General features: G+C 39.0%; 4 protein-coding genes and 1 pseudogene across 4 annotated transcripts; 3 read left to right on the forward strand and 2 right to left on the reverse strand.

The window, feature by feature from the left end:
* Positions 1-11,419: 11,419 nt before the first annotated feature.
* LOC113750344 lies at positions 11,420-13,284 on the reverse strand. Its single transcript, XM_027294335.1, has 3 exons — positions 13,209-13,284; positions 12,118-12,347; positions 11,420-11,656 (listed from the first exon to the last, which is right to left on the reverse strand). Exons 1-3 carry the CDS (start codon positions 13,282-13,284, stop codon positions 11,420-11,422), a joined length of 543 nt encoding a protein of 180 aa, XP_027150136.1.
* Positions 13,285-14,582: 1,298 nt separating this feature from the next.
* LOC113750346 lies at positions 14,583-20,038 on the forward strand. The gene is made up of 7 exons (XM_027294336.1): positions 14,583-14,604; positions 14,929-15,061; positions 15,143-15,611; positions 15,771-16,152; positions 16,305-16,407; positions 17,338-18,904; positions 19,409-20,038. Exons 1-7 carry the CDS (start codon positions 14,583-14,585, stop codon positions 20,036-20,038), a joined length of 3,306 nt encoding a protein of 1,101 aa, XP_027150137.1.
* Positions 20,039-24,240: 4,202 nt separating this feature from the next.
* LOC113748636 lies at positions 24,241-25,065 on the forward strand (annotated as a pseudogene).
* Positions 25,066-27,671: 2,606 nt separating this feature from the next.
* On the reverse strand, positions 27,672-30,244 carry LOC113750347. Its single transcript, XM_027294337.1, has 5 exons — positions 29,911-30,244; positions 29,370-29,563; positions 29,230-29,263; positions 28,065-28,684; positions 27,672-27,944 (listed from the first exon to the last, which is right to left on the reverse strand). Exons 1-5 carry the CDS (start codon positions 30,242-30,244, stop codon positions 27,672-27,674), a joined length of 1,455 nt encoding a protein of 484 aa, XP_027150138.1.
* A 20,999-nt stretch (positions 30,245-51,243) lies between these two features.
* LOC113750348 lies at positions 51,244-56,696 on the forward strand. The gene is made up of 4 exons (XM_027294338.1): positions 51,244-52,329; positions 52,480-52,848; positions 53,413-55,107; positions 56,151-56,696. The coding sequence occupies exons 1-4, from the start codon at positions 51,244-51,246 to the stop codon at positions 56,694-56,696; spliced, it is 3,696 nt and encodes a 1,231-aa protein (XP_027150139.1).
* The last annotated feature ends 15,393 nt before the right edge of the window (positions 56,697-72,089 follow it).

Raw genomic sequence — 72,089 nt, forward strand, 5'->3', positions numbered from 1 at the left:
CCCAGAAATGAAATGTAAAGCAGCCCGGAGATAGCCAATCAATTACCCAAAAGAAGACACGGGACCACAGGTAACCAATAATATTCAACAATCAACAGTCCAATAGCAAAGAGGGAACACAATGTCCCCACCAAACAGCAACCGGTCAACAAACACCAACCAATGCCCCACTGCTGTTAAATAGCCGACAACAATAAAGAAGACCACTCCAACTCCCCTTAAAACAAGATATCAGTCAATAACAGGCAACTATCAACGAGCAACTGACCACTTGTTCCAAATAATAAATTCACTAGAGCCCACAGATTTCCCAAAATAGATAATGAATGCAAGGCAGATATGAGGATTCTCCCAGCCAGACAACAACCAAATGTTCCCCCGACAATACCAACAATTATAGCGACCCAAAAAGGGGCAAACATTCAGCAATTAAAATTCCCACTCGAAGTCACCAGTTTAACAAGAAAGGCAAATAGGGGTACCACTTTTTTTCTTTGTCTACGCTGAAGAAGAAATTGGCGGAGAAGGAGAGCTGAGGCTGGGCGCGCGCAGAGGACTGGTCGAAAGAGTAGGTCGCGGGCGCTGGTGTGCGACTGGCGAGGTTGCGGGCTGAGGCGGCGCGCGGCAGGAGAAAACGCAAGGGGGCTGGCGCGCTGGAGAGTGCTCGCGCGGCTGCTGTCTGCGCGCGCGGCTGCTGGGCTGCGCAAGGGGACTGGCGCGCGCTGGAGGGACCTGGGCGCTGATGCTGCTGCGCTGCGCGACTGGGAGAGGCGCAGGGGGGTCTGGCGCGCGCGGGAGAGGCGCGCCCTGCAGCCTCTCGCTGCTGCTGCCTGCGCGCGTGGGAGAGGCGCGCGGCAGCGGATCTGGGACGCACGGTGCTGAAGGGAAAAGGGGCGCGCGAGGATGACGGCTGGCGTCGGGCGGCGGTGGCTGCAGCACTCCGAGGAGGCGGCGGACGGCGGCGGGCAACAAGGAAAAAGGAGGAAGAAAAGTGCAATCAGGACAAAACAAAGAAATTGGAAGAGTTGTTGTTCAATTCCTTGGACGGTGACCAGACTAGAGAGAACAAAGACAAGAAAAGAATGGGAAAGTAAGGTCTCGGTCAAAGTTGTTTTTTTTTTTTTACTCTTTGGCTATCGGAGGGGTTGGAAGGTGTGGGCACGCCTTGGAGGGCATTCGCTTCTGCCCACCACATGCAAATAACGTCCAAACGAATTTTTTTTTTCTTCCTTTTCTCCCTTGCAAGGCGTGGGCATACCTTGGAACCCCTACTCTTCTGTCCAACACCACAAAAAACATCAAAACATTAAAATAACACTGAAAAATCATAAAGTAAGGAAAAATGATCACAACTAATATTGTACTTCTTGGGTTGCCTCCCAAGCAGCGCCTTTCTTTAACGTCTTTGGCTAGACATAGTTTTCAACGGTCTAGACTTCACCACTTGGATCATCAAGGAATAGAACCTCCACGTGCTCGCTATTAAACCCTTCATAATAAGGCTTTAAACTATGACCGTTGACTACGAACTTTTTCTCCGTCTTGAGACTTTGGATTTCCACTGCGCCATAATGAGAAATATTAGTAACAACAAATGGACCAATCCAACGGGAACGCAACTTACCAGGAAAAAGCTTAAGCCTCGAGTGATAAAGTAGGACTTTTTGCCCAACGACAAACGACTTCCTCGAGACTTGTTGGTCATGAAAGACTTTGTTTTTCTCCTTATAAATTGCTGCATTCTCATAGGCTTCATTCATTAGCTCCTCCAACTCTTGTAATTGGAGCTTTCTATTTCCTCCGGCCTCCATAAGGTCCATATTACACCGCTTGAGCGCCCAAAACGCCTTATGTTCAAATTCTACCGGTAAGTGGCACGGCTTCCCAAAAACTAACCTGTAAGGGGACATTCCAATTGGCGTTTTATACGCAGTGCGGTAAGCCCAGAGAGCATCCTCCAGTTTCACACTCCAATCCTTTCTATCAGGTCTCACCATCTTTTCCAGAATCGACTTAACCTCTCTATTCGATACTTCGGCCTGACCATTCGTTTGGGGATGGTAGGGAGTGGACACTTTGTGGAGCACACCATACTTACGAAACAAAGCAGTGATCGTCTTATTACAGAAATGGGTGCCCCTGTCACTCACTATGGCTCTCGGCATTCCAAAACGGACGAAGATGTTAGATCTTATAAAATCTGCAACCACTCGAGAATCATTAGTCCGGGTGGCTTTTGCCTCCACCCACTTGGAAACATAGTCAACAGCAAATAAAATGTACAGGAAACCAAAAGATGAGGGGAAGGGACCCATGAAATCTATACCCCAGACATCAAAAATCTCAACAAATAATATGGGGGTTTGACTCATTTGGTCTCTACGAGAGATATTCCCCACCCTTTGACACTTATCACAAGATTTGCAGAACAAGTATGCATCCTTGAAGAGAGTAGGCCAATAAAAACCACTTTCCAACACCTTACGAGTTGTCCGCTTAGGACCAAAATGCCCTCCACATGCAAACGAATGACAAAAAGTCAAAATAGAGTGAAACTCACCTGCACTTACACACCTTCTTATTACTTGGTCTGAGCATTGCCTCCACAGGTAGGGGTCATCCCAAAGGTAATGTTTGACATCACTCTTTAGCTTATCTCTTTTAGCTTTTGACCACCCTGCAGGTAATTGATTCGTTACCAAAAAATTTACAATGTCAGCATACCAAGGTATTGACGACTCAATGGCTAATAATTGTTCCTCAGGAAATGATTCTCTTAACGGTAGATCCTCTTGATTTGTGAGCAACCGGCTCAAATGATCAGCCACCAGATTCTCAGCTCCGCTCTTATCCCTGATTTCTAGGTCGAACTCCTGCAGGAGCAAAATCCACCTGATCAACCTTGGTTTAGCATCCTTCTTCGCCAGCAAGTACCTCAAAGCTGCATGATCAGAGAAAACTATTACTTTTGCACCCAATAAATATGACCTAAATTTTTCTAGTGCAAAAATAACAGCTAATAATTCTTTCTCCGTCGTGGAGTAATTAAGTTGGGCTCCACTTAAGGCTCTCGACGCGTAATAGATCGCGTGTGGTGCTCTTCCAATTCTTTGTCCCAACACGGCCCCCACGGCATAGTCACTCGCGTCGCACATGATTTCAAACGGAAGGTTCCAATCTGGGGGTTGAATGACAGGCGGCGATGTCAATGATTCCTTCAGTTTATCAAAAGCCACCTCACATTCATTTGTGAAATCAAATAGCACGTCCTTCTGCAGTAACTTGAACAGGGGTGCTCCTATCTTTGAAAAGTCTTTGATAAACCTCCTGTAAAAACCTGCATGGCCCAAAAACGAACGCACTTCCCGTACACATACGGGGTAAGGTAGAGCAGAAATAAGGTCTATTTTAGCTTTATCTACCTCAATTCCCTTAGCTGACACGACGTGCCCTAAGACAATGCCATGATCTACCATAAAGTGACATTTTTTCCAATTAAGTACCAAATTCGTCTCTATACATCTTTTCAGAATTAATGCCAAATTCTCAAGGCACTCATCAAAACTGTCCCCGTATACACTAAAATCATCCATGAACACCTCGATTATTTTTTCCACATACTCAGAGAAAATACTCACCATACACCGTTGAAAGGTCGCTGGAGCATTGCAGAGGCCGAAAGGCATCCGGCGGTAGGCAAACGTGCCAAATGGGCATGTGAAGGTGGTCTTTTCCTGGTCTTCTGGTGCGATCGCGATCTGAAAGTAACCTGAAAAGCCGTCCAAGAAACAATAGTAAACACGACCTGCCAATCGTTCTACCATTTGATCAATAAAAGGGAGGGGGAAGTGGTCCTTTTTAGTCACGGAATTCAGCCTCCGGTAGTCAATGCACTGACGCCAGCCAGTAGCTTTTCTGACCGGGACCATATCACCCTCCTGGTTCTCCTCCACGGTCACCCCCGCCTTCTTCGGGACCACTTGGACAGGACTCACCCACGGACTATCCGAAATAGCGAAAATGATCCCTACCTCCAGAAGCTTGAGATCTCCTTTTTCACAACTTCCATCATCAGAGGGTTCAATCTTCGCTGTGCTTGCCTCACTGGCTTTGCATCACCCTCGAGTCTTATCCGGTGCATGCACAAGGACGGGCTGATCCCTTTTATATCGGCTATACTCCATCCAATTGCTTCCTTATGCTCCCTAAGGATTCGCACTAGTTTGTCCTCTTGACTTGGAGATAGGTGTGCAGAGATGATCACCGGGAGTGTATCCCGATCTCCTAGGAATGCGTACTTTAGATGCTTCGGGAGAGGCTTTAATTCCAACTCCGGTGCCTGCACAACTGAAGAGAGTAGCTTTGTCTGAGCCTCTGGCACAAAAAGAGAGGCAAGTTCATACCTTGGGGATACGGGTGGAAGTGAGTGTAAGGCTTCAACAGCATGGAGCAAATCTCCCCTTAGGTCCACATCAGGAGTTACACCCAACTCCAGATGCTTGATTAGAGCCACTTCCAATGCGTCTTTGCCATCTAATTCAAAAGTTTCCTGCACAAAAGGCTCAATAGCGCTCACAGCAAAAACCGAGTTAGATTCCTCTGGATACTTCATCGCATCAAAAATATTAAAATTCACAGTTTCACCATCAAATTCCATTGACAAAGTACCCTCATTCACATCTATCTTAGTTCTAGCAGTGCTAAGAAATGGTCTACCTAACAAGATAGGTGAAGGATTCAGTGATTTTTCATCTCCCATGTCCAAGATATAAAAATCTGCAGGAAAGACCAATTCATTTACCTGAACCAAGACATCCTCAACTAGCCCCTCTGGATATGCATTTGTGCGATCAGCTAGTTGGATTATGATGGCTGTTTCTTTAAGTGACCCAAGATTTAGAGAAGCAAAAATGGTCTTTGGCATCACATTGATTGACGCCCCTAAATCTAACATTGCTTTCCTGATCGGTGTATTCCCTATCTTACAGGGGATCGTGAACATACCTGGATCTCCACACTTTGGTGGAAGCTTTCTTTGGAGCATTGCTGACACATTCTCTCCCACCGCTATTCTTTCGTCCCCTCTCAGTTTCCTCTTATGGGTGCACAGATCCTTGAGAAATTTAGCATATTTCGGTATCTGCTTGATTGCATCCAGTAAAGGGATGTTAATCTCCAATTTTCGGAACACATCTAAAAGCTCTTTTTCCTTCTCTACCTTTTTTGTCTTCTCCAGCCTGCAAGGAAAAGGAGGTAAGTTAGATTTAATAGTGGGCGGAGACGTGAAGGTTACCTTAGAATCCTTGCGAATACGCCCTTCCTCTTCAATTTCCTTCTCTATCTCCTCTTCACTTTTGCTTTTTGAACTTTCCACTTTAGGCCCTTCCAATTCCTTGCCACTCCTCAGCGTCATGGCACTTACATTCCTGGGATTTACCTCGGGTTGCGATGGCAACTTTCCATAAGAGTGGGACTCCAAGCGATTGATGGCAGTTGCCATTTGGCTTATTCGAGCCTGTATCCTTCATGCCTGCTTTTGTGTCCTGCTGGAGCTGGGCGGTTGTCGTAGCCAGGTTGGTAGTAGTCGTGGCCAGGTTTTTGACTAGGTCCTCCAGAGAACTTCCTGAGTTGGAGGACGAGGGTTGCGATTTTGGTTGCCATGGCTGGTGGAATCCTGGTGGACGATTTGGAAATGCATTTTGTTGCCTGTTCCCATAACTGAGATTGGGATGGTCCCTCCAGCCCGGATTGTACGTATTGGAGTATGGGTCGTACTGCCTGCGGGGCGCGGGCACGCCTCCGGCCATGTTTACCTGTTCCGCCCCGTCCTCTTGCAAAATGGGGCACGAGTCTGTGCAATGGTCCATGCTAGTGCATATTCCACACACCTTCGCTCGCGGCGCGTCTCTCATGGCTAATTGCCTAACAACTGACGTCAGTTCTGACATTTGCTGCTGTAAGGATGAAATCTCTACCTCGTTGACTCTACGGGGAGGGTTGCTCTCACGGGAGCCAAATTGCTGGGAGTTCTCTGCCATGGCTTCGATGAGCTCCCACGCTTCCCTTGGTGTCTTGTTTGCCAGTGCTCCCCCACTTGCAGCGTCGATGATACTCCTATCGGTTGATTGGAGCCCTTCGTAGAAGTATTGGATTAACAGTTGCTCACTAATTTGATGCTGCGGGCATCTAGTGCACAACTTGTTAAACCTTTCCCAGTATTCGTACAAGGACTCACCGGGGTATTGTTTTATGCCGCAGATCTCCTTCCTCAAACTCGCAGCCCGGGATGCAGGGAAGAATTTTTCCAAGAATTTCTTTTTCAGCTGCGCCCATGTGGTAATACTACCTGCTGGTAGGTAGTACAGCCAATCTTTAGCTGCATCTTTGAGAGAGAACGGGAAGGCTCTCAGTCTAATTTGCTCTTCAGTGACCCCAGGAGGTTTCATACTAGAGCAGACCACCTCGAACTCCTTTACGTGCTTGTGGGGTTCTTCGCCAGAGAGACCATGGAAAGAGGGTAAGAGTTGAATCAACCCCGACTTCAATTCGAAAGCGGTATTCTCAGCCAAAGCGGGGAATGTGATGCATAAGGGCTGGTGAGTCAGCTCCGGGGCAGCCAGCTCCCTCAATGTTTGGTTGTTGGCCATGCTTATTTCGTCTTCCGCTGACTCGTTTGCAGCAAATAAGTGCCCTTCTTTTTGCCTCTTGGTCTCTTGCCTCCGCCTACGCGCTGCCTTCTCAACCTCAGGATCGTATACTAATTCACCTGTGCGAGAAGAACGGGGCATAAACCAGCAAAAGTACCAAGAAGAATAGAATAAAATAAAAATAAAACAAAAACTGAATTTGAAAAGAAATAAATAATCCAAACACCAGTTCCCCGGCAACGGCGCCAAAAATTGACAGGTGCCGAACCTGTGCAATAATAAATTCCTACTCAAGAAAATTACAAATTTTGTATATAGCGGTGAGTAGGGTCGAATCCACAGGGAGCAGGTAGGAAATTATTTCTTTCCAAATCAGTAGAACAGAATTGGGGGATTTTCAATGGGAGGCACACAAATAAAATAAAATAAAACAAACAAAATTCAAAACTAACTCACAAAGCACAATTCACTGAAAATAGCAATTAACAAAAGTTCTACCCAAAGGATCAACTGCTCAGGCACGGTCCAATTAAATGCTCATCGATGCAAAGATATTTCACCCATTTATCACTAGGTTGGTTATAGCCATCAATAAGCTCTGACAACCAGCTCTTCCTTACTTTTTCGACAGTCAAGGTACGACCATTGACTGCTTCTCTAACCAGATAACAACCCTAGGTACGACCGTAGAAATTTAATTACCCAATTGCATTAAAGCTAGAAGAACCCAACCCTAACCAATAAACACGCTAAGAGGGTTTATTTAAATTAGATCTTGCGTTTCCCCATCATAAAGCCAATTATGGTGGTTACCACGGGGCGCTAACTAAATGAACAATTACGGATTCTATTTAATTAACGTGGCAGTAGGCTATTAAATTAAACCAAATACCCGGCCGTTGATATTCAATTAATAAAATACCCATAAACAATTAATTCAGGAAACGCACGAATAGCAATTAATTGGAGGAAATAATGAAGATTCGGTTAGATCTCACAGATATTATGGACCGCGCCTTCGCGTCAACCTTTGGGTAGAGGAGGAAATTAGCCGCTCCTCATCGTGTCAATCCCGCGTGATTTAGTTGAGTACATTCAATTGATTTCCGAAGAATTGGAAAAACACAAGAGGAATCTCACGGAATTTAGAAGAGTCAAAAGCAAACAGTGAAAAAGGGTTTCCGTTGTACAGAGCCCAGATGCAATCCGCAGAAATATTCAATGTCTGGCCGCTAGCCGCTAGCCGCAGGCGAAACGAAAGTAAAAGAAGGAAAACAGGAAAAAGCGTCCGACAAAAAAGTAGAAAAAAGAGAATTAAAAGCTCCGGTCTTGATTCTTTCTGAATCCTGCTTTATAGCCGCCGCCCACAAATAAGAGTCAAAGCAGGAAACGTCTGGTGCAAAGCCTAGTGTTGTCTCCAGAGTTCTGATCCCACGTTCCGGGTTCACGTGGACCACGGTCCGTCTTTCGGTTTCGTCCGCCTTCCAAGGCGTGGAGTCTTCTGGAAATTCATCCCGCAAGATCATTTTTCATGCCTACCACCTACAATTCACACAAATATCGAATATGAGTGAAATTTCAATTCTTAGTACCGTGAATAGCCAAAATTAGGACAAGATAGTAGTGCAAAATACGCCAAATAACCGTTCTATCAGAAGCGAGCGAACCATTGTCACTAGGTCCGCCGACGAGGTCAGTGCCTCGATACTCAAATCCTTGAATATCTCTACAGATTTTGGAGCTTCTCTGGTTCGAGACACTGGAGAAGCTTCGACTTCTGCTCAGCCCCCACCTCACACTCAGTAGGAACCAGAAGCTCAAGAGACAGGGGCACAACAAACTCTTTCTCCACCCGTTTCACGCCCACCACCTCCGCTGCGATCCAAGTGGCAAGAGCTCCTCAATGCCATCTGCTGTATGGAGACACGAGTCGTCGAGCGCATTGACCAGACCGAGAGGATGATGACAGAGCGACTCGACAGACATGATCGCCGTTTTCGTGCGATCGAGGATCATTTCCATATCCGCCGGTCACCTACTCCGACGCCTCAGCAGGAGGAGGGGCATATTGGTACATCACATGGAAATGAGGAGGCAGTAGACTCCCGTTCTGATGGAAATAAGGAGGCAGTAGACCCTCGTTCTGAGCAGTCATGAAGATCTTTAGCTCATTACATCTTTTGTTGCTATATTTTTCGTGTATTGTGTTCGGTTTAAACTTTGTAGTTTTCATATTGGATTCACTTGTGCTACTCAAGGTTTTTTGTACTCTTTTGTTTCATTACCAACAGAATTTGGATGATCGTGAGGATTAATGGCTTCAAATTGAATCACCACTTATTTTGAGGGAAGTTTCAGTTTCTATTACCTTCTTCACAATGAGGACATTGTTAAATTTAAGTGTAGGGGAGGGATTACTTTATCTTATGGGGATTGTGTCTTGAAATGCATGATTTGAGTTGTCTATGGCTTAAAAATGTTGGAATTTTATTTGGAAATGTTGTATTGTGGTTAATTTTCTTGAAATTGAGGTTGTTGACAGGGAGTTTTGTCCATTTTAATGGGGAAACTCTGTAAAAAAATTTTAAAATATTTTCCAATATTTCAAGTTAATGGCCAAAATGTTCAATTCTGTGAAATTGTGAGTGGATTAATGATTGGATTAAATGAGTGAATTAATGCATTAATTTTGTGAAATTGTGAAGGATATCGATATATGAAATTCATGCACGAGCTGAAAGAAGTGTAAGGATTGTCCAGAGGATAAAGTACACAAGAAATTAGGAGCAAAAATGAAGGAAAAAGGAAAGAAGCGAAAAAACTGAAAATTTAATGGCACGGATCCGAGCTCGGATCCGTGAGAGCAAAGAGAGATCCGATCCCTCGTCTGTACTTCTGGAGGAGTGTATCCGAGGTCAGAAGATCCGACCCCGGATCCATCATGGGAAGTTCTCGGATCCTAAAGATCCGAGCTCGGATCTATATTCAATCCTCGGATCCGAGACTCGGATCTGTCTCTCTCTTCGGCAAGTGACACAGCCGTTTTCCTTTACCTTTCTCACAACTTTTCCAGCTATTTTGAGGAACAGAAATCGGTGGCACATGCTTCTGCAACAAAAGAGAAGACTAAATGAGTTGTAGACAAAAGAAAACATCATATCTTTGGTTCAGCTACTGACTACATTAGAGATAGCACTCAGGGTTTGAGGCTTTTAGGATTCAGGGTTTTAGGGTTTTAGAGATCAAGATTTAGTGTTTTAGGAGAATAGCACTTTCGGGTTTAGGGTTGTAGGATTTTAGTTTGACAATAGTGTGCCTTGATTAGGACTTTAGATTTTTAATTAAAATAGTAATCCTATCGTGCCGCAAAAATATTTTTTAATGGATTTTAATAAACCCAACAACCTTGATTTAATGTTTTAGGGTTTACAAGGATTTGGTTTCTAAGATTTACGATTTAGTGTTTTACGGCTTTAACACTTAGGGTTTTAGGATTTTTGCATGACAATAAATTTGCCTTGATTATCGCTTTATTTTTTAATCAAAATAGTAATCCTACCAATAATTGTAAAAGGTAAAACACGCAAGATTTAATCGCTAGATATTTGATTTAATTTTTTTTCTTTTCCTTTTCAACTACCAAACAAATAACATGCACTTCATAAAAATAACTTATATAATTTTTTTAAATAACATCGCGTTATGAAATTTCTAAAATTACAGTTGAAATTGTAACAGATATTATTGACTATTAACTATTAGATTCTTATAACTAATATTCATCGGTGTCAACAAATAAATACGATTCATTAATAACAAAGGAAAATTAGAATTTGATAGAAAAAATTTATTTGATAAAAAAGGAAAAAAAGTTAGTATTTTATTTATAAAATATAGTCAACACCTTACATGTTAACAATTTCATTCTATTTTTATATTGATATATGAAATAGAAAGAACTATGCATGTGTACTTTTTCCACCATTTAAAAATAAAATAACGTATTTCCAACCGTACAATTACTAATTTTGTTTAATATAAAAGAAATATGATTTTTTTTGAGCACATATTTGATGACTTTAGGCATGTGCAAGTTTTAAAATAAAAAAAATTTATTCCTCTGGTAATTACAGATTTTTAAATAACATTTCTCTAACATTTCTCCGAAATATAAAATTTTAGTAGAGCTTTTAAAATAAGATTTTACTACCGACAGCATTTTAGTAAAGGCAAATTCTACAAAACAAACAACATTTACAGTTAATTTTACATTTTGGTGGGAGCTCGTAAATTTCATTTTAAATTTTTTTTCTAGCAAGTTTGAATTTAATTTTCTGAAAGTCATACTTATAAATGCGAAATCTAACAAAAAAATTAAATACAATTTTTGGAGGTCCAATTTATCAAATGCAAGCTATTTGAAAAATTTTATTTAGGAGCTCGCATTTAGCTCTTACTATTTTCTGGAAAACATTCTCTAGCTCCCAAAAAAAAGCAAAAAAATTTAAATTATACTTAGTGTGGAGCTCTATTGAGCTCGCATTCCGCGAATGCGAGTTCTATTGCCCCCTGAAAAAAAAAATTTTAAGGAATGCGAACGCCAATGCGAGATCTTTAAACATTTTGTTTTAATACAAAAAGATCTCTGCCTCCGAAAAAAAAAGCACAAAAATTTTACTGGCCTCTGCTGAGTTCGCATTCCCCGAATGCGAAGACCCCCTACGGAATATCTCACCAAAATCACCCCTTTTGTAGAATTTTTTTAAAATTCATCACAAATTTGGAAATTTCTCCTCACTATCATTGCCACCGGGTGCGGTGATCATAGCAGCAAATGCAACTGTTGCGACCAGAGTAGCTACCACCATGCACGAGTTTGATAAATCCTTCGTCAATCCCTTTGCATTCTTTAGCAACTTTTCATGGGTATCAGAGAATAATTCTCGAGGAGTTTTTCCTTTGTCATTCTTTTTTATCCTTAACTCGTAATAGACTATTGCTTCCACGGCCTGCATGCAGTTAATTAGAGGATTAGCCTAGGTTTCTATATGCACTCTAATTGCTAATACTAGGTTTCTATGTGCACTGGGCAAATAATTTATAGCGAAATAACCATCATAACACAAAATGAGAAAACCAAGGACGCTACGTAACAGAAGGCTTTAGTTTTGGGTACACTATTACACTTTCTGGCATTTGTTTTTGTTACACCATATATTTTAAGGCGACACTTGCCTTTTTAGTTTATATCCAGTAGCCATTAGGGTCATGCAGGCAACTATCATACTAAAATATGGTGTAATGTAGATGTGATATGAAAAAGTACGATTAAAAGATCCAAAACGTACTATTTAGAAGTATGATATATGCCACGGCTTGGTTAAGCAAGAAACTTGCATGCAAAGGAGACTAATCCAAGGTTTTGTAAAGACGGTTTAAAATAGAATTACTACAACAAGGCATTACGTACCTTGAACCATTGGAATTCTAGCTGCATCTGAAATGCAGGACCTGGCACAGAAGCGACTTGAGATGTAGAAGCCAATTTTGCCGCCAAATGAAGGATATTATTTCCCTTATCAGCTTGTAATTCGGCAAAGGCCTTTGTATTATTTCCGATCAACTCTATTATGTGATTAAATATTTTCACTTGGCGATGCTTGACGGCCACGTGCAATAACAACCGTTTGGTGTTTCTTCCTGCATACCAAATTAGATCAGAAAAATGATTTAAACACTTCTACAAGTTCAAAAGCTCCTTGCTCTATGGCTAAGTGCAAGATTGGGGTATGATTATCAGGGATGAAGTATTCCTGAACAGAATTGATATCTTCTTCCTTTTTTAACTGCTCGCAGACAAACTCTACAATCCCAAGTGCTTGCAGGTGCCTTTCCTTTATTTTGGACACCTCCCTTATTTCTGCAACAAATAGAAAGACCAGACATGTAAGCGTCGACAAGACTTACGTTTAAATTGAAATTTAGTATATTTGGAAACCTTATTTAAGAATAACGGTGTCGTATTTTAGTGATGTACTATAGAGAGATAATATGTTGGAAAAGTAAAATTTTGGTTGGACAACAGTGTTTAAGAAATAATATAAAAGTTTTCTAAAAAATGGCCAACCCATTCACATAAATTTGTAGGAGTTTAGCTACAGTAATCTACGTACTAATAACTGAGAAAGAAATGAAAAATCGTGAATATTCCAAAAAAAATCCAGGTTTGAGTAGTCAATACCTGAAGTTGGAAATTGAAAAAAAAAAATGAAGACCATGAGAATTCAAAGAATCCAAGCTTAAGAAATGCCGGAGCATTAACCACTGTACAGGACCAAACATTATTTGCAACCCAAATTAGTGGTAAAAGAACTAATATCATTAACTGATTCACTATATTCCTCAAAAACGAATTTGAGTGATAGGCTAAAATTTATCTATTTATTTTATTATTATTTTCCCCTGTTACCTGACTTGATGTGGATTAATTGCTGGATTCTACTCATTTTCCTTAATTTACATATATTTCAGGGAGTAGAACGAAAATATGATAACAGGTACCAAATTGACAGGAAAAGAATTCAGATGATAAAGCTTGTCCCAGGGGCACTTTTGGAACAGGAGATGTCACGCCCATTTTGGTAATTTTCGCAAAGGAATGACTGACGGAGGGCTTCTCTTCCTGCTGTGAGCTGCCGCAATAAAGGGAAGAAAAGGAGGATCAGATGGGGGCTGGCTTAATTCTTAGCTTTTCGTCTTTAGCTTAGCAAAGAAAATTGTTGACTTTTCCCTTGTACTTTACTTTTTGGCTTAAGACATGTACGAATGTGAGGAGGAAGCTTTTTGTCAGCTTTCTTTGACTTTTCCTTCTTGCACCTTGTGAATGATTTTGCTCTGCGGATGCTAGGAACAAGAAAGGGCTTCAATTCTTACCTGTGCCTTACATTTGCTTTCTAAGTGTTTGACGAATTGCGGCTCTTGAAATGCATACAATGGCCGTGACTTCTGCTGAAATTTCCCGCGGGCTTAGTTCATCCAATATGAGCTAATCCCCTCGTTCTAGTCAAGAAACGACGGATGCTTTGGGTCACCTGAAAACTGTGAGATCGATTTAATTTAATCTTTCCCTTTTATTTATTGGTATTCGTGTATTCTCTGATTAGTATGCTTATGGTTATTTAATTAGTTGATTTTCTTGGATCCAGATAATTAATTGATTTGGTAATCTATTGTCAATTGGGGTATTGAATCCGTAATTGTTTAATTACCTCAAAATAGTGGCAACTGGCACGATTAGATTCGTGTCAGGGGGGATACGCGGGCTAATCTAAAATAACCCTGGTAGTGTGTTGTTTGGTTAGAATAGGGCTCCTCTAATACGTAAGGCAATTGGGGAATTAAATTCTACGGGCGTACCTAGGATTATTTCTCAATTAGAGCAGTGATTAACGGGCGTACCTTGATCACCGGCACAGTAAGGAGGGGTTGACTGCCATCGCTTGTTTGGTAGTTATAACCTATTTATTGGTAAATAATTGGAATTGGCTCTACATCGATGATCAATTAGGTGAACCATTGCTGAAGTTATTTCTTGGCTAGATCCTTAATTATTACTCATTTGATTTTAATATTTTGTTATTTAATTTTTAGTAGTTTCTTAGATTTTATTTGGACTTCTTTGAGTGTCACCTTCTACACAAAAACACCCCCCTTTTTGTCACTGTGAATTTGAAAAGAAACAATTACTCCCAGTCTCTGTGGATTCGACCCTGCTTACCGCTATCTACAGAAATTACTTTTAGTTCGAGCAGGTTTTATTATTGCACAGGCTTCGACAACCTGTCAATTTTTGGCGCCGTTGCCGGGGACTGGCGTTATTATTTGTTTCTTTTTAAATTCATTTTTTGTCCTAATCTTCTGGTTTTCTTCTAGTGTATGCCTCGATCTTCTCGTACAGGTGATTTGATTTTTGACCCTGAGGTAGAGAAGACCGCGCGTAGAACGAGAAAGGAAACCAGACAGCTCAGAGAGGAGCACTCTAGTGCTACATCTCAGAGACCTGAGTCAGGAGTCGAACCAACAGATTCATTTGGTGGCACTTCGAGTGACTTGGAGCAAGAAGAAATTCCCATGGCTAATGCACGAACATTAAGGGAGTTGGCTGCCCCTAATTTAAATCAGCAGCCTTTGTGCATTACTTTCCCGAGTTTGAGTGAAAACACTTCATTTGAGTTAAAATCTGGTCTGATTTCTCTTTTACCCTCTTTTCATGGTTTACCAGGTGAGGAGCCGTATAAGCATTTGCAGGAGTTTGATGTCGTGTGCAACAGTATGAAGCCCCCGGGCATTACAGAAGAGCAGATAAAAATGAGGGCATTTCCCTTTTCCTTGAAGGATTCTGCAAAGGACTGGCTGTACTACCTGTCACCAGGTAGCATCACCACGTGGGACCAATTGAAGAAAAAATTTTTGGATAAATATTTTCCTGCGTCCAGGGCTGCAAGTCTAAGAAAAGAAATTTGTGGGATCAAGCAGCATCCAGGGGAGTCGCTCTATGAGTATTGGGAACGGTTCAACTTCTTGTTGCACAAGTGTCCCCAGCACCAGATAAGTGAGCAGTTGCTCATTCAGTATTTTTATGAGGGGCTCCTGTTCGGGGACAGGAGCATAATTGATGCTGCAAGTGGAGGGGCACTGGTGAACAAAACCCCTCAAGAAGCACGGGAGTTGATAGAGAGGATGGCAGAGAATTCACAACAATTCGGTACGAGAGAGGATTGTCCAATACGCAGGGTGAATGAGGTAGAGACACCCTCCATGCAGCAGCAGCTAACTGAGTTGACTGCGTTTGTTAGGCAACAGGCTGTGAGAAATGCATCACAAGCCAAGGTATGCGGGATTTGCACTGGTATAGGTCACCCTGCAGATATGTGCCCAATGATTCAGGAAGAAACTGCAGAACAGGTGAACATGGCTGACCACGCGCCCGCGCCAAGGAAGCAGTACGACCCTTACTCAAGCACCTACAACCCCGGGTGGAGAGATCATCCCAACCTCAGTTATGGAGGGAATAGGCAACCCAACTTTACACCGAACAGGCAGTCTAACTTTGTGCCAAATAAGCCACCAGGGTACCAGCAGCAATACCAATCCCGACCACCTCCGCCCCCAAGCTCTGGTCCATCTTTGGAGGAGATGATGAAACAAATGATGACAACCATGGCGCAAAATCAACAAATGATGACAACCATGGTGCAAAATCAGCAAAGGACGGACTCCGAAATGCAGGATATAAGGAATCAGATAAGTCAAATGGCCACAACAATCAACCGTTTGGATTCCCAGAACCAAGGTAAATTGCCATCTCAGCCCGAATTAAATCCGAAGAACGTAAGCGCAATGACCCTAAGGAGCGGGAAGGAAATTCAGGGGCCTGAACCTGTGATCCCTAAGGATAAAGATGAGGAAAAGATCGAAAATGAGCTTGAAAGGGAGGACAACAATGGTGCAGATCTAAAGGTACTTCCCGACCCAATAATTACAGCTAAAACTAACCCGCCTCCTTTTCCTAGCAGGTTGGAAAAATCAAAAAAGCAGGATAAGGAAAAGAGATTTTGGAGGTTTTTCGCAAGGTTGAGATAAATATCCCCCTGTTAGACGCGATCAAACAAGTACCAAAATATGCCAAATTCCTAAGGGACTTGTGTGTCAACCGAAGGAGGTTGAGGGGAGATGAACGGGTCATTGTTGGGGAGAATGTGTCAGCAGTCCTGCAGAGAAAGCTTCCACCAAAGTGCGGGGACCCAGGTATGTTTACTATCCCCTGTAGGATAGGGAACACTGTGATTAGAAGGGCCATGTTGGACTTGGGAGCATCAATTAATGTCATGCCTAAATCTATATATGCTTCTCTAAAGCTAGGTCCATTAAAAGAAACTGGAATAATCATTCAATTAGCTGACCGCACTAATGTATATCCTGATGGGTTGGTTGAAGATGTGTTGGTAAAAGTTAATGATTTGGTGTTTCCAGCTGATTTTTATGTACTTGATATGGATGATGACCACTCCCCCGATCCCTCACCGTTGTTGTTAGGTAGACCCTTTATGAGCACAGCACAAACAAAAATTGATGTTAATAAGGGTACCTTATCCATGGAATTTGATGGGGAAATTGTGCACTTTAATATCTTTGATACTATGAAATATTCCTCAAACTCCAACTTTAGCTAGTTTTTTCTGTGAGTGCTATTGACCCTGCGGTGCAGGAAGTATTTGAAAACTGTTGGCAGGGATGAGTTGGAGGTAGCTTTGACCAAGCACCTCGAGTTGGAAACGACTCCTGAGGTGGAGTGGAATGAAGATCTAAAATGCACAATAGGTGCATTACACTCATTGCAGACCACCACGAAAAGGTATGAAGTCTTACCTATTTTTACTCCCGAACCTCGCCAGAGGGTATTGCCATCTGTGGTGCAGGCACCTGTACTGGAGTTGAAACCTCTACCAGAGCACCTGAAATATGCATATCTGGGTGATAATGAGACACTCCCGGTGATTATCTCATCGGCACTGTCAAAAACCCAGGAGGAGAAACTGATCCGGGTCCTTAGAGAGCATAAAGAGGCGATAGGTTGGACAATTGCGGACATTAAGGGGATCAGCCCGGCCATCTGTATGCACCGGATTAGACTAGATGAGGATGCCAAACCTGTACGACAGGCTCAAAGGAGGCTTAACCCCTTCATGATGGAGGTGGTGAAGAAGGAAATTTTGAAATTGTTAGATGTGGGGATTATTTTTGCAATATCAGATAGCCCTTGGGTGAGCCCGGTCCAGGTAGTCCCAAAGAAGGCAGGAGTGACGGTAGAGGCCAACCAAACGGGTGAACTCGTGCCAGTGCGAAAACCCACTGGATGGAGGCAGTGTATTGACTACCGCAGGCTGAACGCCGTCACCAAAAAGGACCATTTCCCTCTTCCTTTCATTGACCAAATGGTTGAACGTTTAGCTTGTAGAGCTTACTATTGCTTTTTGGATGAATTTTCAGGATATTTTCAGATAGCAATTGCACCAGAGGATCAAGAGAAGACAACCTTCACGTGCCCGTTCGGGACCTTTGCCTATAGACGAATGCCATTCGGGTTGTGCAATGCACCTGCAACATTCCAGAGGTGTATGGTAAGTATTTTTTCTGAATATGTGGAGAAAATAATTGAAGTTTTCATGGATGATTTCAGTGTGTATGGTGATAGTTTTGATACATGTTTAGATAACCTGAAATTGATCCTGATAAGGTGTATAGAGACTAATCTTGTGCTTAATTGGGAAAAATGTCATTTTATGGTTGAGCACGGGATAGTCCTGGGTCATATTGTATCGTCTAAGGGCATCGAGGTTGACAGGGCTAAAATAGATATTATATCTGCTTTGCCTTACCCCGCTAGTGTGCGGGAGGTACGCTCTTTTCTTGGACATGCAGGTTTTTACCGGAGGTTCATCAAGGATTTTTCAAAAATTGGAGCCCCGTTGTTCCAACTCCTACAAAAGGAGGTAACCTTCGAATTCGATGCCAAATGTGAGAAAGCCTTCGACAAGTTGAAAGAGTTGTTGACCTCACCCCCAATCATCCAGCCCCCTGACTGGAGTCTACCATTTGAGATCATGTGCGATGCCAGTGATCATGCTGTAGGGGCTGTGTTGGGGCAAAGAATGGGAAAGGCAGCTCACGTTATCTATTATGCATCCCGCGCCCTGAATGGGGCCCAGTTGAATTACTCCACTACTGAGAAGGAGCTACTTGCAGTTATTTTTGCTCTAGAAAAATTCAGGTCATATCTGTTAGGTGCTAAAGTGATTGTATTTTCTGATCATGCAGCATTAAGGTACCTGATGACCAAGAAAGATGCAAAGCCAAGGCTCATCAGGTGGATATTGCTACTACAGGAATTTGACCTGGAAATAAGGGATAAAAGGGGCTCAGAGAATTTAGTAGCTGACCATCTGAGTCGTATACCCGTTGGAGAGGATAAGGAACCATTGAGGGATGCATTCCCTGAAGAGCATTTATTTTCTTTAAATTCTCAATTGCCTTGGTATGCTGATCTGGTCAATTATTTGGTAACTGGTAATTTTCCTGCAGGTTGGCCAAAGTCGAAGAGGGATAAATTGAAGAGCGACGCCAAGTACTTCATCTGGGATGACCCGTACCTATGGAAGAGGTGTGCAGACCAAGTGATGCGGAGATGTGTAAGTGAAATGGAATTTCAATCAATTTTAGCTTTTTGTCATACTTTTGCCTGTGGAGGTCATTTTGGACCCAAGAGAACTGCTCATAAGGTTTTAGAAAGTGGATTTTATTGGCCTTCATTGTTTAAGGATGCCTATGTGTTTTGTAAGTCATGTGATCGCTGTCAAAGGGTAGGTAATATAGCCCGTAGAGATCAAATGCCCCAAGTCCCGTTGATTTTTGTTGAAATTTTTGATGTTTGGGGTATAGATTTCATGGGGCCTTTTCCTACTTCTTTTGGTTTTATATATATTTTGCTGGCAGTTGATTATGTGTCTAAATGGGTGGAGGCTAAGGCCACTCGAACTAATGACTCGAAAGTAGTTGCAGATTTTATCAGGTCTAATATTTTTGTGCGATTTGGAATGCCAAGAGCTATTGTCAGTGATAGGGGAACACACTTCTGCAACAGAACCATAGCTGCGTTGTTTCGCAAGTATGGTGTACTCCACAGGGTCTCAACGTCATACCACCCTCAGACCAATGGTCAAGCAGAGGTGTCGAATCGGGAGATTAAGTCCATTTTAGAGAAAATGGTGCGCCCTGATAGGAAAGACTGGAGCCAAAGGTTGGAGGACGCACTCTGGGCCTATCGGACGGCGTACAAGACTCCTATAGGGATGTCACCGTACAGGTTGGTATTTGGGAAGCCGTGTCACCTTCCAGTAGAGTTTGAGCACAAGGCTTTTTGGGCGATAAAGCAATGCAACATGAATCTAGAGGAGGCCGGTGCCCAACGGAAGTTGGATTTGCAAGAATTGGAGGAGATTCGGAATGAAGCCTACGAAAATGCATTAATTTATAAGGAGAGAAGCCGAACATTTCATGACCAACAAATTTCAAGGAAAACATTTGAAGTTGGTCAGAAGGTCCTCCTATACCAATCAAGGCTCAAGCTATTTCCAGGTAAGCTACGTTCCCGTTGGATTGGACCTTTTATTGTTACTCACGTTTTTCCATATGGTGCAGTTGAGATCCGAAGTGCTAAGACAGACAACAAATTTGTGGTGAATGGACACCGTCTCAAATATTATTACGAAGGATTTTCAGGTAGAGAGGTGGAGACAATGCGGCTAGACGCACCACCGTGTCCTAATCAGTGACACTTTACCATGTCTAGCCAAAGACATTAAAGAAAGGCGCTCCTTGGGAGGCAACCCAATTGTTCCTTTTAATTGTTTGTTCAATTTCGTGTGGTAGTTTAGATGTGTTCTACTTGAATTCGATTGATTTTGGGTTTCAGTTTTCGTTTTTGCTGATTTATAGGTGTCCTTCAGTCATGACGTGCCCGTGTGATGATGTGCAACTATACTCGAATCAAAAGTACATGATAAGTACTTTTGCTGATTTCGTTTTTGTACATGCTCGAATCAAAAGTACTTCAACTCATGTGACATTGTTGGGAATGATCTCTTGAGTGTTGCAGGGTTAAGTTTTGGAATTAGATTTTGCTGATAAAAAGAGTATTCCAAAAACAAAAAGAGCTTTTAATTTTGTCTGGTCACCACATAATCATGGCAGGGGATGTTCTGTTTTTTCCTTCTTTTAGTATTTTGATGTTTATGGATGAAAGGATTAGTCAGCATCTGAGATGATGAATTATTCCAACATGATGAAAGCTTTTCTTATTAGCTTAATTATCTTTTTTAATTATCTTTTGCCTACTCATTGATTTAGTACTAGATAATGAAGTAATTCCATATACACTAGGAACTTAAGAATGGGTAGGATAGATTGATTAAGGTGTAGATCTATAAAGAATTTTATTTGAATATTTTATGCGACATAGAGTTACAAAAAAAAAAAGATAATTTGGGTATACGAAGATTAAGTTATATTGTCTCTAAACAAAATGAGGATAGTCTTCAGTATTAAAGTAATTTACTAAGCGTGGATTGAAATTTAAGAGACACAGGATAGGGCAAAAGCATAGTACTAGCTTTAGGAATTGTCTAGGAATCTGGTACGTTCATTTTTTCCAGTTCTCACCCTTTTCTTCTGAACTGGGGCCTCTGGGCAGGTCGGAAGTTTTGGTGGATTATCAATCAAGACGCCGTGACATGAGCCGCATAATATAAGAAAATTAATCTAATACTGCCAGGGGCCAAAGAGAAGGCTGGTTCACAATCGTAAGAGAAAAATTATTTTGGTTCAGAAGTTTAAATTTTTAGTTAATTTTAAGTGATGATTGTCTCTAATTTACTTAAGGAATGTCTCCTGTATTGGCGTCATTAGATAAGCCTGGAATAAAGTTTAGAAACATAGGACAAAAAAGTACATTAATTTGCTCTTTTCTGGGATTGACTGGTTTCTGCAATGCAACTTTATCACCAGCATACTACACTAGCTTTAAGAGAATCTATTGAGTGATTGCTGCATTCATTTCTCGGTTCTCACCCTTTATCTTTTGTCTGGCCATGCAAAAAACTTGGCAGATTATCAAGCAAGCCACCGGGAGCTGCAGTGATTAGTTTAAGAATACGCTGTAAGGATGAATATTCTTCCCTTGTGAACATATGGATTCCAGGCTAGCCTTGTGATAGAATACAGGCAGATAGAGTAATCAAAAACTCTCTTCAGAAATTGAGCGATGAGAGATGGTCTGCCGTTTTAGACGGGTTTTAGTAAAACCGTTTTGCCATGTTAAGTGCTGTTTTACGCTAGCAGTTAACAGGTCACTTCATGTTCAGAATATGTAACAAGTTCCATCATCAATTTGGTCAGAGTATTTGTGACTTTGGACAGAAGGTAGCTTTGGAATATATTTCCTTTGTGTTCTTGATCCTCATTCCCGGTTTACTTACAAATCGGCATTTCTTGAGGATTCTATTCCAGAATCTATGACCTCTTCCATATCAATTACTATTTTAATTCCAGTTTGTGTAAAGTCATTTTCATCATTATATAATAATTAATTTACAATGTCTTTATGCTTTTTTTTTTCATTTCTTATTTCTCCTTCACATAATTGCCATCTTTGCACGTCTAATCAACACTGCTGCTACTCAATGTCAAACCGTTGCAATTCTCGCTGCATATGAAATGCAAGACCAGGGACAGAATGGAGTCGAGGCATAGAAGCCAATTTTGCTCCCAAATGAAGGCAATTATTTGCCCCTTCAACGTTTAAATGGGCATGGGCCTTTGTGTTTTTTCCGATCAAAGCAACCATGAGATTGAATATCTCCACTCGACGACGATGCTCAATAGCTGCATGCAATAACAACCGTTCGGTATGTTTGTCTGCATACCAAATTAGATCAAGAAAACGATTTAAACACTCTTGTACAAGTTGAAAAACTCCATGCTCTATGGCTAAGTGTAAGATAGGGGTATTGTCATTGGGGAAGAAGTATTCCTGAACAAAATTGATATCTTTCTCTTCTATCTCCTCGCAGACAAAATCTACAAGTCTAAGTTCTTTATTTCCGACAGCTCCCTTATTCGTGCGTCAAGTAGAAAGACAAGACAAGTAAGTATGCAAAAGATTTACGTTTGCATTGAAATGAAGTATAGTTGGAAACCTTACTTACAGAATAATGGTGTAGTATTTTTTTCTTGATGTACTTTAAGTGAGATAACATGTTGGAAAAGTAAAAAGTTGTTTGGAAAACCAACTTAGTGGCAAAAGAACTAATATCATTTACTGTTTCATTATTTTCCCCCAAAACAAATTAAAGTTATAAAAAAAGATAAAGCAGACACAAAACTTTAATACCTTTACTGAACTTGCTCAGAAATACGAAGAATGAAACTGCTGTGCTTTTAGCAACATCTGCAGGTGAATGGAAGTTTTTGTGTTTTGTTTCCTCCGCATCAACTTGCACCACTAAAAGCAATGGAAAATTAGAATAACATCACACAAATTGGGAACTGATAAAATAAATCAAGATCGTACTCCATAGCAGTGGAGTTTAGAACTTGAGGGGAGCTTTCTGTAATTGTCAAAAACCTCAGAGGAGGTATGTTACATTAACCCTAAAGAAAATAAAAGAAAAAGTGGGCATTCCTTTTGTACATGCTCGAGTACTTCAACTCATGTGACATTGTTAGGCGCTCTTGAGTGTTGCAGGGTTAAGTTTTGGAATTAGATTTTGCTTCTTTTTTGCTTCTTCTTATCTCTCTCACAAGAAACACTCTCTCCGCGACAAACTATCCTCTGCAAATTATCTCGAACGCCAAAACACTTGGAGTTTTTTTTTGCCAAATCTCCCTGCAAACAAACTTTCCTTATTTTCCCATTGAAGGTATGTAATTGCATGGTAATTTTTTTTTATTTTGTGAGCAATTAGATAATGCTTTTGCTAAATGTCACCGTAAAGAAGTTTTCCATTCTTCAAGTTGTTCCCTTTTTTTCTTGAGATTTTATTGGACATTATTAGCTATTCTTGAAACTGTGTATTGTATTGTGTTGAATTGTGAGGGTTAAGTTTTAAAGTTTGCCCTAAATTGATTACATTTAGAATTAGTCCCATCTGTTTGAGATTGAAATGGATGTAGTAATAGTTTATGATTTGAGTGCATTTGTTGTTCAGCTTTATTCCTCTCGGTTGTCTACTTGATTCGTGCGACTATTTTGTTACGGATTTGTTGCCCATAACCTGTTCGATAAAATGTCAAGTAGATAACCGAGAAACTGGTGAATCTTAGAAAAGTGATTACAGATAAATCTCATGTCACCAGATACTTCATGTGAAAGAGTCTTACAAGGATACATGTTGATAGGCCAGTGAAAGAGAGAACCTAGTTTATTCAATTTGAATTAATTCACTTGATTTAATAGAAGCATCATTGAGTCTCTTGCATCCGCATGACCCGATTAGAGTTTATGACCAAGCATACACCCTTCCACAGCTAGGTAGAGAGGCAGTCAGGATGGACAAACTAGGTTTTCCTTCTCTTAGACTTATTAAAGGACTGTCTGCGTGACCGGCCTATGCTCAGTTTGTAGGTTTGTGTTACGGGCAATAAAATAAAAGGGGTCTTTACCTCAAAAAAAAAAACTGAAGCATCTTTGCTAACTGCTACTCGAATTGAGCACTGTTGTCTTTACAGATTTCTTCTAATTCCTGCTTAAGAGGAAAAAAAAAGTAACAACCAGTTCTTAATTGTGATATATGGTAGTGTTTGAAAGAAGTGACAGTAATGTCTTGCGGCTTTTGCCCCAAAAAAAAAAAAGATTTGCAGATATTTGATCCCTCATTTGCCGACAGACTCTTATCTTTATTTCAGTTTTATTTCATTATTCGCATGTAGATATCTAGCTGTGTCCCATCTAACTACATGGCACGGCAATTTGACATCAATGAGAGGATGAGGGGGCATTCTTATTGATTGGCTGATAGAGGTAAAGAAATAATTTCACATTACTTTGGCATTCCTACAAATTCTGAACTGTCAGAAGTAAGAAAAAGGTTGCGGCTAACACTGTAGTTCTGAATGTACAGGTGCATTACAAGTTTGAACTGATGGATGAGACCTTGTATTTAACTTTCAATCTAATAGATAGGTTCTTAAAAACAGTCTCTGTGGTACGCAAGAAACTTCAACTTGTTGGAGTGACAGCAATGCTTCTGGCTTGTAAGTATGAAGAAGTTTCTGTTCCTGTCGTTGAAGACCTCATATTGATTTCTGACAGGGCTTACTCCAGAAATGACATGCTTGAGATAGTAGGTTTGTTATGACGTCTATTGTCTATGAGTTGATCTTTGATATATGAAGGTTTCCTCTGTCATATAACTAAAATTGAACTGTGACTTGCTGCAGGAGAGCTTAATGATCAATACCTTGCAGTTTAATCTTTCAGTGCCTACTCCTTATGTCTTCATGAGGCGCTTTCTTAAAGCTGCTCAATCTAATAAAAAGGTATTGTTTCGTATTTAGTGTATGTGAATTTTTTGCACTATCTTGATCTGCCTAATAACTGACAATAATCTTCTGATGACTAGTTGGAGCTTCTGTCCTTCTTTATCGTTAAGCTGTGCCTCTTCGAGTATGAAATGCTTAGGTTCCCCCGTCTCTCTTAGCAGCAGCAGCAATCTTTACTGCACAATGCTCTGTCAATGGGTTCAAGAAGTGGACTAAGATATGCGAGAGACATACAAACTACACTGAAGATTAGCTTTTGTAAGTGGTTCCTTATGCTTTTCACACATTAATGAATTTTTTCATAAAAGGTAATGGTGGCTTTTGTATTATGTATACTTTATAAAAAATTTATTGTGAATTTATGTTAATTTTCTTTTTCCTAATTATGTTTCAGAAAAGGTTTGTTTTGCCTATGGGACTGGAAGCTTGGACCTTAAGATCTATTGGCAAAAAATGGAGAAGTTGGAAGGCAGATTTAAAGGCTACATATTTTGATCCTACTGTGCCAAATGCTGAAGCTCGGTTTCAAAAGGATGTAAGGGTTCAGGAAGAGCAATGGATAAAACTTTGGACTTATTGGAAAAGTGAAGAAGCGAAGGTACAAATCAGCTACAACATTCTTAATAAAATTGTGTTTATTCAATGCTGTAATCTTGGTTATGATTTTGAAATTTAGAAACTAAGTGAGAGGAACAAGAAAGCTAGAGGGGAAAAGAAGATGAACCACACAACCGGAAAAAAGTCATTTGCTCATCTTCGGAACCACATTGGATGAGGTCGGGGGACAAGCTCTTGGACCAAACTAGTATGAAATACAGATACAAGTTGCAATGAGTCCAAGTGACCAATTGATTAGACCGTATGATTTGCAACAAACAATTCAAGATGCACTTGGTGCACCAATTGCTTTGGTAATATATGCACTTACTTACATTGTGGCTTTTATGGAATTTTATTGCTAGCTAGGATGATCTAATGATCCCAACAAACTTTGTGCACAGGTGAACCAGCTGAAGATTGATGGGGTATTCGTGGTTATGACTGAAGGTTCTCATTTCATTGGAAAGTTTGGAAGCTACTGCAAGTTCTTTCTACTTGTTAGGGAAGAGAATCTTTTAGTTTGTGCACAAGAGAATCTTTCAAGTTTGTCCTTGTTAGGGATTTGCTATGTTAGTACTTGTTCCTGACTTTTAGTTCAACAAAGTATATTTGAGCATTGACTTTTGCTTTTAGATTCCTATATGCATGCTGTTCTTTGGGATAATTTTACTAGTCTATTGGGTTTCTGATTGACGGAATGTATGGTAGGGAGCACTACCTGCAGGTTGTTTCTCTATCAAAGAAAAAAAATATTCCTGGCAGTTAAAAGTGTCAGCATAGAATTCGATATCCTAATGTTGTACTATAGCTATCCTGACACTTTCGATTATCAAGAAAAGAAATTTTTGTTGGCAAATGGGATGCTATAACAGCATAGCTTTCCTGACACATTTAGATGTTACGAGCCTATCCCCACATTGGAAGGGACGACACTCGTCCGAGGTGTGAGGAAAGGTAAAGTGTCAGGTTAGATTATTTATACGAACACTTTTAAATGCCGTTAAAGGTTATTTTGTTGTAGTGATGTCACATTAGTAAATTCGTCCTAAAAGTCCCAATCTAAGCCAATACCAGTTTGGACACTCAAATTAACAAAAAAAAAGGCCTTCATTATGATGATGATGCTCAATTGAACATTTCCATTGGATCAAAATCCAATAGTTAAGTTCATCATATCCACGTTTCATAGCCAAGTGTTGCAGTCAAATAATTCAATCTGGATAGTACTCAAACATGTGAAACTCAATTGAACATTTCTAGTAGTGGTCGAGGCATTTGCAGCTTTGTAGCAGTTAAAATTTTCCAGAAGAAGCTAGAGCCACCATCAAAGCTTTCAAACAAAACCTAAAGTCACATGCAACAAATGATATGGTACGTACAAGACTGTCGCAATACCTTAGCAACACTATGGACCAACATAAAAGCAAATTCTCGTGAAAGAATTGACATCAGACATTGTCATTTTGGATCAACTTACAAACCAAAATCTATGGTGAGCAAATAGCATCATCATCATAATGAAGGCTTTTTCTTTTCTTTTTTTTTAAAAAAAAAACATTTGAGCGTCCAAACTGGTATTGGCTTAGACTGGGACTTTGTAAGTAGGTTAAATCATGATAAAGTGGTCTTTGTCAAAACAAGTTTTCTAGAGAAAAGTAGAAATACGAAAACGTATGCTTGATGAGAAGAGCAGCAGCTTGCTTGACTGCCTTAGACGTTGCTCTAAAATAAATGGAAAAAAAAAATCTAATGATCCCCAAAATAACCATTATGACTACATTATTGCAAAGTTAAGGAAGCCAAAAAGGGAATCCTATTTTGATCATTATGGTTTTGTCATAAAAGTAGCAATCTTTGGTTTTGGTGTATGATTCCTCTATATCATTTTGTGTACCTATTGTACGAACCAAAATTTTAGGATTCTAATAAGAATAATCAATGCGTGTAGAGTTATAAAATTGAAGGGATAAAACAATCGCTTGAAATATATGTGAAAAAAAGAAAACAATCAACTTAGAATATTATTGAAATCTCAAACACTTAAAAAAATTACACCACAATAGAAAACTTGACAAACTCTTCCAAAATCTTTCTACAAAGCATCCAAAATAATGTTTTATTTATACTCTACCAAACTTGTTGGAAAAGAAATCACTTACATAAGAAATTAAACACAAATTCCTAAATCACACAACTACTAAAAATCTAACTCCAATAAAACTAATAAATAAATACTTCTATGCTTGGTTTTGTTTGCCAACATATATGTCATTCTTGTTTCAGGCCTTTCAACGGAGGGTCCCAGAAGGGTAAGGTCCCCAATCTGGTGGCGTTATCATAGTCCTGAGGACCATGATCTGGTAATCCAGGAATGACCAATCCTATCAACCTAGAAATGATCACAGACGACCCTTCTCTATACTCCATTCCTCTCGTGAAAGGGATAATGAAGCTCCTAATCAGCTCGTAAACGGCATTCAAATGCTTGGGTATAAACGACAGCAGTGAAAAGTAGTTCTTGTTTGGTTCTTCGTCTAGAATCTGTTTCGGTTTTAGTTCCAAAATAAGAGAAAAAGAATTATAAGATCACTCCCATAAAATAATACAAGGAAAAAAAATACTGGGGAATAGATAAAGAAAGGAATAAAGTTTTTTTTTTACCTGCCCTCGGTAGCGGCTGTTGAAGTATAAACAAAGGCCAAAGTGCTTGAACATGAGGGTTTTGTCATCAAACGGTACTCTTGGAACTATATCATTGTTGTAGACATATCTGCAATAGTTTACACCATAAAATCTAAGCTTGTCCTTCATAAACTCCCCAAATTGCTCATCTCCAAGTCTAGGCTGCCCGAAAGTGTACACTCCTTCCATTCTTTCCAATAGCTCATTTTCTTCATGTAAAATCAGTATGGCAGGAAACAAAATTGCCAACGCCCCTCCTAAGCTGTGTCCAGTTACCACGAATTTTGCATTCTGATTTTCCCTCAATCTATTTCTCAAAATTTCCCTTATTGTGTAATAGGCATAGTCTTTTCCACCTGAGCCTTGCTCAATTTTCTTTGGCCAACCCTTTCGTTTTTGTAAGCCTAAGGCTTTCATAAATCCAGCATGAATCTTACCCACTCCTTGGATATCATACCACGAAATATCCAAATCCGTACGCCAATCATCAGCTTCAAACGGTTGTGTCCCTCGAAATGCCACCTCAATCAGGTTAGAATCAGCACTAGTTATCTTGTCTTCGAAAATGATGGCTTGTGTTGTGTATGATTCCTCATAATCTGAATGGAATGGGTAGACAAGTTGTAAATTGTAAATCAAACTTCAGAATTGCATTACTTTGCTAAAAGAGTTATTCGTTTACTTTCAATAATTTCTCAACTCTTGACTAACAATATTGTCCTGAATATTTTGGCTTTCCATGAAAACGTAAATGCATGCATCAGCTTAAAACCAGGAAAAACCTTGGAACTTTCACTAAAAAATTCCAAGTTCAGGGAACAAAAGACTGAGTAGAGAATTTGAAGTCCAACTTGTCTAAATTCATTAGTTTCCTTCATATATAGTCAGCTTTTGCATTTTTCTTATATCAAACAAAATATATAGGTTGTATTTTCCGATAACCAGGAAACTTGTTAATGTGCATTTTGACATGTTAAAGTATGGCCATCATTCATGTTAATTTGCAACTTAATTATACGCATTATCACCACTACACTAAGAGACCAAAATGGTCAGCAACAATGAGTGGCAAGAAATGGTTGTCTTTTGACAAGAAAAAGAAATGAGTAAAATTTCACATAAAGAGGAGAACGGAGCCACTGACCATTCCAAAAGTTGAAGGAGCCCAAGAATTCCATCTGCAAGAGTAGAATTGGAAAAAAGAAAAAAAAAAGACTTGAAACTTGTTCCAGGCAATATAACATGAAACTTGCATTGCACGTCCTGAAATTACATATAAATTACCTGCCAGTGATCTGTGACCACAGTTCTGGCGAAGGCTTCATTTTCATAGGCTAATTTAGCGGCCATTATAGACAAGGCCGCACCATACCTCTCGTCATTAGCTTTGATCCTTCCGTCTAAATCCACTCGCGTGTCCACATTCGCAACTAGCGACCTAAAATTTGCAGCCGACCTGTCTGGCTTTACTACATTTCCTGCAATTAAAGCATACACAAGGCCATACAGTTACCGTATTATTTGGCTCGTTGCATGAAATAAACAACGATCTCCATGAAACATATACAAGATTTCAATGGCCGCTATGATCATTCTTTTCTCTAGCTAATCAAAAGTTGCCTTCCACATTTTATTGATCTATGTCAAATAGACTACGATTTGACACCAAAAATTGGTGCCTAATCCAGTTTCCCTGTGTTGCATAATAATATGCTTTTGCATGCATGCATGCAGCAATGAATTTACGCCTATGATTTTTCCGGCGAGGTAATGTATATGAATTAATGGAACATCCAACATAAATAAAACAGAAATTCAAACAAACCCGTAAGAAAATGCAGTAAAAGTCCGCCAAAGCCACCATTGCTGGATGGATAATTCAGCAACAGCTCCAGAGTAGATCCTAGGCCAGCCAAAGGTTTTTTCAACTGAAGGAGGAGCATCTGAGCCACGACAGACACAAAAACTACCCATCGGCGGCGGAGGCCTCTTAGGCTGTCTGCCTCCGGGGCATCAAAGAAGTCTCTTTTATATAATTCGCGTGAATAGAAGATGCGAAGGAGGTCGCTAAAACCAGCTTCTTTTGGATTGAGCAGCAAATAATCTTTACAGAAATCTTCTTCGGAGGCCATATCTAGCTTAGAAGCAATGGTACTCATTGGGTAGATAGATATGTTGTTGCGTCAAAGTCTCAAGGGTCAACTGATTTATAGTTCAAACTATAGCTATGTGATAAAATTTCTATTGCTGGGTAGATGGTTAAACGATGTGGTGTTTTCTTGAATGAGAACCATTGCCCTGCATATATATGTATTTATAGCCGAGTAAGATCATTAGCAGTCGTCGCAGTTTGAATTTGTCAAAAAGATGGGATTCCACAGATGGGTTAAAAATGATGTAGATGAAAAGGGGAGAAGGGCAATGTAACTGAAGAAAAATAGTGCTTAGATTGGGGTATAGGGAAGACGACATCTTCAGAGAGGAGACAAATCGTCACAATCACGGTCAACTGATTGTTCAAAGTGTAAAGAAGAAAAATAAACCTTAACCCTAAGCCCAAAACAATATGAACAAGTCAGAATTTGCGATCGCCTAAACGATGTTTCTTCGTAATCACTTATTTGGTCATGCGCATAACCCAGGTTGAACAATCTGATAACGACTAGTCAGCAGACTTTTGCTATAATCCTTTTGCTGCTTAGCCAACCGTTTTTTTTTTTTTTTTCTTTAAGGAATTGACTGAAATAGTACTTATTAGGAAAGGACCAACTTTGACTTGTTTATCTCACACGTAGAAAAATATCGAAAACTTGAATAAACTTTTTCTTTTAAATTCAAAATTGCGAAAATCTACAGTCATGAGAAAAAAAAATTCAAACTTGAATGAAAAAAAATTTTCACAAAATTTGTACTTTTATTAATCATGAGAAAATCAACTTTACAAAGGGAATCTTCCCCTGTTAAATCAACAGTCATCTCTAATGATCTAAAGAATCATTTTACACATCCTAAGATGCACAGCAATACAAAAAGAATTTCTGTAAAGTAACTCAACCACACAGCCAATCCGGATGTAATCCCCATTCCAACATCAGCTGCCAATTTTCTTGAGTTCATGGAACCTTTGGCCAAGATATGACAGATAGCTGAATAGCCTTGACCATGTGTACTTGTTGAACACCCAATTCTTTGGGCTAAGTAGAAAAAAAAAAATCTTCGGGCTGGGTGAAATTGCTTGCTAAGCTTTAGATACAGGGGGAAATGAAATGTATGGTTTCACGAACTTTCTTGGGCAAAATTTTTGGGCAAAAAATTTCTCAAGCAACTTTTTGTACATTAACTCAACATCAGCTGCCAATTTTCCTGAGTTCGTGATAAATACATCTATTTTTCCTATAGCATTAAAAAAACTGCACTTACCCCCATGACGAGTAATGATTTTCATAAAGTAATCTACTTTTATATGCTAAAATACAAGTCTTCTCATATCTAGTTGATGTCTAAGTTTTTTAGCATCCCTTTTTCTTGAATTCTCGTATTTCATCTGCTAATGGACGTAATTAGCAGATTTGTGCTCAATTGAGAAAAGTAATCATTTGCGTAGTTTAATTATTTTGGACCCATATTTCCTTCATTTGTTAGTTGCTAGTGGGCCTAATATGTTGTAGCCCTTCTAAATCCAGACAAATTTTGTTTATGTTACTTTCTTTTTTTAAAAATCAAAAGCAGAATAAAGGAAAAAACAAACATTTTAGCTACCATTCTTGTGAAAGAAGTTTTTTTTCCTTTTCTTTTTCTGTAAAGTCTTAAGACGGGAGATTGATTAGTTTTTCTTTTCCCTTTTCTGCAGTAATCTTATGACAGAAGCTTGATTAATCAAAAGCGTAAGGACTAGACTATCACAGATTTCTTTGAGTAAAACAATAGAGATAAATATATACATATATATATATATATATATTCTAAACTCGGTATCCCCGAAATAGACCTCTGTTTGATTTTGCATTGTGTTGCAGTTGATATCAATCAACCAATGACCTCCTATTGTGTCTTGCAGCAAAGCTAAGGGAGACTATTGACTGAAATCTAACGATATAACAAAAAACGAAATTTTTTGGGGCAAATTTGATACATAATCTATAGTATTTTTCAGCAGCATCAATCTTTTTTTGAATCTGGTAGCAGAGGAGAATAGGCTAAGGAAGCTAAAGTCCCCAGTCGGGTTAGATTAACATAATCTTGAGGACCATGGTTTGATAATCCAGGATTTATCAAACCTACAGCCCGGAAAAATATGCCAAACCACCCTTCTCAAAACTGTAAACTCCTTCCATTCTATCCAACAGCCATTCCAACTCATGCAAACCCGTGAGCCAATCATCTGCATCAAATGGACTCGTCACTCGAAATGCAACCACAATGAGATCCGGATCAACTTTCTTGTCTTGGAACATGATGGCCTGTGTTGTGTAAAATTCCTCGTAGTCTGAGTAAAAAAGTAGGGAAAAGTTAGGAATGGAAAATAAAAATAAAAATAAAAATCTAGGGAGCAATTTATTTTCCTAAAACATGTTGTTTGGTTAAATAAGAAACATGACCTAAGAATTTTGCATTTGATTTCTTTAATTCCTGGGTCAAGCGCTTACCAACTTATAGAATGACTAAGTAATCAGCTCACCCTCATTTCATTGTCCGTGGTATATGGTAATTTTAAAGTTTATATAAAGTTCTTTTCAAAAAAAGTTTAATTTTCGTAAAGAAACTAATGAATAATAATTGTCATTTTCATGGGACAATACATAGCATTTCTCAAGGTGAGATGACTCACCCGGCCCCCACCCCTAAGCCCTCCAAAGGAATTGGATAATCATTTAGAAATCAAGGTGATCTACTGCCATCAACCTCCACCCTCTAAGCCACCTACTGTTTGCTGATAATTATATATATAGTAGGACAATTTTGCGGCCATTACAGATAAGGCTGCACCATACCTCTCGTCATTTGCTCCAATTCTGCTGTCTAAGTCCCATCTTGTGTGCAGACAACTTGTCTGGCCTCACCACCTTTCCAGCAAGCAATTAGAATACATTTTGATTATCTCACATCAATTTTAACTAAACTAAGCAATTCCTTCAATTAGGCATACTGTGTCATATAATCTTTCAAATAGGACCATCGTATTCCCCTTAAGCTGACTGTTTCTTTCAATCTTCTTATTGTCTAAATCTTTAATTGTTTCAAACGTGATACAGACCTATCCACTGAATAGAAGATAGCTACTAATCAAAGGAAGTGGATGAATACCATCGTTTACAAGATATGACATAGTTTATTTCAACAAGACTTCTAACTCATGAACCGACGAAATTGTCCCCCCTATTCGCATAGCGAAATTGGTAGTTGTCCGAATTTGAATTTGCATAAAAAACTCGTAGTCTATTTGACCCAATAAATAATTGTTCTCCAAATTGTTCACATGGGGTATGGGTTATATAATATTAGAAGAGATTAAGTTTGGATTAATTAATCTTCTCAACCGTGACCGGGCACGATATGGATTGTGGATCTTGTCTGAACACGATTAACCTAATTTCTGGGATATTATTTATTTTGGACATGTTAAGTAGGATCTGTTTAATACGTACAAGTTTGAATCTGCCATGAGAGACACAAAATCTTTTTTCATTTTTTTTTAACAAAAATCCTCTTTTGTTTTCTGGTGTAGTGTCCTTGCAGTTCTTAGTTGTCCAGGGATATGTATGTCAACAACAATGTGCTGCAGGCTAGTGGGGGTTTTGTCTTCTTTTGATTATGTGGAATACTTAATTGAATTATCAAACTATGACAAATACCCGAAGCTTGTTTCTCAAAAGTGGATTTTTTTTTTTTGAAAATTCAATAGATTAACTTCACCAAATGGAAACGAACTTTAATACACTTGAGGTAATGTCCAATTTCCAGGAATTTCTAGGCTTTACGTGCCCACACGGAAGGAAAAGATCAAGAATATAATTAAGGGCTTGCCCCACTTGCACCTCTGGATGAATGTTGGGCTTGTTTTCTTGTTTTCTATACTTATTATGGATTCTAAGCAAAATAATTGAGGGGTTGAGCTGCATTGGTGTCATTTCAATTATTCTGGAATCCAAACAAGTTTATTGTAATAAGCGACAATTGAGATACTCTTTAAAATTAACTTTTGCTAAATATTAATGGCATTCCAGTGATCTTTTAACCATGTAAATTAGGTTTAGAAACACACGTACACACACACATATATATATGTGTGTGTGTGTGTGTGTGTGTGTGAATTTACAACCATATATCCTTTCTATAAATTGTAAGATAACAAAAAAAGAGTAAAAAACTTTGGGAGTTCTTGAACTATAATCGTTGTCCACTTTTGGTCCTGATCTATTTTTTTATCTCCAACTGGCCCCTGAATAATTAAAAGTGCATAGTTTAAGAACTTCTTGCCATTTATACATAAATCCAAACGGAATTGAAGGATATTTTTTTCCAACATTAATCAAAAGCATCAAGAAATTAATCAAAAGTATTGAGGGTAGGAGTAGAAGTTCTAAGAAAAGAAAACCTTTCGTTTTCCTTGAACACTTCATAAATTTCTCTATAAAATTTCCAAATTCATTGATTTCATACTTGAGAGGGACATAAAAGATCTAATGAAATTTTGGCCACTCGGGTATGAAATCAATAAATTTAGGATTTTTGTAGAGAAATTCAATGAAGAGTTCAAGGAAAATTAAGGGTTTTCTCTTTTCAAGACTTCTACTCCTACTCTCGATACATTTTTTTATCAAGTTTTCAATACTTTAGATTATGGTCGGACAAAAATGCCCAAGAATTTTGGCAGAATTTATGTTTAAAATGGCCAAATTCCTTAAACTATACACTTTTAATTGTTCAAGAGATAGTCGGGGATAAAAAAATAGATCGAGAGTTAAAAAATGGACAACCATGACAGCTTAAGAGATCTTCAAGTTTTTTACTCTAAAAAAAAAGGTGATTGGAAGGGATGAGTTGAGTCGTATTAATGGAGGAAATGTAAATGAGAGATTTCTAATTTATAACCTCCAGTTTACACTAAAAAAAAGGTATGGACTTTTTTATCCTTTTTATTAGTAAATAAAGGTCCCGAGAAATGTTATAAAGAGTTTGATGTTGTTATAAGTCTGGAAACAAATGAAAGTAGGTCCTTTGTCGTGTTATCATAATACATAAACATAATAGAAAACCAGAGCCTCTCTATCTGTCAGATCAAATGGATTTAATCCTAATAAGTTTCTCCGCGTCATCTATAATTGGGACATCCTTAAATCATGTGTGCAACAATGGACGACATCTCAAGAAATCCTTCAAAGTATGGCATAAAAAATTCATCACCATAATTATCATGCTTTTATAGTGCTTAGGTGGCCAAGGTCGTGACCATCCCTTGACTTTGATTTTTCCGAATCCAACTGCTTTCAATAGTTTTAGTGCCAAGGTTGCCAAGGTCCTGTTGTCTACAACGCAGGTTTCTCGCCAATTTCCTTCGCGTAATTTCCACGAACAAAAATTAAGCTTAGACTATGAATGTGTGCATTAGCCATTTTAATTGTGCCAGTCAACAATATTTATCAACAAAATTATCACGCTTTTACAGTGGCGCTTTTTCTTTCGCCTAAGACTAGAAAAGATTTAACCAATAGGGCTGTTGGCCACCACCATAACCTTTAAGGTTGGATGGAGTGGGGCGTTAAGAGTTCAAATTTTACCTTCCACCATTTATCACTATATGTGGCTTACCACTTTAAGTGGTTTTAATCCATATAGGTACGTGGTGCACTCGTCTGATTCGATGATGGTTCAGTCACTGTCGATTCCTCATCGGGCCCAGTTGGGCCCTCCTCCTTAAAATAGACTAAAGTAGGAGCAGGTATAAAATAAACAAACATCGATTGATTAAAAACAAAGACTAGAAAAGATTTTGTGCTACTCAATCCTTTTCTTTTTTTTTTTTTTGACAAGGGAATCCGAAACTGCTTCTTAGAGTGTACACTGGAGAAACCCCGCCTCGTGCAATAGCCCGCCAATCATATGGAGGGATAAGACGTACTAAACAAGTTCTATGTGAAGGGTAAATGTCCCAAAAGAGGTTCGAATCCAAATTGGCAGGAAAACATGATATCAATTCTATTATCTAGACCAACTAAAGAGACAATGCCACTCAATCCTTGCTCTTATATATTTCTTTTGGGCGAAAAACCTTAGCGGCTACTAAATTATTGGTCGGATAATGTTTTGGCCATCAAACTATTTTTCGTCACTAATTAGCCGCTAAACAACTTAGTTAGTAAATCCGTGATCATTTAGTGAATAATTGCTCTTAATCTATAAAATTAGCACTACCCGTGGCAAAGTGCAAAGGCAATTTTGTCTAACAACTATGTCACTCTATTTTACAAATTAACTGCTAATTTCACATATTAAGAGCAATGATCGATCAAATGGTCACGGATTTACTAATCATGTTGTTTAGTGGCCAATTGCTGGCGAAAAATAGTTTGACGATTAAGGGTCCGTTTGTTTCGGGTGAAAATGTTTTCCAGGAAAACATTTTCCTAATTTCCCGTGTTTGGTTGCACAAAAGTTACTGAAAACATTTTCCTATGTAAAATATTTTCACTCATCTTATGGAAAACAACTTCCCTTCCAAACTTACTGAAGTTGTTTTCTGAAATACATGCATCCCGCCTGTAGTATGTTTCAAACTTACTAAAAACATCTTGTAGTATGTTCTTTTTTTTTTTTAGTGTAAACAGGAGGACTCGAATCCAATACCTCTTCCTTACACTCCCCCCCCCGGTACTACCCAACCCAACCCAACCCTCCCCCTAGTATATTCAAAATTAAAAAAAAAACCTCATCATGTTCATCCTATGCTAGTAATTAGTTATGTATAATAGGGACATTCTTTTCTAGAGAAACTTTCAGCAGTGAGAGTGCAAGATATATGTCACAATAAGCATTGCATGTGATTGATATTTGATACTAAATGGCCAACAATTTGTTTATTGCTTAAGGAGATATTTTTTATTCATATATACATTTCTCCAAGATTTTTTAAAGTTAAACAATGAGATAAATTTTCTTATTTTGCATGGGAAGAAGTATGTAGTTATAATGTGTAGAAAGTAAAGATAGAGATAAAAGTGAAAATATTTCAAAAGTTAAACAAACACCAGAAAAATGAAGTAAGAAAATATTTTCAATAAGCTAACCAAACACCTGAAAATGATGAAAGGGAAATGATTTTCATGGAAAATTACTTCCACGGAAAATATTTTCCCAAGGAAAACATTTTACTTCCAACCAAACAGACCCTAAAACATGATCCAACCAATAGTTTAGTGGTCGTTAAGGTTTTTTACCCATTCCTTTTTGTTAGAAATGAGAAATGAGTTCGGGCTTTAACTCGCATTTTATCATCTTTATTGTGTTGATAAAGGGCTAAGATCATTTGTCCCTAAAATAATTAAGAAAGAAAAATAGGAGAGGCTTGAAGTTCCTAATTTACCTTCAATCAATATTACCTCCAATTCAAACTTGGTTGCTGATTGCCTAAATAACTACAAGGCGAATGGAAAAGGAAACAAGAAAACACAACCTTGATCTCTACGGCTCAATTACCTGCAAAAGGTGGGAAAATAATACGTTGGTATTAAACAGTAAAGACTGCATGTGAAAAGTGAAAAGCTCTTTTAACTCCTCTTGTATAGTACTTTGTTTTCTAAACCATTACCAAACCAAAAAATTTAGTGCGGAAAAATCTCCCTGCTCAATTTTCATCTTCAACTGTGAGATCCAAAATTTGAAACCTAAACTTTCAATAAGAACCTTCCCCCTGTTAATTAGGCAACCTGAACGGTTAAGTTGAACTTTATTCTTCATTCTTGTTATTTATATATATATATATATATGGAAAAGTCTGAAGTAACGATCGTTATGATAACAAAACTGTTTTTATCTGATATAACAGGTAAAAATACTTTTAGTGACCATTTGATTACCTGTTGTACTAGTCATCTAAATAAAATAGTACCTAAAATTTTGGTTTGTAAGTTTTACATAAAAAATAGTAAGTTAACTCAATAAATTAGTAACTTTTATGTCTCAAAAAGTAAATTTGAATAAATATGGAACTTACTTTTTTTTCGAAGTAAATTACTACTCTATATCTGAAACTTAGTTTTTGAGAGTAAGTTTAGTTCAAGTAATAGTAAGTTTTTATAGATTAATAGTAAATATTGTTGATAGAATAGTAAATTTGGTTAATCATCAAAACTTACTAGTTTGTGGTCTAAATTTACTATTTTACTTAAAGAAACTTATATGAAACAAGTATTAGGAAGTTTATTTGAAATAATGCTAAGATTTTTTAATTAATAATTGAAGCTTAGTATTATAATTAGTAATTACTCGTAATGTAAATGTATGATACACAATTGTACGTATCATTTATAAATGTTATATGTTTTAAGCATTTTAAATATTCTATGAAAACCTTTTTTTTTTTGCATATGACCTTATAAAATATGTAAGAATAATTTGTCATATTATAAATTTTGAATTATTTTTGAATTTGTGAAATGTTAGAAAGTTTGGATAACAGTAACAACAAATCTTTCGAGTTATATATAGAATTACACTTATCTGGACATCACCATATTTTCTATAAATGAATTTTATGTAACCTGTTAAAATTATGAATTCACAAACGACTAAATCTGACTACTTAATGGCATATATTAGTCTAAATGACTAAAAAATTACTGTAATCATGTGTACGTTGATTGTTGAATTGAAATTTCCTTTATTACTAGTACAAGTTCTTCTAATCAAAGCAAAATAAAATCAAATATCTTTTCCTTTTGTATGCAGTAGTTATGCTTAATAGAAAATTATTAAATCATTTTTACAATACATAATTTCTCCTAAGATTAGTAACATTTTCCATGACCTCTAACCTTGTCAATAATACTAACCACCGACATGTAGATAATCTTAAAAGCAAAAGTCATCAATATGACAAAAAAATAATGTTTTCATGCTGAACGAAAAAATTGTGATTCTATATAGAATCGAAGAAATTCATCATGAAACATGCTGAACGAAAAAAATTGCTATTCTATGTAGAAGCTAAGAAATTCATCATGAACAAGAATGAATTGCAAAGTTATCACATTTCTAATTTCATATGCATCCAGAATTTCATGCAGCATTAGTTTAGAAAAACTTTCTTTTTTCACACTAAGGAACCAATTCCAGTCTCTACGTCTCTATTATTTTTTCTTTAACAATTAAATGGGATCAAAGTTGGTAGCAGTAAAATACTAAATAAATTTAATTCCATTTCAAACTCTAGTTAATTGTATACTAATATTTTACACCACAATCAATTGAGCACCAATTTTCCTTTTTTTAAGTAGCTATTATTTATTTTATTACTTAGGTTAAATATTTACATATAAAATAATTGCAATAAAATGCCAATCCTCAGATCAATGGAACTTCAATTATTGTTAATAAAACTAATTTTGCACTGATAAAAATTAGTCTACAGAATCAAAAGTCAATGGCAACAATTGCTAAAATATAGCAATTTTTAATAATGGGAAAATAAACAACTAAGTTCCCAAAATATTTCACTTTTATTGTTTAAAATATCTCAACTTGTTGACTAAATTCAAAATAATTCTATTGTCAAAAATATTTTTTCTCAAATTAACTTTCATGATTAGATGTGAGATACAAATTGATTTGATAACTGACTTGTTCATACTTGAAATTTATACTTGTGTTTGACTCTAAGTCGATTGAAGAGCTATCTCATCGACTTATACTTGTACTCGTGGGGATGCCCAAAACTCATTGACTAACCTTGCGACTCGAGCCGGCATGGGCTTGGTCGAGAAATTTGGCAAACCATGAGAAAACCATAAAGGTTGATCTTTTAAGATCTTACTTGGCATACTCGAGTAATTTTGCCTTTTCTATTCAACATACGGGGCCGGTAGGGGGTGTAACAGTGGACGGAATTTTGGTGAAATTGGAGTCTACGGGGGAGAGTCAACGTGTGATATTTTGGATCAAGACCTTGGCAAAGCTGTGTAGAATTAGCTCTTGAGAGTTTCCGTATCCTTATTGATTGTGTTTTACTTTTCCTTAGGGTTTAGGGTATGATACAACGTTATTTTAACAACAACAAAAATTTTTTACTAATTATTTTAGGTACCATTTTATACATGAACTAAATTTAATTTAAATTATACAATAGATTATATATGCATGTGATTTTCATTTATAATTATTGGATCCTATTCTTATGAACAATTTCCAAAGGAAAAAATCCAGATCATACGAATTTTCTTATATTAATTGTTATACTAATTTTGTCATTTTTATTATTATATTATTTCTCATTTTGTTTAGGCTTTTACTCTTATTATTTCTTGTGTCTCAAATGTAAATTTATTAAAACTTGATCATCTTATTATATTCATAGGTGTTAAATTATAAAAATTTTGATATATAAACAAGTAATATTCTATATATAACTAGGAAGATTTGTTGTTATTGTTATCCAAACTTTCAAACTTTTCAAAAATTGAAAATGATTAAAAACTTATAATACGACAAAATTTTATTACATATTTTACAAGATTATGTGAAAAGTCAAACTATTTTTCATAGTATTTTAAAATATATAAATAATTTTTTTTAAATTATACCTATAATCATGTATTATACAGATATATTATGAGTACTTACTAACTAAGGTACTAAAAATTAATCTGTAAGGATCGAAGACAACCAATCGAAAAGCTAATCGATAAGCAATTAGAAGATCGCAATATAACAATAAGTAAATAAAAGGGAAAGAGTTGCAAACCAATTAACTACACAGCTCCTCTTGAGCTTGTAGATTAATTCAAATAAGCTTCTTCAAATTGATGAATTACAATCACTCTTGCGTACAAAGGAAGGTTCACCTCCTCCTTACCCCGAACACCACTCGGTCAAGCCAGGACGTTTTACTATCCCTCAGGACAACCCTCACAGAGCTACACTCATGAAAGATTCACTCACAAATGAAAAGCTTACAATGAACCTCACACCACTAAGACTACAAATCTTCTTTGATGAGTATTTTCTCACTAAAATCACTCTAGATCTTTTGTATCTTCAGTGTGCAAAAGTTGTTTGAAGTATCTGACCAACCACTATTTATATAGGATCAAGAAAGTGCCTCATTAGTGCTTCCAACGGATAGAAAGTAGCTGAAGAGTCAACTAGCCGTTGGAGTGTCGGACGTCCGATGCTTGCGTCCGACAGCAGGCAGTGAGTTTGAAAAATTTTCTTCAATTCTATCGGACGTCCGATAGGCTGGTTTTCTGCGTCCGAAGGTATGATGTAAAATTGAGAATTTTTCTTCAATTCCTTAGGACGTCCGGTAGGCTGGTTTTCTGCGTCCGAAGATACTCAATGGTTGTCGGACGTCCGATGCAGTCTTTTTGAGCCTCCGACAGCTTTCAGCAACCTTTGTCTTCTTTCAATTGCACTTGCTCATGGAATCAAATAACTTCATAACTGAAAGTATATCTTGAAGAGATATTAGTATCATCCATTTGTTTTGTAAACATCAAAAGATAGGAATCAAGATCAACATAATCATTAATGAAACATCTTATCGTTATTTCGAATAAATTTCCTAATACTAGTTTGAAAAATGTTTTAAAGTAAAATAGTACATGCATCTCATAAATCAGTAAGTTTTGATTATTAATCAATTTTACCATGTTATCAGTAAGAATTACTATTTATGTATAAAAACTTACTATTACTTGAATTAAACTTAGTTTCTAAAAAGTAAGTTTGGGATATAAAATAGTAATTTATTTATTTAAAAAGTAAGTTTAATATTTATTCCAATTTACCTTTTGAAGTATAAAAGTTACTATACCCTAAGAATTTGTGGGGATTTCTTCTACAAGATCATTTGCAGAGAAGATGAAAAATAAAAGTATTCATAGTTGGGAAAATTATAATTTATCTTTGCTATTTCTAGCTGAATTGAGGCCAGTGGAATTCAGGCCCGAGAAAGTGTATTGGACCGAAAGTGTATCCTCATTTGGCCGAAAAGTGTATCCCCAAGATGTAGTTCAGTAATAAGCCATTACCTACGCTACATATGAGATTGAAAGACTGAAAATATACATTTTTTTCAGTTATTTTTGGAGAATCAAGGACCAAGTAAATGATAACCTTCAGCAGAGGCAACCAACTTTGGAGAGGTAAAACCGTTTTAGAAATTGGTGATTTTTTACTTAAATATGGAAATTTTTTACTTTTAGTATTAGTAAGTTTAATTTAAACAAAAGTAAATTTTGTCAAATAATAAGTAAATTAAATTACTCAAAGTGTAAATTTCTATTTCTGACTAAAACTTATCTTTTAGGCATACACTTACTAGTTTTAATTAATGATAGGTTGTAATTTTACTATTTATTTTATTATTAATTTTCCTTATTACCTGACTTGATGTGGATTAATTGCTGGATTCTACTCATTTTCCGTAGTTTGCATTGATTTCAGGAAGTAGATAAAAAATACCACAACTAATGCCACTTTGGCAGTCATCGGAAGAGAAATTAAAATAGAAGGTTTGGAATGGCATTTTTGGAAGACAAGGCACACAAGCCCCTTTGCGGTCATTTTGGGCTGAAGTGCTCTTTTCCCTGGATGGGCCGCACAATGCGAAGAGGGGGAGATCATCGGATACAAAAGCTCTGTTTTGAAACTCGGACCGGACCGGCCGGTCGAACCGGGAACCGGCCAGGTAGCCGGTCCGAGTCACATTAAAAAACCGGAAATTTAAAACCCGGTCAAAGCCGGTCAAAAACCGGGTTTTACCGGATTTGACCGGGTAAAAATCGGTTTTTCCGGTTCAACAGTAATTTTTTTAAAAAAAAATTCAAACTTTTTAATATTATGTTTTGACCCCCTAAATTGTTAAAACTTATTGATATACCTCAAATATTTGATACTTTATAAATATTATCCTAAAATTTGATGTTATTTTTCAATTAAATTCATAATTTTAATTCTAAACTTGTTAATATTTATTAAATAATATAAATTGCTACTTGATTGTTCTAATTTCTTTGTATTTTTTTGTTAAATATATTTGAAACATCAAATATATATGAATATACCTTTATTAATATCAATATATTATCAGATATTATATATATAATATTTTAATTTTTAAATAATTTTTATTTATGACGTCATCCGGTTCGACCCCTATCGACCCCCGGTCGAACCCATTGACCCCTGACCCCTGACCTCGGCCGAGTCACTATCCGGTCCGGTTCTGAAAACATAGTACAAAAGAGGCATTGCAGAGGATGGAAGGGGGGGGTCACTTTTCTTGGAGTTTTGTAGCCGCACTTTTTGACTTTTCTTTTGAACCTTTATAGGCAATCTCCACGGTTGAAATGGGGACAAGGAGTACTAGCTTAGCAATTCATTAGCTCTTCCTGGAGAATTCCTTTTCGGCTTGCTCTCACGCATGCCAGGAGAAGTGGAGCTAGCCACTTTGACTTTTCCTCCTTGTACCTTTTGAGTGGCTTCACTCTACGGATGCTAGAAACAATTAAGAGACTCAATTGTTACCTGTAAACTTTCATTTGCCTTTCAATTGTTCGACGAATTGCGGCTCCTGAAATGCAGTCAATGGCCGTGACTTTTGCTGGAATTTCCCGCGGACTTAGTTCATCAAATATGAACTAATTTTCTCATTCTAGTCAAGAAATAACGGATGCTTTGAATCACCTAAAAATTGTGAGATCGTTTTAATTTAATCTTTCCCTTTTATTTATTGGTATTCGCATATTCCTTGTTTGCTATGCTTATGGTTATTTAATTAATTGATTGTCTTGGATCCAGAAAATTAATTGATTTGGTAACCTATTGTCAATTAGGACCTTGAATCCGTAATTGTTTAATTGTCCTGAAATAGTGACAGCTGGCACGATTAGATTCGTGTCAAGGGGATACGCGGGCTAATCTAAAATAACCCTGGTAGTGTGTTATTTGGTTAGAATAGGGCTCCTCTAATACGTAAGGCAATTGGGGAATTAAATTCTACGGGCGTACCTAGGATTATTTCTCAATTAGAGCAGTGATTAACGGGTGTATCTTAATCGCCGACACAGTAAGAAGGGGTTGACTGCCATCGCTTGTTTGGTAGTTATAACCTATTTATTGATGAATAATTGGAATTGCCTTTGCTTCAATGATCAATTAGGTGAACCATTGCTAAAGTTATTTCTTGGCTGGACTTTTAATTAATATTACCTTAATTTGAGTGAATTGCCATTTTGACTTTTAGTTGCCTACTTTATCTTATTTTTGAGTGTTTTCTTGTTTTAATTGATTTGGGCTTTAATTATTATTACTCTGAGTTCAGTGAATCATTGTTTAATTCCTAGTCAGTTATTTATTTTTATTTTTATTTTCATTTTCTTATTTGAATTTATTTGATTGGCATCATTCCTACAAAATCACCCCCTGTGTTACTTTGAATTTCTTAAAAAACAAATATACCCAATCCCTGTGGATACGACCCTACTTGCCCTGTCTACTAGTTCATAATTATTTGTGAAAAGAAATAACCATTCCATTCGAGTATATCGGATTAAGCAAACTCTTCGGGAACAGGGTGAATCAAGTAACCCATTGCACACCTAGAGTCCCTGCTCCAGTACTTGAAATTGGGTTTTGGTCATTTTAACTGGCAATTAGGTTTAATTTTATTATTGCACAGGCTTCGACACCCTGTCAATTTTTGGCGCCGTTGCCGGGGACTGGCGTTATTATTTGTTTCTTTTTAAATTCATTTTTTTGTCCTAATTTTCTGGTTTTCTTCTAGTGTATGCCTCGATTTTCTCGTACAGGTGATTTGATTTTTGACCCTGAGGTAGAGAAGACCGCGCGTAGAACGGGAAAGGAAACCAAACAGCTTAGAGAGGAGCACTCCAGTGCTGCATCTCAGAGACCTGAGCCAAGAGTTGATCCAACAGATTCGTTTGGTGACACTTCAAGTGACTCTGACCAGGAGGAAGGAACCATGGCTAATGCACGAACATTAAGGGAGTTGGCTGCCCCTAATTTAAATCAGCAGCCTCTATGCATTACCTTCCCCACCTTAAATGATAACACTCCATTTGAACTAAAATCTGGTCTGATTCAACTTTTACCCTCTTTTCATGATTTACCAGGTGAAGAGCCGTATAAGCATCTGCAGGAATTTGATGTCGTGTGCAACAGTATGAAACCCCCGGGAATCTCAGAAGAGCAAATAAAAATGTGGGCATTCCCTTTCTCATTGAAAGACTCTGCAAAGGACTGGTTATACTACCTGCCACCAGGTAGCATTACCACGTGGGATCAGTTGCAGAGAAAATTTCTAGAGAAATACTTTCCTGCATCCAGGGCTGCAAGTCTAAGGAAAAAAATTTGCGGGGTTAAGCAGCACCCAGGGGAGTCACTCTATGAGTACTGGGAGCGGTTCAAGAAGTTGTGCCATAAGTGCCCCCAGCACCAGATAAGCGAGCAGCTGCTCATACAGTAGTTTTATGAGGGGCTCCTTTCCAGAGACAGGAGCATAATTGATGCTGCAAGTGGAGGGCCACTGGTGAACAAAACTCCTCAGGAAACACGGGAGTTAATAGAGGGGATGGCAGAGAATTCACAACAATTCGGTACAAGAGAGGATGTCCCAATACGTAAGGTGAATGAGGAAGAGACACCCTCTATGCAGCAGCAGCTAACTGAGTTGACCGCGTTTGTTAGGCAACTGGCTGTGAGAAATGCATCACAAGCCAGGGTATGCGGGATTTGCACTGGTATAGGTCACTCTGCAGACATGTGCCCAATGATTCAGGAAGAAACTGCAGAACAGGTGAACATGGCTGACCACGCGCCCGCGCCAAGAAAGCAGTACGACCCTTACTCAAGCACCTACAACCCCGGGTGGAGAGATCATCCCAACCTCAGTTATGGAGGAAATAGGCAGCCCAACTATGCACCGAACATGCAGTCTAATTTCATGCCAAATAAGCAACCGGGGTACCAGCAGCAATACCAACCCCGACCACCTCCGCCCCCGAGCTCTGGTCCATCTTTGGAGGAGATGATGAAACAAATGATGGCAACCATTACGCAAAATCAGCAAAGGACGGAGGCAACCATTATGCAAAATCAGCAAAGGACGGACTCCGAAATGCAGGACATAAGGAATCAGATAAGTCAAATGGCCACAACAATCAACCGCTTGGATTCCCAGAACCAAGGTAAATTGCCGTCTCAACCTGAATTAAATCCGAAGAACGTGAGCGCAATGACCCTAAGGAGCGGGAAGGAAATTCAAGGGCCTGAACCTGTGATCCCTAAGGACAAGGATGAGGAGAAGATCGAAAATGAACTTGAGAGGGAGGACAGCAATGGTGCAGATCCAAAGGTACTTCCAGACCCAATAATTACAGTTAAAACTAACCCGCCTCCTTTTCCTAGCAGGTTGGAAAAATCGAAGAAGCAGGATAAGGAGAAGGAGATTTTGGAGGTGTTTCGCAAGGTGGAGATAAATATCCCCCTCTTACACGCCATCAAACAAGTACCAAAATATGCTAAGTTCCTAAGGGACTTGTGTGTCAATCGAAGGCGATTGAGGGGAGATGAAAGGGTTATTGTTGGGGAGAATGTGTCAGCGGTCCTGCAGAGAAAGTTTCCACCCAAGTGCGGGGACTCAGGTATGTTTACTATCCCCTATAGGATAGGTAATACTGTGATTAGAAGGGCCATGTTGGATCTGGGAGCATCAATTAATGTCATGCCTAAATCTATCTATACTTCTCTGAAATTAGGTCCATTAAAAGAAACTGGAATAATCATTCAATTAGCTGACCGAACTAATGCATATCCTGATGGGTTGGTTGAAGATGTGTTGGTAAAAGTAAATGATTTGGTGTTTCCAGCTGATTTTTATGTACTTGATATGGATGATGACCACTCCCCTGATCCCTCACCTTTGTTGTTAGGTAGACCCTTTATAAGCACAGCACAAACAAAAATTGATGTTAATAAGGGTACCTTATCCATGGAATTTGATGGGGAAACTGTGCATTTTAATATCTTTGATACTATGAAATACCCCTCAAATTCTAACTTTAGCTCAATTTTCTCTGTGAGTGCTATTGACCCTGCAGTGCAGGAAGTGTTTGAAACTGTTGGCAGGGATGAGCTGGAGGTGGCTTTAACCAAGCACCTCGAGTTGGAGACAACTCCTAAGGTGGAGTGGAGTGAGGATCTAAAATGCACAATAGGTGCATTACACTCATTGCCGACCACCTCAAAAAGGTATAAAGTCTTGCCTATTTTTATTCCCGAGCCTCACCAGAAGGTATTGCCATCTGTGGTGCAGGCACCTGTAGTGGAGTTGAAACCTCTACCAGAGCACCTGAAGTATGCGTATTTGGGTGACAACGAGACACTCCCGGTAATTATCTCATCTGCACTCTCAAAAACGCAGGAGGAGAAGTTGATCCGAGTCCTTAGAAAGCATAAAGAGGCGATAGGATGGACCATCACAGACATCAAGGGGATCAGCCCGGCCGTCTGTATGCATCGGATTAGATTGGAAGAGGATGCTAAACCTGTTCGGCATGCTCAAAGGAGGTTCAACCCCCTCATGATGGAAGTTGTAAAAAAGGAGATTTTGAAATTGCTAGATGTGGGGATTATTTTTGCAATATCAGATAGCCCCTGGGTGAGCCCGGTCCAGGTAGTCCCAAAGAAGGCAGGAGTGACGGTAGAGGCTAACCAAACCGGTGAACTTGTGCCAGTGCGTAAGCCCACTGGATGGAGGCAATGTATAGACTACCGTAGGCTAAACGCCGTCACCAAAAAGGACCATTTCCCTCTCCCATTCATTGACCAAATGGTTGAACGTTTGTCTTGTAGGGCTTACTATTATTTTTTGGATGGATTTTCAGGATACTTTCAGATAGCAATTGCCCCAGAGGATCAAGAGAAGACAACCTTCACGTGCCCGTTCGGGACCTTTGCTTATAGATGAATGCCATTTGGGTTGTGCAATGCACCTGCAACATTCCAGAGGCGTATGGTAAGTATTTTTTCTGAATATGTGGAGAAAATTATTGAAGTTTTTATGGATGATTTCAGTGTGTATGGTGATAGTTTTGATACATGTCTAGACAACCTGAAATTGATCCTGATAAGGTGTATAGAGACTAATCTCGTGCTTAATTGGGAAAAATGTCATTTTATGGTTGAGCACGAGATAGTGATAGGGTATAATTTGTTAGTAATTTTATTATTAATTTCCTTTTTCATCCATGATAAATATTGTGTTAATTGCTGATATCTACTCATATTTGGTATCTGGACTTAATTTCAGGAATGAAACAGAAAACTACCAAAAATGAGGGATTTTATGAAGAATATGGAGACTTCTAAGGGCTTCAATTCTTGGGCCCTTGGATTGGTGGGGACCACAAAGCTATAAGTCATTTGGGCTCTTCAAAGAAAGCTACGTAAAAGAGACTTGGAACAAGAAGTACTTTGGAGGCTTTGTCCACATGTGTGGGGACCACCTATATAGCTTTAGTCTATCTTTCTTTTGTTTCTTAAATAGGGAGAACGTAGGGAAAGAAGACATCTCTAGCTTTAGTTTATCTTTTAGTTTAGTTTTTAGCCTAGTTTTTAGTTTTTCTTTTCTTCTCCTGACTGGCCTCTGACACACGCCAGGTGTTCGACAATATTCCCCAACGGAAAAAATACCTTTTATTCCTTGCTTCCTAATAGAAAACGCAATGCCTTTGCAATTTATTAATTCGTGTGGTGATTTCATTATGCGGCGTAGCTAAGCCTTCCATCTAGTCAAGGGTCAACTCGACGGCGCAGTCCCGAAAATCTGTGAGATCTACTTAGTTTTCACGCGTTCCTTAATTTATTAATATTTGCACGTTGTCTGCTTGAATTTTCATGGGATTATTTTATTAATTGGATGTCAAGGGCCCGATGTTCAATGTGATTTATTAATCTCGTGCCAATTTAGTCAATTAAATCCGTAATTGTTTGATTGATTAATATTAGTGGCAACTGGTGTGTTTACACATTAGGGGAACGTGCGATCTAATTTAAATAACCCTCGTAGCGTGTTATTGATTAGGGCTAGGTTTTTCTAGTTATTAATGCAATTGGAAAATTACTTCCTATGGTCGTACCTAGGAGTATTTGCTGATTAGGGGTAATCAACGGTCGTACCTTGGTTATCAATAATTTAAGGAAAAATTGGTCGTCAGACTATAACTAGCCTATTAATACATTAAGTAAACATCTCTTGCATCAATGATCGGATGATTGGACTGTGCCAGAGTAGTTGCGTCCTTGGCTAGAATTTATTTATGCTTGATTTAATTCCTGCTAAACTTGTGCTAGTTAATTATTTGTTTTTAGTTGGATTGTTTAATTATTTTTAGTTGTCTATCCACAAAAACACCCCCCTTTGTCACTGTGAGTTTGAAAAGGAACAATTACTCCCAGTCCCTGTGGATTCGACCCTGCTTACCGCTGTCTACAGAAATTACTTTTAGTTTGAGCAGGTTTTATTATTGCACAGGCTGACAACCTGTCAATTTTTGGCGCCGTTGCCGGGGACTGGCATTATTATTTGTTTCTTTTTAAATTCATTTTTTGTCCTAATTTTCTGGTTTTCTTCTAGTGTATGCCTCGATCTTTTCGTACAGGTGATTTGATTTTTGACCCTGAAGTAGAGAAGATCGCGCGTAGAACGAGGAAGGAAACCAGACAGCTCAGAGAGGAGCACTCCAGTGCTACATCTCAGAGACCTGAGTCAGGAGTTGAACCAACAGATTCATTTGGTGACACTTCGAGTGACTCGGAGCAAGAAGAAATTCCCATGGCTAATGCACGAACATTAAGGGAGTTGGCTGCCCCTAATTTAAATCAGCAGCCTTTGTGCATTACTTTCCCGAGTTTGAGTGAAAACACTTCATTTGAGTTAAAATCTGGTTTGATTTCTCTTTTACCCTCTTTCCATGATTTACCAGGTGAGGAGCCGTATAAGCATCTGCAGGAGTTTGATGTCGTGTGCAACAGCATGAAGCCCCCGGGCATTACAGAAGAGCAGATAAAAATGAGGGCATTTCCCTTCTCCTTGAAAGATTCTGCGAAGGACTGGCTGTACTACCTGTCACCAGGTAGCATCACCACGTGGGACCAATTGAAGAAAAAATTTTTAGATAAATATTTTCCTGCGTCCAGGGCTGTAAGTCTGAGGAAAGAAATTTGTGGGATCAAGCAGCACCCAGGGGAGTCACTCTATGAGTATTGGGAACGGTTCAACTTCTTGTTGCACAAGTGTCCCCAGCACCAGATAAGCGAGCAGTTGCTCATTCAGTATTTTTATGAGGGGCTCCTTTTTGGGGACAGGAGCATAATTGATGCTGCAAGTGGAGGGGCACTGGTGAACAAAACCCCTCAAGAAGCACGGGAGTTGATTGAGAGGATGGCAGAGAATTCACAACAATTCGGTACGCGAGAGGATTGTCCAATACGCAGGGTGAATGAGGTAGAGACACCCTCCATGCAGCAGCAGCTAACTGAGTTGACCGCGTTTGTTAGGCAACAGGCTGTGAGAAATGCATCACAAGCCAGGGCATGCGGGATTTGCACTGGTATAGGTCACTCTGCAGACATGTGCCCAATGATTCAGGAAGAAACTGCAGAACAGGTGAACATGGCTGACCACGCGCCGCGCCAAGGAAGCAGTACGACCCTTACTCAAGCACCTACAACCCCGGGTGGAGAGATCATCCCAACCTCAGTTATTGAGGGAATAGGCAACCCAACTTTACACCGAACAGGCAGTCTAACTTTGTGCCAAATAAGCCACCAGGGTACCAGCAGCAATACCAATCCCGACCACCTCCGCCCCCAAGCTCTGGTCCATCTTTGGAGGAGATGATGAAACAAATGATGACAAACCATGGCGCAAAATCAACAAATGATGACAACCATGGTGCAAAGTCAGCAAAGGACGGACTCCGAAATGCAGGATATAAGGAATCAGATAAGTCAAATGGCCACAACAATCAACCATTTGGATTCCCAGAACCAAGGGAAGCTGCCATCTCAACCTGAGTTGAACCCGAAGAATGTGAGCGCCATGACTCTGAGGAGCGGGAAGGAAATTCAGGGGCCTGAACCTGTGATCCCTAAGGATAAGGATGAGGAAAAGATCGAAAATGAGCTTGAAAGGGAGAACAGCAATGGTGCAGACCCAAAGGTACTTCCTGACCCAGTAATTACAGCTAAAACTAACCTGCCTCCTTTCCCTAGCAGGTTGAAAAAATCGAAGAAGCAGGATAAGGAAAAGGAGATTTTGGAGGTTTTTCGCAAGGTTGAGATAAACATCCCCCTCTTAGACGCAATCAAACAAGTACCAAAATATGCCAAATTCCTAAGGGACTTGTGTGTCAACCGAAGGCGATTGAGGGGAGATGAACGGGTTATTGTTGGGGAGAATGTGTCAGCGGTCCTGCAGAGAAAGTTTCCACCCAAGTGCGGGGACCCAGGTATGTTTACTATCCCCTGTAGGATAGGGAACACTGTGATTAGAAGGGCCATGTTGGACTTGGGAGCATCAATTAATGTCATGCCTAAATCTATATATGCTTCTCTAAAGCTAGGTCCATTAAAAGAAACTGGAATAATCATTCAATTAGCTGACCGCACTAATGCATATCCTGATGGGTTGGTTGAAGATGTGTTGGTGAAAGTTAATGATTTGGTGTTTCCAGCTGATTTTTATGTACTTGATATGGATGATGATCACTCCCCTGATCCCTCACCTTTGTTATTGGGTAGACCCTTTATGAGCACAGCACAGACAAAAATTGATGTTAATAAGGGTACCTTATCCATGGAATTTGATGGGGAAATTGTGCACTTTAATATCTTTGATACTATGAAATATCCCTCAAACTCCAACTTTAGCTCAGTTTTTTCTGTGAGTGCTATTGACCCTGCGGTGCAGGAAGTATTTGAAACTGTTGGCAGGGATGAGTTGGAGGTAGCTTTGACCAAGCACCTCGAGTTGGAAACAACTCCTGAGGTGGAGTGGAGTGAAGATCTAAAATGCACAATAGGTGCATTACACTCATTGCAGACCACCACGAAAAGATATGAAGTCTTACCTATATTTACTCCCTAACCTCACCAGAGGGTATTGCCATCTGTGGTGCAGGCACCTGTACTGGAGTTGAAACCTCTACCAGAGCACCTGAAATATGCATATCTGGGTGATAATGAGACACTCCCGGTGATTATCTCATCGGCACTGTCAAAAACCCAGGAGGAGAAACTGATCCGGGTCCTTAGAGAGCATAAAGAGGCGATAGGTTGGACAATTGCTGACATTAAGGGAATCAGCCCGGCCATCTGTATGCACCGGATTAGACTAGAAGAGGATGTCAAACCTGTTAGGCAGGCTCAAAGGAGGCTTAATCCCCTCATGATGGAAGTTGTAAAGAAAGAGATTTTAAAATTGCTAGATGTGGGGATCATCTTTGCAATATCTGATAGCCCTTGGGTGAGTCCGGTCCAGGTAGTCCCAAAGAAGACAGGAGTAACGGTAGAAGCCAACCAAACGGGTGAGCTCGTACCAGTACGCAAGCCCACTGGATGGAGGCAGTGTATAGACTACCGTAGGCTAAATGCCGTCACTAAAAAAGACCATTTCCCTCTCCCTTTCATTGATCAGATGGTTGAACGTCTAGCTTGTAGGGCTTACTATTGCTTTTTGGATGGATTTTCAGGATATTTTCAGATAGCAATTGCACCAGAGGATCAAGAGAAGACAACCTTCACATGGCCGTTCGGGACCTTTGCCTATAGACGAATGCCATTTGGATTATGCAATGCACCTGCAACGTTCCAGAGATGTATGGTAAGCATCTTTTCTGAGTATGTTGAGAAAATAATAGAGGTTTTCATGGATGATTTCAGTGTGTATGGTGATAGGTTTGATACGTGTCTAGATAACCTGAAATTGATCCTGATAAGGTGTATAGAGACTAATCTCGTGCTTAATTGGGAAAAATGTCATTTTATGGTTGAGCACGGGATAGTCCTGGGTCATATTGTATCATCTAAGGGCATCGAGGTTGACAAGGCTAAAATAGACGTTATTTCTGCATTACCTTACCCCGCAAATGTGCGGGAGGTGCGTTCTTTTCTTGGGCATGCAGGTTTTTATCGAAGGTTCATCAAGGATTTTTCAAAAATTGGGGCCCCATTGTTCCAACTCTTGCAAAAGGATGTAGCCTTCGAGTTTAATGACAAGTGTGAGAGAGCCTTTGACAAGCTGAAGGAATTGTTGACTTCACCCCCAATCATCCAGCCCTCCGATTGGAGTTTGCCATTTGAAATCATGTGCGATGCCAGTGATCATGCTGTTGGGGCTGTACTGGGGCAAAGAGTAGGAAAGGCGGCTCATGTCATCTATTACGCATCCCGGGCCTTGAATGGAGCCCAGTTGAATTATTCCACCACTGAGAAGGAGCTTCTTGCGGTTATTTTTGCTTTAGAAAAATTCAGGTCATATTTGTTAGGAGCTAAAGTAATTGTATTTTCTGATCATGCAGCGTTAAGGTACCTAATGACCAAGAAGAATGCCAAACCTAGACTCATCAGGTGGATATTGCTACTACAGGAATTTGACCTTGAGATAAGGGACAAAAAAGGCTCAGAAAATCTAGTAGCAGACCATTTGAGTCGCATACCAGTTGGGGAGGACAATGAGCCATTGAAGGATGCATTCCCTGAAGAGCATTTATTTTCCTTGCATTCTCAATTGCCTTGGTATGCTGACCTGGTCAATTATTTGGTAACTGGTAATTTTCCTGCAGGTTGGCCAAAATCGAAGAGGGATAAATTGAAGAGCGACGCCAAGTATTTTATCTGGGATGACCCGTACCTGTGGAAGAGGTGTGCAGATCAGGTAATGAGGAGATGTGTAAGTGAAATGGAATTCCAATCGATTCTAGCTTTTTGTCATACTTTTGCCTGTGGAGGTCATTTTGGACCCAAGAGAACTGCTCATAAGATTTTAGAAAGTGGATTTTATTGGCTTTCATTGTTTAAGGATGCCTATGTATTTTGTAAGTCATGTGATCGCTGTCAAAGGATAGGTAATATAACCCGTAGGGATCATATGCCCCAAGTCCCGATGATTTTTGTAGACATTTTTTATGTCTGGGGTATAGATTTCATGGGGCCTTTTCCTACTTCATTTGGTTTTCTGTATATTTTGCTGGCAGTTGATTATGTGTCCAAATGGGTGGAGGCTAAGGCCACTCGGACTAATGACTCGAAGGTAGTTGCAGATTTTATTAGGTCTAATATTTTTGTACGATTTGGAATGCCAAAAGCCATTGTCAGTGATAGGGGGACGCACTTCTGCAACAAAACCATAGCTGCGTTGTTTCGCAAGTATGGTGTACTCCACAGGGTCTCGACATCGTACCACCCTCAGACCAATGGTCAAGCGGAGGTATCAAACCGGGAGATTAAGTCCATTCTGGAGAAAATGGTGCGCCCCGATAGGAAAGATTGGAGTTCAAGGTTGGAAGATGCTTTGTGGGCATATAGGACCGCTTACAAGACGCCTATAGGGATGTCTCCCTATAGGTTAGTATTTGGTAAGCCTTGCTATCTTCCAGTGGAGTTCGAGCACAAGGCTTTTTGGGCGATAAAGCAATGCAACATGAACCTAGAAGAGGCCGGTGCCCGACGGAAATTGGATTTACAGGAGTTGGAGGAGATTCGCAATGAGGCCTATGAGAATGCGGTAATTTATAAGGAGAAAAATAAGATTTTTCATGACCAACAGATCTCGAGGAGGACATTCGAGTGTGGGCAAAAAGTTCTCCTGTACCACTCCAAATTGAAGTTATTTCCAAGTAAGTTACGTTCTCGTTGGATTGGTCCTTTTGTTGTGACTAATGTCTTTCATTATGGTGCAGTAGAGATCCAAAGTTTGAAGACTGAGAAGAAATTTGTAGTGAATGGTCATCGTCTCAAGCCGTATTATGAAGGGGTTCCAATTGAACGGGTGGAGATGGTGCACTTGGAAGACTCGATTTGCTTAGTTTAAGCAAAGTTTTGGACGATGTCTAGCCAAAGACATTAAAGAAAGGCGCTCATTGGGAGGCAACCCAATTGTTCCTTTTCATTGTTTGTTCAATTTCGTGTGATAGTTTAGATGTGTGCTCCCTGAATTAGACTGATTTTGGGTTTCAATTTGCATTTTTGCTGATCTATAGGTGCCCTTCACTCATGAGGCGCCCGCGTGGTGATGTGCAGGAAGCTCACGATCAGAAACTTCTGAAACTTCTGGGAGCTCTCTTGCCCTCATGACGCGCCCGCGTGGTGATGTGCAGGAAGCTCACGATCAGAAACTTCTGAAACTTCCGAAACTTCTGGGAGCTCTCTTGCCCTCATGACGTGCCCGCGTCACGTTCACGGGAAAGGTAGGGATTCAAAAAAAAAAAAAAATTTGAATAAACATTTCTTATCACCGTAGCTTTAGTTTCCAAATTTAAAAAAAAATTTATTTCCGTGGCTCAAAGAGCCTCATAATTGGAAGGAAAAGAAAAGAAACACGTAGCTTTAAAATGTCATTTTATGGTTGAGCACGGGATAGTCTTGGGTAATGTGGTGTCGTCTAAAGGTATCAAGGTTGACAGGGCGAAAATAGATATTATATCTGCATTACCTTACCCCGCGAGTGTGCGGGAGGTACGTTCTTTTCTTGGACATGCAGGTTTTTATCGAAGGTTCATCAAGGATTTTTAAAAAATTGGGGCCCTGCTGTTCCAACTTCTACAAAAGGATGTAGCCTTCGAGTTTGATGACAAGTGTGGGAGAGCCTTCGACAAGTTGAAGGAATTGTTGATCTCACCTCCAATCATCCAGCCCCCTGACTGGAATTTACCATTTGAGATTATGTGTGATGCCAGTGACCATGCTGTAGGGGCTGTGCTAGGGCAAAGAGTGGGAAAGGCACCTCACGTCATCTACTATGCGTCCCGAGCGTTAAATGGAATCCAATTGAATTACTCCACCACTGAGAAGGAGCTTCTTGCAGTTATTTTTGCTTTAGAAAAATTCAGGTCATATCTGTTAGGTGCCAAAGTAATTGTATTTTTTGATCATGCAGCATTAAGGTACCTAATGACCAAGAAGGATGCCAAATCGAGGCTCATCAGGTGGATATTGCTACTACAGGAATTTGACCTGGAAATAAGGGACAAAAAAGGCTCAGAAAATCTAGTAGCAGACCATTTGAGTCGCATACCGGTTGGGGAGGATAATGAACCATTGAAGGATGCATTCCCTGAAGAGCATTTATTTGCCTTAAATTCTCAATTGCCTTGATATGCTGATTTAGTCAATTATTTGGTAACTGGTAACTTTCCTGCAGGTTGGTCAAAATCGAAAAGGGATAAATTGAAGAGCGACGCCAAGTATTTTATCTGGGATGACCCATACTTATGGAAGAGATGTGCAGATCAAGTGATGAGGAGATGTGTAAGTGAAGTGGAATTTCAATCGATTTTGACTTTTTGTCATACTTTTGCCTGTGGAGGTCATTTTGGACCCAGGAGAACTGCTCATAAGGTATTAGAAAGTGGATTTTATTGGCCTTCATTATTTAAGGATGCTTATGTGTTTTGCAAGTCATGTGATCGCTGCCAAAGGGTAGGTAATATAGCCCGTAGGGATCATATGCCCCAGGTCCCGTTGATTTTTGTTGAAATTTTTGATGTCTGGGGTATAGATTTCATGGGGCCTTTTCCTATTTCATTTGATTTTCTATATATTTTGTTGGCAGTTGATTATGTGTCTAAGTGGGTGGAGGCTAAGGCCACTCGGACTAAAGACTCGAAAGTAGTTGCAGATTTTATCAGGTCTAATATTTTTGTGCGATTTGGAATGCCAAGAGCTATTGTCAGTGATAGGGGAACGCACTTCTGCAACAAAACCATAGCTGCGTTGTTTCGCAAGTATGGTGTACTCCACAGGGTCTCGACGTCGTACCACCTTCAGACCAATGGTCAAGCGGAGGTGTCGAACCGAGAAATCAAATCCATCTTGGAGAAAATGGTGCGTCCCGATAGGAAAGATTGGAGTCATCGGTTGGAGGACGCACTCTGGGCCTATCGGACGGCGTACAAGGCGCCTATAGGGATGTCGCCGTACATGTTGGTATTTGGGAAGCCGTGCCACCTACCAGTGGAGTTTGAGCACAAGGCTTTCTGGGCGATAAAGCAATGCAACATGAACCTAGAGGAGGCCGGTGCCCAACGGAAGTTGGATTTGCAAGAATTGGAGGAGATCCGGAACGAAGCCTACGAAAATGCACTAATTTATAAGGAGAGAAGCCGGACATTTCATGATCAACAAATTTCAAGAAAAACCTTTGAAATTGGACAGAAGGTCCTCCTGTACCAATCCAGGCTCAAGCTATTCCCAGGTAAGCTACGTTCCCGTTGGTTTGGACCTTTTATTGTTACTCACGTGTTTCCATATGGTGCAGTTGAAATCCGGAGTGCTAAGACAGATGCCAAATTTGTGGTGAACGGACACCGCCTCAAACATTATTACGAAGGTTTTCCAAGTGGAGAAGTGGAGACAATAAGCCTAGACGCACCACTGTGTCATAATTAGTGGCACTTTACCATGTCTGGTCCAAAACGTTAAAGAAAGGCGCTCATTGGGAGGCAGCCCAATTGTTTCTTTTCATTGTTTGTTTGATTTTGTTTGATAGTTTAAATATGTTTTCCTTGAATTTGAAGGATTTTCGGGTTTTAATTTTCATTTTTTTTCTGATTTGTAGGCGTTCTTCTGTCATGACGCGCCCGCGTGATGGCGTACGGAGCGCTCACGGCCAGAGAGCTCTCTTGCTCTTATGACGTGCCCCCGTCATGACGACCAGGAAGCTCACGGCCAGAGAGCTCTCTTACTCTTATGACGTGCCCGCGTCATGACGACTAGGAAGCTCACGGCCAGAGAGCTCTCTTGCTCTCATGGCGTGCCCGCGTCACGTTCGCGGGAAAGGTAAAGATTCAAAAAATAAAAAAATAAAAAATAAAATTTTTTTTTTAATAATAAATAAAATAATAATAAACAAGAAAATAATAATAATAAATCAAAAAAAAAAACTTTTCTCTTCACCGTAGCTATTTCTTTTCTGTTAAAAAAAAAAAAAAACTCTTTTCTTTTCCTTCTTTTCTTTCTTTTCTTTCTTTCTCTCTTCTTCTTTCTTTCTCTTTTCTTTCTTTCTTCCTTCTCCCCTGCTCCCTCTCTGTTGTCCGAAACCCCTTTGCACGCCGCCTCCTATTCCAGCTCCTCCTCGCCATCGACCAGCGGCACCAGCCGCCAACCGCAGCTTGCGCTGCCGTTCCTCTTTGGCCGAGACCCAGAGAACCTCGCGCGCAGACCAGCTTCTCAGCCGCGCAGCTTGCCCGGCAGCCGGCCACCCGCGGCCTCCGCAATCCACTTCGCAGGCCGCAGCAGCTGCTGAAGCTCTCACTGCGCGCCGCCACCGCAACCCCCTCCAGCCCGCTCTCACCTCTGTAGCAGCCCGCAGCGCCCCCACTGTCCCGCGCACCGTCGACGTCCTGCCTCGCGCCGCCAGCAGCGCCTCTGTCTTCGCTCGCCGCTGCTGCTCTACCTCTGTTCACGCCGCAAGCCGCGGCTATTTTTCCTCCACCACTCCGCCTCTCCTACCAATAGCTCTCTCTTCACCCACCTCATCCGCCACCAGCGAGCAGCCCGTTGCTCACTCCATCGCACGCCGCCGTAGCGGCTGAAGTTCCCACAGTCGGGCTGCCGCCTGTTCTAGTGCGCCGCGCGCGCTCTGTTCCAGCTCGTCCAAGGCCAGCCCACGGACACCGCCGCAACCCCTCACGCGATTCCGGCACACCTGACACCCACCACTGTCCCATTTCGTCTGGCTACCATCTACTGTGGAGGTAATTCGCAGTTGCCGCCCAATTTCTTAATACTTATTGGTACTGCCTGGGTCGTTCCATAGTTGATATTGTTGACGGTTGGAATTTACTTTCTCAATTGGTGATTTTCCACCAGTGGTACTGGTTGGATTATTCTTGCTAGGAATTGCTATTTCTTTTGGGTTGGGTTAAATTGTGCAATTCATTGGCCAACTGGAGCCATTTGTTGGGACTTTGGGTGAGCTGATTGCTGTGATTGTTTGTTAACTTTGGAGGACACTTTGGACCTCACGTTGCTTGTGGACATTGGTTGACTCGTTGTGAATTGCTGGGCATTATTTTGCTTGAATTGCTAGGTAACTCGCTGAGGTTTCTTTTGGGATTTTGGTTGAGTTATTTCTGAAATTGCTTGTGAATTAGAGAGGCTGGCCGCATATTCGGTTTAATTACTTATAAAATTGCTGATTGGGAGGGGCCTTACTATATCGGGCTACTCAGTGACTGCTGTGGACTGGCATACTTTCTGGGGTTACTTTAATTGCTATAGTCACTGAGCTCACCGCAGTTTGGTCGCCATCTGTGGGGCATTGGGCATTTTTACTTGCTGAAATTCTTTTGTTTGTTATTGATTGGGTTATTACTGGGAAATTCTTGCTTTGTTCTGCTGAGTTTCCTTTGCTAGTTGCATTTGCTGGTTTCCATACCTGTTGGAGCTTCTGTAGCTTTGAGTTGACTGTTGGGTGATATGGTGAGACCAAAATCCTCCTCTAGGTCTAGGGCCTCTCGTTCTCAGCCCCCTCCACAGGCATCTATTCCTGTGAATACACCTACCAACCTACCCTACTCTTCTAATGTCCGAACCCGTTTGGGTAGGGGTAGGGGTGCTCAGGTAGATACCCCAGCTCACTTTGGAGGGCACCTGACCTTCACTAGACCTGCCGATCAGCAGAGATATGCTAAAGTCTGTGAGCGGCGTATCATACCTTGTAAGACTAGTGACAAATTATCTATGATGGGCCTAGGCATACGAGAGGAGGTCGAGCAGATGTTTACAGCCATCGGGTGGCGCCCATATCTCGATATCTTTTGCCCCGCCTTTGTCGAGCTGACTCGGGAGTTTTATTCTACCTTTGAGTTTGAGTTGCCCTCGAGGTTCACCGTTGCGACACCTAATGTCATTCGCTTCCGTCTGATGGGTCGGGAATTTAATTTTTCGATTACCCAATTTAATCTGGCATTTGGGTTCATTACTCGAGAGTATGCTAAGACGAGGGAGCATGTTGAGAGTGCCTGCGATTACATAGAGCCTTTTCTTTCCCGCTACCGCACTGTGTGGGAAGAAATGTCCACCGATCCGCAGCGCTACGACCCTTCTAGGTCTAGGAGCTCCTTTCTTAGGGACCCTAGCGCCCGATACGTCCAGCGATTCTTAGCCTACAGCTACTCCGGTCGCAAGGACAGCTCCGGCATTCTCTCTCGACCCGAGTTTTTCTTCATTTGGAGTATGCAGAATAACATCAAGGTCAACTTGGGGTGTTGGTTGGCAGCACAGTTCAAGACCGTCTTGGCCAAAAAAAACAAACCCCTTATCCTTGGGTCCTTTATCACCCACTTGGCGACAGAGCTGGGGGTTCTTAACCTGGAGGACCACGACCTGCATTTGGCGTTCGAGATGGAGCTCTTGGATGTGGATTGCTTAGAGAGGATGGGAGTCATCGAGCGCCTGCCCGATGGTTCCTACCAGTTTACCCCTCCGGGACCACCTCGAGCTCCGGGTGCACACCCTTCGCCCCGAGCAGGGCCCTCTTCATTTCATGAGTCAGCCGAGGACACAGCTGGGCCGTCATCTTCTGCGCCACCTCCACCACGTGGGAATTCTGAATGGCAGCAACTCCGGGAGCAGGTTCAGACTTTGGAGGCTCGAATGGTCAACGTTGACGCCAATGTCGCCGGCATAGCGCAGAATTTGGCGCAGTTTTTGCTTCATACAGGCTTTGCACCTCCATTTCCACCTCGCCCTCCACTTTGACCCAGTTTCAGGGAAGTTTAGTTGCTTTCTCTCTCACTTTTGCTTTTTCTTTGGCACATTGAGGACAATGTGCCCTATAGGTGTGGGGGGGTCTATAGTCTTTTTAGTTTTTGGTAGTTGATAGTTTTATTTCTAGTTGCTTACTTTCTTTTCTTAGTGCTTATCCCTCATATGAAAAAAAAAAAAAAGAAAAAAAGGCGAAAAAAATGGGTGTTGGTTTATTGCCTCTAATTCTGCTTTTGCCAAGTTTTTAAAATATAATAAACAGGTATCGGGTTAATGTGGTTGAGTCCAAGATATTTCCTTGGTGAATATCGGACTGCTTGGCTCTTTTGATTTCCTTGTTAACTTTTCTAGGCATAAGAAATGACTGTTGGCATTTTAATGTGAACTGGTCCAATATTGACTCCAGTTCTCCATGTTTGGTAATAATGAGGCGAGCTGCTCCTATGCGTGGTTATTAGTGTGTTATTTTGCAGCTTTGCATTGTTTGGCTGTGAGTAAACTTGACTGTACTCCGCTATTAGTTGCTACTGAGTAACCGGGAGTCTGCACCTAAAAGTGTCGATTCTCGCGTCAAAAGGTGGTACTTTCTATGAGTACGTGGTCGTATAGCGGTAGGAGCTGAGTAACCGGGCTCCTTCATCTAAAAATGTTGGAGTTCGCGTCAAAAGGCCCAGACGGCTAAAGACTAAGTCTTTTTTTTGTGTTAATTATTATTGCTATAAAAAAAAAACTAGAAAACGAAAAAAAAGAAGGAAAAAAGAGAGAGTAAATAATAGGAAAAGCTTGCCGGTGTATGGACTTAATATGGAGACTTGTGTGAATGTTTGGACCATTAGCTGATAAATGTTGTGTGCCATTCCTTTTTCTTAGAGTAGTTAATTTGGAAATTGAACGAGTTTGCAGTTTAGAGGCTAACGGGGGGGATGCTTTTTAGATTTTGATCACTAGTGCTCGATATATGGTTTTTCTTGATATCTTGGCAAGTTGGTAGAATAGAGCGATGACCATTATCAAATCTTGGTGTCTGTGTACTTTTCTTATGCTTGAGGGCAAGCATGGTTTAGGTGTGGGGGGAATTGATAGGTTGTAATTTTACTATTTATTTTATTATTAATTTTTCCTATTACCTGACTTGATGTGGATTAATTGCTGGATTCTACTCATTTTCCGTAGTTTGCATTGATTTCAGGAAGTAGATAAAAAATACCACAACTAATGCCACTTTGGCAGGCATCGGAAGAGAAATTAAAATAGAAGGTTTGGAAGGGCATTTTTGGAAGACAAGGCACACAAGCCCCTTTGCGGTCATTTTGGGCTGAAGTGCTCTTTTCCCTGGATGGGCCGCACAATGCGAAGAGGGGGAGATCATCGGATACAAAAGAGGCATTGCAGAGGATGGAAGGGGGGGGGGGGCACTTTTCTTGGAGTTTTGTAGCCGCACTTTTTGACTTTTCTTTTGAGCCTTTATAGGCAATCTCCACGGTTGGAATGGGGACAAGGAGTACTAGCTTAGCAATTCATTAGCTCTTCCTTCCTTTTCGGCTTGCTCTCACGCATGCCAGGAGAAGTGGAGCTAGCCACTTTGACTTTTCCTCCTTGTACCTTTTGAGTGGCTTCACTCTACGGATGCTGGAAACAATTAAGAGACTCAATTGTTACCTGTAACTTTCATTTGCCTTTCAATTGTTCGACGAATTGCGGCTCCTGAAATGCAGTCAATGGCCGTGACTTTTGCTGGAATTTCCCGCGGACTTAGTTCATCAAATATGAACTAATTTCCTCATTCTAGTCAAGAAATAACGGATGCTTTGAATCACCTAAAAATTATGAGATCGTTTTAATTTAATCTTTCCCTTTTATTTATTGGTATTCGCATATTCCTTGTTTGCTATGCTTATGGTTATTTAATTAATTGATTGTCTTGGATCCAGATAATTAATTGATTTGGTAACCTATTGTCAATTAGGACCTTGAATCCGTAATTATTTAATTGTCCTGAAATAGTGACAGCTGGCACGATTAGATTCGTGTCAAGGGGATACGCGGGCTAATCTAAAATAACCCTGATAGTGTGTTATTTGGTTAGAATAGGGCTCCTCTAATACGTAAGGCAATTGGGGAATTAAATTCTACGGGCGTACCTAGGATTATTTCTCAATTAGAGCAGTGATTAACTGGCGTACCTTAATCGCCGACACAGTAAGGAGGGGTTGACTGCCATCGCTTGTTTGGTAGTTATAACCTATTTATTGATGAATAATTGGAATTGCCTTTGCTTCAATGATCAATTAGGTGAACCATTGCTGAAATTATTTCTTGGCTGGACTTTTAATTAATATTACCTTAATTTGAGTGAATTGCCATTTTGACTTTTAGTTGCCTACTTTATCTTATTTTTGAGTGTTTTCTTGTTTTAATTGATTTGGGCCTTTAATTATTGTTACTCTGAGTTCAGTGAATCATTGTTTAATTCCTAGTCAGTTATTTATTTTTATTTTTATTTTCATTTTCTTATTTGAATTTATTTGATTGGCATCATTCCTACAAAATCACCCCCTGTGTTACTTTGAATTTCTTAAGAAACAAATATACCCAATCCCTGTGGATACGACCCTACTTGCCCTGTCTACTAGTTCATAATTATTTGTGAAAAGAAATAACCATTCCATTCGGGTATATCGGATTAAGCAAACTCTTCGGGAACAAGGTGAATCAAGTAACCCATTGCACACCTAGAGTCCCTGCTCCAGTACTTGAAATTGGGTTTTGGTCATTTTAACTGGCAATTAGGTTTAATTTTATTATTGCACAGGCTTCGACACCCTGTCAATTAAAAACTTACTAAAGTTAATATTAATTAGTTTAATATAATATTTAAAAAGTCGCTAAAAAACTTGATCTGTCACTAAAGGTAATAGAAATTTATAATAATAGATTTCCCTAATATGGTTGCCATAACTATGGCACTGTAGCATTGTCCTATATATATATATATATTGTGCTTCATTGCTGCCTGCTGTTGTGGGCCCAAAAGGTAACAAACCAGCCATGCAAATTGCCTTTTGAGGGCTTTCGCTCAAATAGGTCCATCAGTCATTGATCTGGTAAGTATATAAAACCAAACCACCGGCTATATACACACCATGCACGACTCCCAATTTCTTTTGTCTTGAGATGGACAGAATACATTAACTGTTCAGGTTGCATCCCTAACATTTTCCCTTTTGGGCCTTTGCCCAATACTCTGTAAACCAACACCACCTAGTAGGCGAAGTGAATTCAAATCCAAGTCCAAGTTGGATATGAGAAGAGACGAATCAAAAAGAAGTCCCTAGATGAAGATTTCATACAGGAGCATTGAGTTTTTAAATCCACATAATCTGCAACTTCGTGGTAAATCTTGATATTATCCATATTATCCCCTCATAAGAGGATGCCTAAAAAATATCCTCTGGTCAATAGTACAATATCTTTCTATGTTTACAAGTATGAAATAAGAAAAGATGGCCAAATGTGTTAGTAAAACTTAACAGAGGTTCAAGTTAGTAGAATATAAGCTGTAATCTGAAGTTCATCCTGAATACCTGATTAAGGTACAACTAGCCAATTTGCCATCACTGACAAGCTGGGTTTGGAGGACTCAAGAGTTGCGTGATTAGGGCTTTTAGTTTGACCGCTGTTATCGAAGTTGCACGTAATTTACGGTAATTTCTATAGATTACAGCGGTAAACTACTAAATGGTGGAAGATTCAAGTTGTCATAATACAGATACACGTACAATTGGTGCTCAAGCTAAAATCTTAAAAAAAAAAAAAATTTCTTTACACAGTAATTCGATAAATTTGACCGAGGTAACACTTGTCATGTCTCTAATTAGAGGAAAACAAATTTATGCATAGCATAGAAGAAGAAGATCTTCATCGCTAAAAACAGAAGGTAGACAAAATCGGTGACAGGTGCTTGCAATAGAATACGTCCCTTCTAGCATATAGGACGAACTAACAAAATAAGCCTTGATTCAAGCGACAGTCCAATTGCCTTCAGAAAATGTTGGTCTGTATTTCGCGAGGTTTGCATCGAAAGGAACATAAGCAGAGAAATTGCAGAGCATATCATGGCCAATGCGTTTGCTATGAAAAATGCCGCAAAAAGTCTTTTCCTCGCCAAGACTGGCATGCCCGTCTCACTCTCATTGCCACCGGGTACGGTGATCATAGCAGCAGCCGCAATTGTTGCGACCAGAGCAGTTACAACTTACAACCATGCACGAGTTGGAAGTATCCTTCATCCATATATTTTTGCATCCTTTAATAAGTCTTTATGCTTCTCCAAGAATAATTCTCAAGGAGTTTGTCCTTCCGAGTTCTTTCTTGTCCTTAAGTCAAACTAGACTATTGCTTCCACGGCCTGCATGCAGTTAATTACGAGATTAATCTAGGTTTATGCATGCACTTCATTTGCAGTTAATTATCCTTTTAGTCTATGTTGTAGTATTTTAATAAAATAATGAATTCTCAATTAAATGTGCATGTTACAAGGGAAATAAATTTTCTAAAATTTGTAGGTGTTTGAATGGTTTTTACTAAATATTTATTGTATGAAGTTATGGCCTTTCAATTACATTGAAGCTTTGTAACTTACAATTCAAATTTGGATTTGAATGGGTATTATTCAAAGATCATTATGTGAAATTATGATTTTTTAATTACAATAAGTTTTTTGTAACCTATAACTTTGAATGTGTTTTGAATGGCCAATAATTTCAGAATTTATTTGGTGTCTTATTAGTAACATAAGTTATATTTGTCTAACTTTTCTTCACCTATATATATGCAGAGTTGAGATAGAAAAGTTCCACCACACCAACTTATGTCTTTTTAGTACAAATTCACTATCTTCTATCTCATAGCAAGGCAAGAAACAAAAGGTGTTTATAGAGCTTTACTCTCCTAGTTGTGCAATTTAGAGAGAGTGTTAGCAAGTGTGGCTGGGCTGTTATATTCTGGGAGTGACAAGCTAGAGAACCTGTTGCACCGGAGTTAATTCTTCCGCAGAGGCTTGAATCACCTTAAAGAGAGCGAGATACCCGTGCCTCAAAACTCTCCACACTTGAGTACTAATATATTGTTATTATCTTTTTTTTTTTTTGTATATCTGTTTTTATTTTTTTTTTGTTCCAGGTGAACAACAATTTGACTCATATCAAATGGAGACCAACTCGCAAGTTCATATCAAAGAGTCAAGTGATTTGAACAAGCCATTCCGTTTTAATGGAGTCCATTTCAAACCATGGAAGGGAAAAGTTGTCTTCTATCTTAGTTTGATAAAAGTGGCTTACATTCTAACGGAGAAAAATCCCAAAAGAATTTCAACAATTGAGATGAGTGATGAGGACAAGAAAGTTCTTGAAGAAAAAAATCAAGAAATGGGAAGACGATGAATTTCATTGCAAGAATTACTTGTTAAATTGTCTTTCTGATGAATTTTATGATTTTTATGAGAATTCATATCCTACAGCTAAAAAGATTTGGAGAGCTTTGCAGAAAAAATATGACACTGAAGAAGCAGGCGCAAAGAAATATGCCGCAAGCCGCTACTTCAAATTTCAAATGGTGGATGGAAAATCTGTGGTGGCCCAAACTCATGAACTTCAAATGATTGTACATGAGTTAAGATCCGAAGGAATTCAGATTGATGAACAACTTCAAGTTGCTGCGATAGTGGATAAACTTCCACCATCTTGGAAGGAATTCCAAAAGAGTTTGTGACACAAGCAAAAGGAGTTTTCATTAGAAAGTCTCATCACTCGTCTAAGGATTGAAGAAGAAGCAATAAATCAATATGCCAAAAGTGGACAAAATGGTAATGAAAATGGTGCTACCAAGGTAAATTTCATTACTTCCAATGACAACATGTCCAATGAGAAGAATTCAAAAAATAATGCCCATCTGAAACCAAAGAAAAAGAACATCAAGCATGGGCATAAGCATCAACACTCAAACCAGTATAGAAATAACTTCCATCAGAAAGGCAAAAATCAAAAGCCCCCTTTTAAATCAGTCTCTTTTCTAAATGATGGTTGTTATGTGTGTGGAAAGCAAGGACATTTTGCTAGAACATGCAAATACCGGAAACGTGGGTCTGTACCACAGGCCAATGTTACTGAAGAAGCTTATGTGGCTATGATCATGGAGGTTAACATGCTTGGGGGTTTTGATGGTTGGTGGATAGACACGGGTGCTTCAAAACATGTATGCTTTGATCGCACTTGCTTCAAAAACTACACACCCGTCGAGAAAGATAAGCAAGTGATGCTTGGTGACTCTCATACTATCAAAGTTTTGGGTTTTGGTAAGGTTGAACTAAACTTTACTTCTGGTCGAACACTTCTTCTTAAAGATGTGCTTCATACGCCTGAGATGAGGAAAAATTTAGTTTTGGGATTTCTTCTCAATATGACTGGCTTCAAACAAATTATTGAGTCTGATAGCTATGTGATTATGAAGAATGGTGCTTTTGTTGGTAAAGGATATGCATGTGATGGCATGTTCAAGTTGAATGTTATCAATAAGGCTTCTCCTAGTTCTGTCTATATGCTTTCCTCTATGAATATTTGGCATGCACGATTATGTCATATAAATAGTAAGTATGTGAAAAATCTAAGCAGTCTTGGTTTGATTCCAAGATTAAACAATGATTTTGAAAAATGTGAATCTTGTAGCAAGACAAAAATCACAAAGCAACCTTCTAAAAGTGTTGAAAGAAATTCTCAACTTCTGGAGTTAATTCATACAGACTTGTGTGAGTTTGAAGGAATTTTAACTCATGGTGGTAAAAGGTACTTTGTGACTTTTATATAAGCATAGCAAATAAGAGAATTTCATTAAAATATTTAAGGGTAAAATTGTCATTTTAAATGACAAGGGAGGTATGTGTAACTTTTCAAATTTCAGGGGAAATTAGTGAAATTGTTAGAAATCGCAGGGGAGGTTTCTGAAATTATCCCTTACAAAAAAGATAATTTGGGTGTACGAAGATTAAGTTAGATTGTCTCTAAACAAATTGAGGATAGTATCCAGTATTAAAGTAATTTACTAAGCGTGGATTGAAATTTAAAAGACACAGGATAGGACAAAAGCGTAGTACTAGCTTTAGGAATTGTCTAGGAATCTGGTACAGTCATTTTTCCAGTTCTCACCCTTTTCTTCTGAACTGGGGCCTCTGGGCAGGTAGGAAGTTTTGGTGGATTATCAATCAAGATACCATGACATGAGCCGCATAATATAAGAAAATTAATCTAATACTGCCAAGGAGCAAAGAGAAGCCTGGTTCACAATCGTAAAAGAAAAATTATTTTGGTTACAGAAGATTAAATTTGTAGTTAATTTAAGTGATGATTGTCTCTAATTTACTTAAGGAATGTCTCCTGTATTGGCGTCATTACATAAGCCTGGAATAAAGTTTAGAAACATAGGAGAAAAAAGTACATTAATTTGCTCTTTTCTGGGATTGACTGGTTTCCGCAATGCAACATTATCACCAGCATACTACACTAGCTTTAAGAGAATCTATTGAGTGATTGCTGCATTCATTTCTCAGTTCTCACCCTTTATCTTTTGTCTGGGCACGTAAAAAGCCTGGTGGATTATCAAGCAAGCCACCGGGATCCGCAGTGATTAGTTTAAGAAAAATAATCTGATACTGCAAAGGGGAAAGGTGAAAATCACCTGATCCGAACAGTGGAAATAAGCACAGAACTTTAATAAAGCATACTTTTCTGCTGGCCTGTAAATCACTGTAATCGTTAGAAATAACGCACGGCTAGCAATGCTAATGTAATGCAATGTCCCAAAATTACTAGTCTATGGACAATGTTACTCTTTAAGGGCAAAATTTTAATGACAATTAATTGCTCTTTTTAGGATAATGTTACTCTATGCACAATGTTTGGTGGTCTATTGCGTTAGAGCTTTAGTTGTAAATTTTAGCCATTCGGTAGCTTATAGTTTGAGAATTTAGGGAGGATCTATTGTATGTATTTTTATAGTAGTTATTGTGGAAATGCCTCCCGGAAATGGCTGAACGTGATTACTTGGTGATATTTGATTGTGATGGCACCCGTCGACAGAGGAAAAGGTGCGACTGTAAGCAGCAGACTGAAGCACGCTGCAAGGATGAATATTCTTCCCTTGTCGAACATATGAATTTCAAGTATAGGTGACAAACAAACTTATTTAATTAAATTTATTTATATTCGTCCATGAATAAATAGGTATGACTATCTTAAATTTTTGTATATGGGTATAAATGGGTTATTCAATAATACACATTTATTAAACGGATTTTTTAATAAATAGGTAATCCATCAAATCCAATTAACTCATTTACAATTATCTTCCCCCAAGCCTCCTCTCTTTCTCCACCCTTTTTTTTTTTTTTTCAAATTTTTCTTTTTGTCATGATGTTAACTACTTTTTGTTTCATTATTATTATTATTATTTGTTGGTTTTATCTTATCATTTTATTTTCTTTTAGTTTGTTAACTTACTCATTTTTTAGCATTACTAATTTATGACAAGTTTTAGTCTCTTTTCCTATCTTTCCAAAACGAAATTTTAAATTTACACTCGAAAAAAATGTTAGAGGTTCAAAATTTTTGGATTAAGTTTTTTTGTTAACTTTTATCGTAGTTAGTTCAAAATTTTATATTATTATTGTTCAATTATTAAATAATATATAATTTTGTGACATAGAGTACGGATGGAAAAAAATTGGTAATTAGGCTTATTGAACATTATAAGTAAATATTTAAAACTAATGATGGGTGCAAAGGGTGATATAAATTGATAACTTAGTTTGCAAAAATAAATTTAAATGAGTTTACAAAAAGTTAAAATAAATGGGTTATAAATAGGCAATTGGGTTACTCAATTCATTTTTTAACTTACCCATTTATATCCATCTAATTAAATGGGTATAAATGTGTTGACTCACTCAGACCCATTACCCATTTTAACCAATCTAAACCCGTCCAAATCACCCATTTTGACACCTCTAATTCCAAGTTAGCCTTGCGATAGAATACAGGCAGATAGAGTTATAAAAACTCTCTTCAGAAATTAAGAGATGAGAGATAGTCTTGAACATGAATGAAAGGGAAATCAGTTATGTGTTGAAATTCCATTTTCTTTGATACTGTAGTCACGATAGTACTTTAGAACTCTGTTTAGGTGAAGGATGACCTTTTATTGTTCTCAAGCATTGTGACTTCGTTAAATAATATTTTGTATTATTGTGTAAAATTTCTTGCACATATATGATGAAAGGTTATATCCATAATTTACTTATACTAAACCGGGCATAAATAATGGTTTTTCCAACTCACAAAGGGTCTTTCCAACTCACAAACTTTTTTTCTGGGTAAGTTAAAATTTACTCCCTAGCAACAAAATGTACGTTACACCTCAAACTATATATATATTTTTGATATGTTATATGCATTGAACTTTTCGAGAAGCTAACTGTTTTTGCCAATTATCTGAATCAAATACAAGTTATAATTGTGAGACTTGTTATGAAGTTATGAGATATATGACCCTGTCAAATTTTCTGCCGTTTTAGACGGGTTTTAGTAAAACCGTTTTACCATGTTAAGTGCTGTTTTACGCTAGCACTTAAAATGGTCACTTCATGTTCAGACCATTTGGTTATAGTATTTTGTGAATTTGGCCAGAAGGTAGCTTTGGAATATATTTCCTTTGTGATTTTGGCCCTCATTCCCGGTATACATACAAATTGACATTTCTTGAGGATTCTATTCCGGAATCTATGACCTCTTCCATATCAATTACTATTGTAGTTCCAGTTTGTGTAAAGTCATTTTCATCATTATATAATAATTAAGTTACAGTGTCTTTACGTTTTTTTTTTTTCATTTCTTATTTCTCCTTCACATAATTGCCATCTTTTCAGCTCTAATCAACACTGCTGCATACTTAACGTCAAAAGCACATATAGCTTCGTGGTTTATATTTTACCTGGGCATGCACAATGTTTTTTCTACCGCGGTTTAAGCCTCCTAATTTACACAGAGGCCACATGCTGTGCATGTGGTGGTGGTGGTTTGACCAAAAGATTTAAAGAAATGGAACAAACTACAAAACCAAAACTGTGTTAGCCTTAATATTATACTGCAGTTTAGGCATCTCTGAGTGTTCGCCACCTCATCACCTGCAATATTTTTTTCCCCTTTGAGCAGCAAGCATCTTGCTTCGCTCACCATCATATCTTTCAGACCAAGAACAGGTGCGGTTGAAATTTTAGTGTAATTGTTCAGTTATGATATCTTTTATATAATATGGTGTATTCTTATATAATTTTGTTGTAATCACAGATTTTACTCGTGTATATTTAGTCCATAAATACAATTGCGTTTGTAATAATACACCAAACTCTAGACGAAGTAAAATTAATTCTTACATTTTACAAATAAGAGCTTTCCAAAAATAAAAAGTACTTTCCAATCTTGACGAATATTGAAGTACTGTGCTTTTAATTTTGTCTTGTCCCTATAAATTCACGGTAGGGCAGCTTTTTTCTTTCTTTCTTTCTTTCATTCTCTGTCCTTTCTTTTTTACTAGAATTTGATGTTAATGGGTTTTTTTTTTGGGTGGAAGTTTGATGTTAATGGATGAAACTAGTGCAGAACATCTTAGAAGATGAGCTATTGTAAGATGATGTTCAGCAATCATGTTTATTTTCAAGGAATCACAAACATG

Source organism: Coffea eugenioides, chromosome 10, assembly GCF_003713205.1.
Source record: "Coffea eugenioides isolate CCC68of chromosome 10, Ceug_1.0, whole genome shotgun sequence".
Lineage (NCBI taxonomy): Eukaryota > Viridiplantae > Streptophyta > Magnoliopsida > Gentianales > Rubiaceae > Coffea > Coffea eugenioides.

Coding starts and splice junctions, on each gene's coding strand:
- LOC113750344 (XM_027294335.1), bottom strand. CDS start 13,284: ATGGGCGTGACATCTCCTGTTCCAAAAGTGCCCCTGGGACAAGCTTTA. Junction 12,348..13,208: donor ATTCTTTTCCTGTCAATTTG/GTACCTGTTATC, acceptor TTTGGTATGCAG/GAAGAAACACCAAACGGTTG. Junction 11,657..12,117: donor TAGAATTCCAATGGTTCAAG/GTACGTAATGCC, acceptor AACTGCATGCAG/GCCGTGGAAGCAATAGTCTA.
- LOC113750346 (XM_027294336.1), top strand. CDS start 14,583: ATGCCTCGATCTTCTCGTACAG. Junction 15,612..15,770: donor AGGAAGAAACTGCAGAACAG/GTGAACATGGCT, acceptor GTGCCAAATAAG/CCACCAGGGTACCAGCAGCA. Junction 16,153..16,304: donor TGAAAGGGAGGACAACAATG/GTGCAGATCTAA, acceptor TCCCCCTGTTAG/ACGCGATCAAACAAGTACCA.
- LOC113750347 (XM_027294337.1), bottom strand. CDS start 30,244: ATGAGTACCATTGCTTCTAAGCTAGATATGGCCTCCGAAGAAGATTTC. Junction 29,564..29,910: donor TTTACTGCATTTTCTTACGG/GTTTGTTTGAAT, acceptor CTTTAATTGCAG/GAAATGTAGTAAAGCCAGAC. Junction 28,685..29,229: donor CTCCTTCAACTTTTGGAATG/GTCAGTGGCTCC, acceptor CATTCCATTCAG/ATTATGAGGAATCATACACA.
- LOC113750348 (XM_027294338.1), top strand. CDS start 51,244: ATGGCGCAAAATCAACAAATGATGACAACCATGGTGCAAAGTCAGCAA. Junction 52,330..52,479: donor TTGGCAGGGATGAGTTGGAG/GTAGCTTTGACC, acceptor TAACCTCACCAG/AGGGTATTGCCATCTGTGGT. Junction 55,108..56,150: donor ATGAGGCCTATGAGAATGCG/GTAATTTATAAG, acceptor CTTCTACAAAAG/GATGTAGCCTTCGAGTTTGA.